The sequence below is a fragment of the Lepidochelys olivacea genome (assembly GCF_965140295.1).
Source record: "Lepidochelys olivacea isolate rLepOli2 genome assembly, chromosome: 11".
NCBI classification, from domain to species: domain Eukaryota; kingdom Metazoa; phylum Chordata; order Testudines; family Cheloniidae; genus Lepidochelys; species Lepidochelys olivacea.
In genome coordinates, this window is record NC_140421.1 from 44299436 (window position 1) to 44362447 (window position 63012).

The window sequence follows — 63012 nt, forward strand, 5'->3', positions numbered from 1 at the left end:
AGGCATTTTTAATGCACCAGTCACCATAGTATCTAGGCACTGATAGACAGTTGTGTATTTATATTTCACACATGTACACACACATACATCTACACATTATAATATCCCTTTCTCATCTTTTTTTTTTAAATTTCTGGACAATGATAAACAATGTAAGACAAATGTAAAAAAGCAACAATTGTATAGTCACTTGCTATATAAGACAGAAATACCAGGACATGAGATCCCTATACTTGGTGATTAACTAAAGAAATCAAAATTCATTATTTCCATTGGAAGTTTTTGAGCCAATACATTTAATTTTTCAAAATTAAATATAGGAAATATCTCTTTTAAAATGTTAAGATTATTTGTAAGGAAAACATTTTTGAAATATATCTGCAGCAGGACATTTTTAATACCAAATATTCCATTGTTGAGCAATTGTTGGGAAGACAGAATGTTTGAAAATAGAACTCATTTATTACATTACATTTGCATTTTTGTAACAAAAACATGTAATATATTATGTACAATTAGTACTAGGAACAACAATGTCCATGACAAAAGGTATTTGCTTAGCCTGATTTCTCTTTCTGCTTCTATGTTATTCACTCTGTCTTCAAGTAAACATTTAATTAAATTGAATTTCAAAGTCCTGAGCTTCTGGATCCTGAAATGAGATTCAACAAATCGACCCTGCCCCAGCATAGCACCCCACTGTCTTCATTGGGGCTCTTCTAGACCACACACCCCACCTAGCCCCCAGCACTCTGCACCTCCAGCCCATCCCAGTCTGCATCCCCTACCTGGTCCTCAGCAATCTCCAAGGCCCCCGCAGGTCTGCCCTCAGCACCTTTCCAGATGAGCTCCTGCTGTGGAAATCCAGAGTGGTGACCGAGGCAGAAGGCTGTGTGAGCAGCAGGCCTATGTGAACCAAAGCCCCAGCAGCACTGATAATCTCACTAGAAGTAGACATAAGCCACAGCCTTGCTCTCACCTGCACCAGAGGTAGAGAGCAGTTGGGGAGGGGGCGGGAGAACTTTTCCAGAAGACTGGCTGTTCCTTGGAGTCCCTGAGGAATAATGCTCCCGAGAGGCCCCCCTGGCAGCCACCTCCTTCCCAAGGCAGCCCCACCAGCCTCATCCCCCACCACCCATGCAGGGAGCCAGAGGAGGTCCCAAAATCTGCCACCTAAAACAGCTGTCTAGTCTGCCTAAGAATAGCTTCTACTGGTTGGGCCCCCATAACCTCATGGGCCCTTGAACCATTTTAGCTACACCACAGTCACAAACAGAGGTATCTAAATGCATGTATCTCTTTGCAGGATCAAGGCCTATATTACTAACAGTCCTGCTCTGTATTATCTCCGAGCAACAGCATGTACAACAGATCGTGTTGAACAAGAACAATTCGACTTTCTCTGAGGAAATAGTTAGACAAGTGTGACACAAGGACATTAAGAGCCTTACACTCCAAACTTTTCCTGACAGGAGCAGCCCCAGCTACATCAATGGGGCAACTCAGGTGAGTAAGCATTTACAGGATCAGACCTAAAATTTGGATGACTAGTCAGAGCTGTTCAGATAACACATGAACCAAAAAATCATTACTGTTTAGAAATGTTAGTTAGAAAAATATATGTACTGTAATCAACTGGGATATTTTCTACTTTAAACAAAAGGATTATGAATATGGATGGAATATTATAATAGGAAGAAGTTGGATCACTCCTGTTCTTTTTATGGGATTAGTTTTTCCCTCCATGAACTCCATGATTCCTACTGATACTCATGCGAGCTATGCACACATGTAAACTCTGATCCAACAAAGCACTTAAACACATGCAGTAATCCTATTTGAAGTCAAAGGGACAACTCACATACTTAACTTTAAGAATACCCTTAAGAGTTTGATGCATCAAGGGAGAACAGCAATAATGTTGTACATATACTGTGTCTTTAATTATAGAATATGAAAATACTTTACAAACATTAATTAAGAATCATAATATCTCTATGAGTTTAACATTATTATTTCCATTGTAGAGATTCACAATCATTCGGTGTTTCAGTGACAAACACTAACTGGAAATGTTTAATAATTTTTAAAAAACATTATTTTCAACTTTTAAAAAAGATAATCATGACTATATTTCTGCAGCACATGGGGCATGAGCCCTGGCCTCCATCACTGAAGGCAAAGCCAGACTCCTAGGAGCTGCAGCCTGCTTTCATAGCCAGGGTCTCCTTCCAACTGAAACTATGAACTGCTCACTTGCCCAGTAGAAGATGCTTAATGGAGAGGACACTGCAGAATGGCTAGATGTTGTGTGCAGAGGGTAAGTCAGATGGTGAAGGGATGACAGAGATTATGGGTAGAAGGTGCTTTTGTTAAGAAAGATGTTGGAGTGGGTTTGAAGATAAATTAAATTAAATATATAATACGATACAAGCAAAGGGATCAGGAAGGGCTAGGGAAATTAGGATTAATTACAAAGACAGAAAAACACTGTATAGTAGTTTATGCAAAGTCCAAGTACTACTGGGCAGGAGCATGATATGGGCTACAGGGACAAAAATATTGTTTCCATGTGCCATCTATTTAGGTTATAAGCTCTTGGAAAAGGGGTCTATCTAATTATACGTCTGTATAGCATCTAGGATGGCTGGTGGGTTAAGGGCAGCATTCAGATTTAGATTAGATGTAGACTATCAAGATTTGAATTCCTCAATGCTGAAATCTTACTGACTGTTCTCAGAAGCTCTTGACCACATCTGAACCTCAGAATAGACCCCTTCCACTTTTGGATCCCTGCTATATCTAAAACCAGAGAGGAGGATTCACATACTGGGATTCATATCCAAAGAACTTTCTCCTGAAATTCAGGAAAGATTTGGATTCAGGTTTTAACCAATTTTATATTCAGATCAGCTTTTGTGAACATTTTTTATTGTCAATACAACTACAGTTTGATGCATGAACTCCTTGATTGTGTGTCTTTAACAAACATTGAAGCAGAATAGCCCACTAATCTGTTCCTAGTGCTAAACTCTTGTGCCAGCCTAATTCAGCTTCTCCAATTGGATTGGAATTAATGCACACAATTCTTACTCTGGTAAAGAATTCAGCCCCAGATGAGATGGACCTCAAACAAGACATAAAATGTTTCTAAAAATTAACTTGCTTTTGTGCATTTTTTAACAAATATTCACATATTTTAAGCTAATATTCAAGGAAAGCACATTTCAGGTTAATAATCATTTGCACCACAAATCTGATTCTAAGATCTACAGTCATCCAGTCAAGGACCAGAAGCATAGCTTGTGTATCCAGTCAAACAACTTTAATTACAAATTTAACTGATTTCCCACAACTGCTTCAAACAAGCAGAATTTGGTTAGTAATCTGTATAAATAATAAATTCAAGAAAATCATGATCTGTATACAAACAATTCATGAACAATGACAAAATTCATCAAATAAAACACGTATGTACACACAACTGATTTCAGTCGAACTACTTATATGTATGAAGTTAAGTTTGTGCATAAGAGTTTGCAGAATCAGGGTCTTAGTTATGAATTATTCAGCCAGTTCTTAATGTATTCTAGTAGCATAGTCACATTTATAGGTCACAGTGGCAAAAAAATCCTCATGACACAATAACACTTTGTTTATTCCCAAGTTCTGCAGTTTGTTTTCCTGAGGAAGGAGTACATGGTTTTGCTGTAACCATATTTAAAGCCACATCTACCATTGCCATCCCTCTACCGACTGAGTTTGTGACCCCATTGTTTTCAGCATCCTATGACTACCTTCTTTATTCCCGTAAAATTAAAAATGTGCAGGAAGTGGTGCCTTTCTTCCAGAGCCGGTACTGAAACAATGCTTCAGCATGGCATTAGGGGAGCACTGTGCTAGTCATCTCTTGGTTCAGTCATAAAACTGAAGTCCTGAATACTTTTATTCAGTAACAGCCTGGTCCAAAGCCTGTTGAAGTCAAGGGAAAAACTCCCACTGATATCCATGGGTGCTGAATCAGGCCCTAAATTACTTCTGACAATTTTCACAAGAGTAGGGATGCCAACTGGTCAGATTGCAACAGAGTATTTCATGAGCTTCTTTATAATTTATTTATATATATTTGGTTTTATCCCTCTTACAAAATCTTATGTAGTGTTTCCAATGTCAGATGGATTCTGGGCCTGGCTCTCATTTATACAAAGGCTCTGTTAGCCCCAAATTGGATGTAAATATAATTTGTACTCTCTTTGAGGCCTCTTTACACTGCCAGAGCTGTGCAAAGGGGCCTTAGTGTAAAAGAGAATGAGACCCTCTGTGTAGTCCGCACAGGTGTGTCTGTTTCAGGGATGTATTAATATAATGACATCAGTGGCAGTTCTGCACACAGTTCAAGGACAGTAAACAGAGCAATTTGATACCTAGCTCTTTGGGTTGAGAGGTGCAACAGAAATGTAAGGTATTATCTTCATTAGCATATGGTAATATTACATCTTCATCTGATATCACGCAAATAATTTATGTTAGAGAAAAAAAGAATAGCATCATCTACAAATGTAACATTTGTAGAACTCTTCTGTAAACTCTTTTGAAAAAAGGGAATAAACCAATACAACACCAGTGTTAGAAACACACCATTAGGGTTAATGAATGTATTTCATAAGTATATACTATTAGCTTTTCTTTAAAAAAAAAATCAATACAGCAATCCAGGTGAATATTTTCCAACATAACCACCTTTTGACCTTGTATTTTTCATCTGCTAAAGGTTAAGCCAGTGTGTAAAACGCCATATTTATAACATATAGTGTTGCTTTTCTTCCCCTTTGCTTCCTGAAAGGAATAAGTGTGTGCAGCATTTATAATAAAGATATCATTTAAAGTCACGACACAAAAGGGTTTTTACTATACTTTAACAATAGCACTGTAAATGAACGGACACCAGGAAAAAGTGAACCTTGCCACTTGATGACGTCAATTGTCTAATAATTATATGTTTAATCACTTAAGTTTGCTTTAACATCATCAGAATCAGATCACACAGTCAAAGGGGAAATAATTAGCATCTTAACTGATAACGGTGCAATGCTAGGACAGTATGAACACTAGAATAGTAAGCTATGAAATGGTACAGGATTTAAGCAGCAAATTGTTTTGCTGTGGAAGTCAAATAAGTGTAGTAATCTTGAGAGACTAGTCTTCAATTGAAAATGATTTTCCTGTTTATAAATATGCACCACTTGACTTTTTTTTCACACACTTTTTCCCCCCAAAAGTTATTATGTTTTGAAAATGATATTGGCTCCCAGGAGTCATTGGAGTTATCTAATATAACAGCTTTCTCTTTAAATTCTAATCAAAACCCATTTGCAATCGTGTAGTTTTTACCCCTTTATTTGACACCGACAATTAAAAATTAAAACACAGGTATTTCATTGAGATGATTCCGAATTTTAATCCATGGGTAACAAAGCTTTAATTTACCAGAAAAAAATCTTACTGTTGGATAATTGAGTGTTAACTTCCAGGACACAACCAATTTTCTATCACAGTTGTTGACAATTTACATTTAAAAAATAAAACAACAAAAGAAAAAATGCTACTTATTCATAAAGATCTTCTGTAGCTTTTAATTAAAAACATTGATATTGGTGAAATGATTTTTTTGAAATAACGATTCCTGGATACCGCTGGCTAGATTCTGCTCTCAGTTATATTGATGGACAGTACATGAATGCATATAAGAACATTAATATTTCTCTACTTCAAGAACCTGGTACAAAGAAGTATGTATTCTATTCCAGAATCCTATTTGACTTTAAAGGCTCAGTGATAACCTCAGATATATGCAGTGATAAGCTACCCGTATTTTAGCAAGCGGTTCCCTGAAAAAGTTCCCTCTTAACCTACAATAAACCCATTTGACCAGAGGCACATGAGCTTGCAGACAGAAAGGAAGGACTGGATAATCTAATTTGTTGTGTCACTTAAACAACTGATTTCTGTTAACCATAATCAAGGAAGGAGGCTTCACCTTTTGGCAAATATACATTAAGGCCATATCTATACTACAGATTTATATCATGTCATTTATATCATTTATAACTATGTCACTCAGGGGTGTGAAAAATCCAGACCCCTGAGTAATGTATTTATAGCAAACTAACCTCCCAGGTAGACAGCACTATCCTGTTGACATAATTACCATTTCTCGGGGAGATGGATTAACTACACTGACGGGAGAAGCTCTCCCATCAGCATACTAGCATCTTCACTAAAGCACTACAGCTGCACCACTGCAGCACGGTATGTGAAGAAAAGCCCTAAGTGCATTTGCTGGAAACGTTATATTTTTATCTTTAAAAAATATACTATGTAAATAGTGTAAGATAGCAAAAAATATTCGGCTTCTATCATTTGAATTCAGGGGTGTGAATGAGAAACAGGACTGGGCCCAGCTACCTGTGAACTCAACAAACTCAGGAGTCATCCTTCCTTCAAAATCACAGCAATCCTGTGGAAGCAGAACTTAAAGCGGGTGTAGTTTTCAATATCCTTTGTGGAGTAGGTACAACCCAGTTTTCATGTTATCAAAGAACTCTAAGGGTATGTCTGCCCTGCAATGAGACAGCCATGGCCCATGTCAACTGACTCAGGCTCATGAGGCTTTAAAATTGCATGGTGGATGTCCAGGCTTGGGGCCCAAGCTCTGGGACTCTGCAGTGGGGAAGGGTCCCAGAGCTCAGACTCCAGCCCAAGCACAAATGTCTACACTGCAATTTTACAGCTTTGCAGCCTAAGCCCCAGGAGCCCATGTCAGCTGACTCAGGCCAGCCACAGGACTTTGTAGACATACCCTGTGAGCTCTTTAAGCCCTGATAAAAAAAGAATGCATATGATACATTCATTGCATAATACTAACATTTCATGGAACAGAGAAAAACTCATTGAAAACACTGTATAATTTTAAATGTTAATATGTATTCTATAATACAGTATTTTCTTCATACTCAAACATCTAATAAACAACATGGCCCAAATTCAATACTGACTTACACCTTGTGCAAACCCAACGAATTGAATGGCCCAAATCCAACCACAATGTAAATGGGAGAAGCCAACATAGTTGTACCCGCTTCCACCATGACTGGATTTGGCCATAAGTCTATAAAAGGCTCCTGCTAGATACATTTATGTAACTTCTTCTAGTCCCTATTAATAACCTGATAAAAATAACTCGATTTTACCCCAATGCCTTTTTTTCAAATTAAGTCGTGGGTAGAAACATTTTCTCCCATTCTGTCCATTCTTGCCTGAAATAAATAGATGTGTATAGTTCGTGTATGCAAACAGAAGACCAGTTAATGAGAAGCCAACTAGGAATAAAAACTACAGACTGTGCCAAAGTACCACCATCATTCATATCATTAGCACTGAACAAGTCTCATATGTAGATTCATAGGCAGCCAAGATGACACAATGTGGCACACAAGCCACACATCTGAGTGAATTTTATTTACTGCAGCTATTGACCTTCAACAGCAAAGTAAGGTTTTTCAAGTTCTCCAGAAGCAGAACTTGAGTTAAAGTCAGTGTACATTCCACATACAGCTTGACTGACTGACCAGACTCAAAATCCTTACGCCTGTATGTGCCTATGGGATACATATTACATACATTTGAATTATTATAGGCAGAGGTGGTAGCACCCCTTATTAAAGTTGCTCAACACTTCCAATTATAAGACCATGTTTTCAGTTGCTGATAACTTTACCAAACTTTAACTGTTCAGACTGAAATTTTCCATGCCAGTATCTGCCTACACAGTTCAGACATTTCCATGAACAAGGCTGGGCAGAAATATGATTTGTCCATGTTAGAAATCTTCTCTGAGAATCAATAAGGGCCTCATACTTTAGAGAAAGGGGAGTAGCCTTTGTATCAGCCTTCCCCATGAAAATCTGTCCACATTTGGCCAAGTTATAAGCACACCTAGTTATAAGTCTTTGGGGGAAAAAATAATAGCAGTTCACACATGCCCAGAGACTTGCTAGCCCTAGAGCTGGACACATCAGCAAATAAAGACAGATATAGTGATGGATTTTAAAATGCCTGGTGACATACCAGGCATTTTAAGTGGTTCCAGTATGGGGGTTACAGAGCTCCCTGTGACATATTATAACTAGAACCCTGCAAATCTGCGGATATCAACGGACCATTATTTGTGGATCACAGATTGGGCTCTAATTGTAACCCATAGGTTGGGGTAGGCTCTCCTCAACCTACCCTAAGATTCAGCTCACTCTTCTGACTCCTTTTGCCCCTGCCCTTGCAAGGAGGACAGAAATGGAAGGGACCTTGGTGCATGAAGGCCACAAAGTGTCCTCCTATCCTATTTGTAGAAGGCCCATCAGTAAAGTCCCAGAATGATCTTTTACATGTGGGAACCAGACCTTTTAGCCTTTTAACTGCACTAAAAACTGGCCTCAAGTTGCAATGAACTAACATACCTACTAAGTACTCCCACTAATCACTAACTCCTACTCCTATTTGACCTACCTGTGCCTCCACGATGCTGCAAGGCAGGCAAAAATCCCACCAGGGCTCTGGCAATTTGGCCCCAATGGGAAGAAAAAATTCCTTCCTGACCTCAATCAGGCAAGACCTGCAGCATCTGCGAAGCGCAGCTCTGAAACTACAGTTATAAGAGGGAGGGTAATAGAGTTTAAATTAATGAAATGGGAGAGTGAGGGACCAATAGCTCTCCTCATCCTCCAAAAGGCCAGTGGGTGGATAGAGCCTTTGGAGGATGAGGGGCCACCCCGGATTCCCCCAGGTTGTGCACTCCTTCCCCCTTCTAATGAGACTGTACCAATCATCAGTGGTCCCATCAAGTTTCCCCACACCTGGAGGTGGCTGGGTGGCATTCAAAGCTAAAACCTTTGAGGAGTCAATCCACACTGAGCAGACTCCAGCCTGGGGCTGAGCGCAACTTTCCCTGAAATTTCAACTCTGGGCTGCTGGCAGCCCAGGTGGCAGGTACTGGAAATGAGGGCAGGGAACATGTCTCTCCTGTGCTCTTAATGTTCCCCTACTCCATCCCTCTCCCTCCATCTCCTGCTGGACCCAGGCAATGAGGAGGAAGAAGCTGCCTGATTTGAATGCAGAGGGGACAGAAGTCAGACTTGGAGGGTTTATGTAGTGAAGGAGGCTGTTGTCTGTGAAGTTGGAAGCTGTGTACTCTTTGAAGTACTGGTGCCCGCAAGTCTAGGCTTGCCCATAACTAAGTGCCCTCCCCCACAATTAAGGGAGAGGAACAATTAAGTCCAAGCTCCAATTGATTACTGGGGGACAACAAAGGAAAACCAGGAACAGGAGTGAGGTCAAAGGTTGAAAATCAAGGAACCAGAAAGGGACACCAAGTAGAGAATCTGAGACCGCGCCCACCGCTCCTCACAGGCATTTAAGGAGTCAGTGGACACTGCCCAAAGGAACTCTCCCGAGAGATGTGAGCAGACAAGAGACAAGAAATAGGCCCCACAATTGCAGGGCACCCCGACCCCTTTCAGCTTCTATCTTGGACAGTGCCAGAAGGAAGTTGATGAGGAGATCCTGTGACTTTGTGGGGCCAAGGTTGCGGTGTGCATAGATCAGCAGATGTGGGGGAAAGTTTAGCCAGAAACTCAGTAGGAGGTTCTGGAAGAGCCAGAAGATGGGCTGCACTCTGACGCATCCTCTGTAGATGTACACCAGGGTCTCCCTCTTGCCACAGAAATGACAGATGTCAGGGGGTTTTGTGCAGAAGAATGTCACAAGGCAGTATCAAAAGAAGCATCAAAATCATTTTAGATGGATAAACAGCTAAAAGTGGTACAATACAAACAGGCAGCAAACATACCAAAATGGGGTTCCACACAGCTGTGGAAAACACAGAAAAACACCAGCACAAGTGGTAACTGCCCTTAAACAACTAAGGTCTTGTCTTCACTGCTATATGAGGATTTGTTTTTTTACCTCAGCATGACTAACATGTGAGCTATCTCAAGGGAAAAAAAAACATGAAAACAAAGCACTTTAGCTTTCTTGCCAGGTAAACTAGATGGGGTCAACCATAGGTGGCAGTAAAGTGCTGACCTTGACGGGTTTACCTCACAATAAAATGAAAGTGGGATTCACTTCTTCAAGGCAGGGATCCCACATCATCATTTGTGTTATATATGTGTATATTTATATATATGTATATATATATATTTGTGTATATACATATGTGGTATAATAGTAAGTTCTGTACAGTAGAAATACTACTGTGATGAGAGCAAGATCAGAATCTATATAGAATTGCTCCCTGATCCTATGATATGAGCATAAATATGAATATTAAATAATAATAATTCAAATGTATTTACATAGACAAATGTAAAAGAAATATTCCATTAAAATTTAGACTTTGTCCCACGAGACTAAGATTCTAAATTATATAAATGTCAAAGAAAAGTACTTCAAGAAGATTATTCTGATCAATTAAAAAGACTGGATTGTGCACAACTGCATAGTTAAGATACAAATAATTATGAAAGCAAAATAATAAGTTGTTGATTGTTAGTTGTAAATTAAATAAAAGTAATTTTCAAAATTTTGAAATAGACATTAAAGCAATTATTTTTCAGAATCTGAACAAAGCCTGTATTAATTTCAAATTTTGAAGATTGAGACTCTGAATTGTGAGACTCTCAAACTCAAAATTTCTCTGGGATTAAAGCAAATTTGAATAAATCTAAATCTGAATCTCAATATGGCAGCATATTTCTGTTCTGCCACTTCACTATCAGTACCTACTGATTTAAATCACATTCACTGTACATAATAATACTGAGAGATTGGCTGCCTCTGATCCTCAGTGCAAGTTCTACTCTCTGAATATTATGTTTTTGTCAGCAAAATGTAACTGTTCTAACAAAACACATTAATCAACACCAGGAGTCTTTTTAGACCTATCTAAATACTATCTAAATGAATTATAAAATATTTCTTTAGAAGAATTGGCTTTTCCTAAAACATCTTGAATTGGAAACAAAACTAAATTAATGCAGTAATGCCAAGACTTTTCATGATGAATAAACAAGACAAAAAGTGTATCCTTGAAATATGCAGAAGCAACATATTAAAGACAAGCAGATACGTTACATTTTCTCCTGATAATAATGTATATTTAAAGGTAGCCACTAAGGTGTCAATACTAATTTAGTGGATCAATTCCATTACATACTGTTAACTTTTCCCACTTAATCTCATTTATTAAAGCTGCTATATTTGTTGAAAATCTGCAACTATAATTTAATAAAATATTATAAATGCAACCAGGTCCAAGAAATATCTAATTTAGTTTATTTAAACATACATGCCTGTTTCTAATATAAACACTTGAGCTTTCCATCGAAAGGCCCCAGAAGCATTATTCCTTTATATTCAGGAATGAACCATTGCTAATTACAATACTGCTTACAGTAACTCATCCAGTTCTGTGTGCTGAAGAACAGGAGAATCCTGTTCAGAAAGATAGCCTTTAACATTTTTGTAAAATGTCAGGAGTTTAATAAGTGAGTAAAATATTATTTAAAACATTTGGTACCTATGTACACACTGAAAACTCTGATGGATGATGATAATTCTTTGCACCCACAGCAATTTAATTAAACCACCCTACAGCCCTGCAAGGCAAGTGAGTATCTGTATTCCGATTTATCCTGTACGGATGGCTTGAGAGTTTTCTGTACATCAGTGGGCCATGTAAAACATAATGACTCCAAATTCACTCTTTCAATGGAATCTCTGGGCCAGAATCACGGTTGATGCAAATCAGCATAATGATTTATACTACCAAAGGATCTGGCTTTCCATGTCTAAATAAACTCTTTCCGTATACTTGTTTAAAAGATATGAGTTCTTTAACTCTGCTAGCTATTAAACAGATTTGGCAGACTGTTCTCTTTGGGAAATCCTAAGTGTCCACATTTGCAGTTTTAATAACAACAATCTGCTTGAACGTAAAATGGATTTGACACATAGAGTTTGTAAATTGATAAAGGTTGAGCAAGAGAGTGATACATACAGATACACTATTAAATATACTGCATAGTACAGTATCTCATTTGTTTTGAGCTAGTCTTCTGATTCTATTTTTACTCACTGTGATTTACCACCAGTATCCTCTGGGTGATAGTTAAGGAAACAGATGCTGGGAATCTCTGTCCCTCTGGTTCCTGAGAGGAGGGCTCTGACTCACACTCATGCCCAGTCTCTCCTTTGTACTCACACATGCAAAGGGTGGTGGAGTGAAACTTAAATTACTGCTTGATTTCCAGTTTCTCATTGCCAGTTTCCTCAAAGTTTCCACTTACGTATTTTACTGCCTTACCAGTTTCATTTAAAACAGACTTTATTACATGTTTCCCCTTTCAAAACCTGAACTGCATGTTCCCAGGATAAAGTTAAATTCTTTTCTTTCAAAATATTCTTTATTTAGGATTTTCCAAATGTAACTAGATAGAAAAATGTACAGATCTGGGACTAAGTTAATTTTTAACAGATGTTTTATTCTGAATTTTTCCTCTGACACTGGGGAAAAAAATACATGTATAGAATTTAGCATAGAGTTTAGTACTTAAGAATGAAAGACATATTAGATCACCAGTTTCATCCCATAAAAGGGAAGAACAGAGCTCTCCAGCACAGGACATATATTATGAAGATATTATTATACCGAGTGTGTGCTTATTTATAAAGGCTATCATAAAACTATTGTGTGTTTGAATATATAGGCAAATCTTAACAGGATTGTTGGCTTAAAGTGACAAATGGGTTGAAAAAATGGGTTGAAAAAGCCGTAGGCCAAGGTAGTTTGTAGTGGTCCTCTCCAGTGCAGTAGGACATACCAGGTGTGACCTTGCACGCTATTGATCTCAATGGATGTTCTTTAAAAACTGGTGCCAAAACATGCAGGCCTATAGCAGTGAAGGAGTTAAACTGCTTGCCTTCTACTGTTTAGAGGAGATGTCTGCTTGACTAGAATAAGTCACAGCACAATTCTGAGATGTGGTCCAGTGCCATTCAACAATGTGTTCTGGCCTGGCACAGTTTATAGAAGAAACAGTATAATTAATTTGGTGGAACAGCTGGATACACAGAATGCAATTAATTTTGCTCTGAATATTAACAGTTCCACAGTAGTGGGAAAGGGATGATATCAGTCAATAGATTTTTAGATTAACTAGTTTGTGAGCAATAAAGCAAATTAATTCTGGCATTCTAACAGAATTTAGATCAACTGGAATATGAGAATAAATTTAACAATTTAATAAATATGCACACAAATTTATATCAGAGTACATAACACCTAACTTTCAACCTCTAGCCAAAAAGTGAAGAGAAGATTCAAAGAATCAGACTACTCTGTTCATTAAATAGGGCAAACATGAATCTTCCTCAGTTTACTAGTTCATCTTTTAGTATGTAAATAGATATATCAGAACAGTGCATAACTAACATTCATATGTTGAAAAACTGTATCTCAGATAATCAGAGATATAGGAAATGTCTCTTTAATAGCTTCTTTCAGGAATATTTCTCTAGTAAATGCTGGACCTCCAGACAGATGGTCACTGAACAAGAAACAGTTGAACAGTGGCACCCAGAGGTGAAAAGTGTATTGCTCCTAGAGATTTATATTATTTACAGTAAATGTATTTCTCAGCTACCCCTTCTGTCACTGCCATCTTACTCCCTTCTCCCTCCCCCATCCAAGTAATCAATGCCAGAAATAGTCCTTTTTGCTGCGGTTTAGAAGAGCATATTCCAGTTTCCAAGAAAACCTGCTTTTTGTAGCAACTGCCTCGTGTAGTTGTGTAGAGAAACTTTCTTTTCCTGTTTATTTTCTCTCACAAAAATATGATAAAAATAATCATGACAAGGAGCAGTATCACCTCAGATGTAGTGCTGAAGACACAAAGCCCTGTACCCTCCCTAAACCAACAAAATGTAATGGGTAGGGACAGGGTATTAGAGCAAACTTTAAGGCCCTACTCTCAAAGGTTGGTGGATGTCTGGGGAGGGGAGCTGGGGAAGGTGGTAGGTGCAGGCAGTGCCCCTGCCACAAGTGGTCCCTATTCTGCAACATGAGAACGCGTTCAATAGCTTTCTACAAGCTGCATTATAGAGAGCACAGAAATTCCAGCACCGAGAGCGTCACAACTCATCTGTACTAATCTCTCAGCACTCTACTGAACACACACCTAAGTGCCAGTTATTTATTAAAGAAAATGCGTGGTTCTCTTGCATCAATCTAAGCGAGGCCCAATAAAATCAGACCCACTGATTTTTAATTAAAAAGGCTGTCCACCTTTGCAATTAACAGTGGGTGCCTGCACTGCGCAGTTAAGAGTGGGGTTTGGTACCTGCGCTGAACTGCGGCAAACCACATCCACGCGCTCCCAGGCGCCTCCAATAAAGCTGCTGCTAGTGCGGCCAAAAGAGGGCAAGGATTTCTGCAAACATCTGTTTAAAAAAAACACACACACAACAAAACTGGCCTTTGTTTTTAGCTCGGATCTGAAAGACAACGTTTATTTAACTGGGGTAGGCAGAGGGGACTAGGGAGGTGGTTGGAAATAATCTGATCCCATGGATTTTCATTTGTTATTTAACCTTTATTGACAGCGCGATCCTTTTGTCTGCTATCTTCCCCACACGTTGATGTCAGGGCGGGGGGTATTATTATTATCACGCGTAAGAGGCAAGGTTGATGTGACAGGCGCCGGCATAAAACTCGTCTTTCTCGAGCTGTGCCTCCAGTTCAAGGGTCCATAAACTCCAGGCAGACAGGAAGAAAAATATTCCCAAACTTATCCTCTGCTCCAGCCCGCACAGGGTTTCATTTAAACTGACTACCATCCCTGCGTCCTACAGGAGCCATCAGCTGAGGTTAATTTTCCATGATTTATGGGGCAAAATATTTCCCTTCACCTGCCTTTCAAGCAGGATTTAAAACAAATATGTAAACGCACATGAGGAAAAGAATTATGGCTCCATGCAAATCATATCATCTCCCCTCACTCCCAAACAAGAATCTGACTATTTGCATGCACTTTTTTGCACTAGAGTTCCAGTGCAATAATACGCTGCAAAGATTCAGGATGTTGCAGTTGAATGCAAATCGTTGGGCTGGGGGAAGCTGCATTGCAGGCAGAGAGCAATCCCCTTTTCAGTGCAATGATCCCATAATGATCCCTGCCCAGTGATCATATTACCATAATTGTATCGCATAACGTCAAACTTATTGCATATTTTAACAGATCTTAGGGTTTATTGCACATCAATCATATTGATCCATTGAACTGCCTCGCCGCATGCATGGAAAATCAGCAGCTTCTCGAAGTGCAGAGGAAGGGTGGGGGGCGGGGCGAGGATTCGGAATACGGAGCAGTGGGTAATGGCGCCACCCTGTGGCTTGGAAATATAAATCGTCTAGCCTACATTCAAAAAAATAAAAAACCTTGCTCTGTGGAGTTATTCCATTGCACACTTAATTAAGTTTGTTTCCATGTCCTTAAAATACATTGTCAGGACGTCTTGGTATAAAGTCGGACACTCACCAGAATAGGGCAATGATAATCATCAAGTGTTCTTTCCACATATAGCTCTACAATTCATTGACATTGAAGACATTATTCATTATTTGTACTAACTGAAGTTTTCATTTATAATTTTTTTCCTCTCAAGGAAAGCCCAATAAAGATTGATTCAGACATGTAATGAACATTATCAGTGCAAAATCCCAGATTATGTAATATGCAGCCTTTCAACTGCATCAATCATAGGGGGGATTTACTTTTGATGTCCAGAAAATATTATAATGAGAGCATTTATGACTGTTTGGCTTTATTGTATTCAATGTGTGTTCTTTTAGCAGTTAGGGACGGGTTTTGGCTACATTGTTTTTACATTTTAAGTTTTGGTTCCCAGAAAATGTCGTCTGTAAAGTGATCTATTCCTTCTGCAGCAAAAGTGACTTAAATGCATGACTGAAAATATAAAACTTAGCAACAATGTTTTGACTGCAATTCCTTTTTCAGGACTGAGCCATAAAGAAAAAAGGTATAGAAATAAATTATATTTATTGCCAAGCTATAAATAAAGACAACACCTTTAATTTCATATAAATATATAGGATGGGGAGGAAAACTCTGTGAAGGGAAAGAATGGAAAAAATGGTAAATATTTCCTTTGAAGGAAAAAGAAAGAAAGAAAGAAAACCACTGTTCCTTCTAAACAAGCACAGTTGCCTTATATGGATGTACAAAGAAAAATTAACAGTCTTTACTGGTAATAGACCAAGTAAGAGAAAAGTTGAAACAACATTAATCTTCTTAAAAAGAAAAGGAGTACTTGTGGCACCTTAGAGACTGACAAATTTATTTGAGCATAAGCTTTCGTGAGCTACAGCTCACTTCATCGGATGCATTCAGTGGAAAAAATAATCTTCTTGTTTCAACATCAATATTAAGATAAGTGGAATACCAGGGGCAGGGTAGTTTAGCCTCCCTCCACCCCACCATTCTTTAATTGCTTTTCTTTATGTATGTCCTTTTAAAATAGCTGGCTTTTGGGAAAAACCCTTTCCAACCCTGAAAATGAAAAGATGTTGCCTTAACCCTTGTTGTTTTACTTGCATCCCTATATGTCTTTTTTTCCTAGACGCTATTAACTAAGGAGATCTTTCCATATTTAATTGTCAATGTTATGCTTAAATACCCAAACATATTTCCCTGCACCCTCATCCCCCACCCATCTTGCAAACACTGCTGCTTACCCTGCATGGGTGTGCTTTAACACAAGAAAATTGATGTTTGCAATACTCTTGCATTTGGGTAAATAGTGTGAGAATTACAACTGTGCACTCTCTTTTTCCACTATTAACATTACTGTTGCCTGTGTTCATGCCTAGAAGCTGAAGTGTCCTGTAAAGTGTCCAGCCACATGTGGGATCCCCTTATCGGCCCCAGGTGTGAAGGGTGGCTGCACACTGATCCTGTCCCATTTTAAATCTGTTTAGAAGGGCCCGGCTTGGCAAATCAAAGCTGGGGACACACACAGTCCGATCAATTATAAGAGACTGTTTTCTGACATCAGCTGCAGACTATTCTTAACACCATATCAATACCCCAGAGAAATCTGGGCAAGGTAAGTGGCCCCATAGTTAGATTATTTTATATATACCCACCTCAAATACAAATTATGGGCCTGATCCTAAAATTCCTGCTTATGTCTATGATAGCTGAGGAGTGCTAATAGTCTGCATCAATTATCATATTAGTAAGTGATGCAGGTGCTGAGCACTTCTCAGAAACAAAGTAATTGCCAAACTGGATCAGGTCAATGGTCTAGTTAATCAAACATCCTGTCTCCCATAGTAGTATAGACAAGGTGCTTCACAGGAAGGTGCAAGGCAACCCATGAAGTACAATTCTGGAATAAGCCATCCATAGTTAAGTTTTTTCCCAACCTCATGCAGTTAGTGGTTGGCATACATGCTAAAGCATGAAGGATTATATCTAATGTAACAGTGAATGTTACTATTCATATTACTGGCTACTATCTTGGATCAAAACAAAAAGATTTAATTTTGGATTGAAAATTGGAAGTTGAAAATATAGCTGAAAAATTGGAAGCCTTCAAGAGAAGAGTAGACTGGACAAAATATTACACAATGTAGTGTAGGGGTTACACCTGAATTGACATGGAGATGGGCTAGATTATCAAAGAGGTCATTTCCATTTCTAACTTCAATGACTATGATTAAAAGGTTATAAAACACTTGAATTAAGTTATTTAATATAATTAAAATATATCAGTGCTATATAAGCAAACTCAATGATATATCTTTATTTCTGGACATATAATTTATATGTTAAATAAATAAGGCAATGTTATTTATTTTATAATTTCTGACACCATTTAGAAAAATTAATTGCTTTATACACAGATGTATAAAGCCTTTATCCTGCCATTGGATCCATATAGACAGATCCTTGACCTGTGCGAATCTGACTGTAGGTTCAGGGCCTAACATTGGACAATACGCTACATTCTACCAAACAAATACATATACTAAAATGACAGCATTGTTTGATAGCACTCTGAGTGTAAAAATAAGTTACATTTTACATATATTTATTTTAAATCTTTAAACAGAGGCCACATTTTCTCCCCACAGGTGCTCTGTATAATGTGTTCAGTGATTTGTTAAGGGCCAGATCTTGCAAGGTATAGATATAAACATACACACACACACACACTTTCATTTATATATATATGAAACATTTTTGTTCATGTTTTTATGTTGACTTCTGTTGCCAAACTACAATGCTTAAACTATGTTCTGTAGGACAAATAAGGGCTGGATCGTGAAGCATTTACTCAGTCAAAACTTCCAATGATATCAATAGAAATTTGCCAAAGTAGGGCATTAAGTGGGCAAAAAGTTTGACAGAACTACATATTTTTGTAAGGTGATGATAACACCCTAGGTATCATAATCATAGGACCAACATGAAATATAGGGGAAAAATTACATAATAATGGTCAGTTATTAGACCAAACCAATGTGTTCTACCACTCGGGAGTCCTTAGTTGTCTTACTTTCTCAAGAATTCCCCTCTCCTGCAATGGAATATGTAAATCAATTGCAAAATGTAAATCAACAGTAATTATTTTACTACTCAAAAGAAAATCAGTTAATCCACTTTTCTCTTGTTTGCCTCTCATTCCAGAATCTTTTATGCTTTCTGATACTTTAAAAGCTAATTTTGATGGCCAGATGAGATAAGAGCAGTCATGAGTCTTCTTATTGGATGTGGAGCTTGCCAAGCCAATTTACCAATTAGTGCAGAGCTCTCAGACCACCATTAAATCTGGTCAGAGGGCAGTCATCAATGATGGGTGACATTGTCTGCCTTTGGCCACAGCCACATATGGGATCCCCTTATCGGCCCCAGGCGTGAAGGGTGGCTGCACAGTGATCCTGTCCCATTTGAAATTTGTTTAGAAGGGCCTGGCTTGGCAAATCAAAGCTGGGTACACACACAGTCCGGTCAATTATAAGAGACTGTTTTCTGACATCAGCTGCAGACTATTCTTAACACCATATCAATGCCACAGAGAAATCTGGGCAGCGTAAATGGCCCCATAATGGGCACTTTGGCAACAGGTGCACTCTTGGGTGGTCAAAGAGGTCTATTGTGGTAGGCTCTGCTTTGCCTGATATTCTCAACCATGATGGATGTGTGGAGGAGTGATGTTGTTTAACACAGGAAGCCATGGTACTGGTGTGGGTCTAATCATCCAAGTTACTATTTGCATAGTTGAATATAGTTGTGTGTCAACCAGATTAACATGAGATGATTTAAACCAGACCAGAGCACAGCATCATGCTGCAGAGTAATAGAGGGCTAAACTGGTTGATCAGAGATTTTTGAACATTTTCTCCCCATGAAATGCTAGCCAATTTGCTTAGAAGGTTGATATGTGAGTAAGGTATCTTAACCAGTCAGTTTTTCTCAAGTGGTTAAGATATGTGAGAGATCTCTCTAGGGTTACTCTGAAGTAGACTGGATGGGATTCGTGTTTCAAGCGATATCCATTGAGAAACATATTCAGTTCTTAGGCTGCTCTAGTGTTGTAAATATGGAACACACTTGAAACTGTCTCAGTCACACTTGGTTGTAAAAGCCACCAACTACAGTATTTGGCCATCTTAATCAAGTTAGTGTTTAGAGCATCTTCAGTTCTGGGAATGACTGTGCTCAGATGCCAAAGCAAATATCTTCTGCATATGTGAACTTGCAGGACTAGAAAAGCAGAAGTCATGAATACCGATCCACTTTTAAAAGATCACATAATCCAAAGAATATATAAGCACCTTTAGAACCAATGAAGTGAATTAAAATAATCATTTGTGACTTTAATATTTACCAGTTCTTAGAGGACCATGTAAAAGGAGGAGTTAACATTGTAATAGATAAAATCTAATTTCACCAGTACAAAGGTACTAGAGCAATGTTAAAATCAGGAAAAAATGTGTTACTCTTTCAATTGTGTCTTTGCTAACAATTTGGAGGCATCCATTGTATTACTACTGCAGTGTTATTGAGCTAGTTTTATTAAGGCAAATTTATAGCAATGTTAGAAATTAATACCACTCTTATTTCCTCCTCTGCCTGGCTTTATTGAATGCCATGGGGCATATTAATCAGTAAAACCAACTAGTGCATGAAATAAAAGTATAAATTAACCAGTAACATGAATGTAAAAAGGGGCTTAATAAAATAGAAATAAATAACACTTTAGTGATAATCAACCCAGCCTGGCTTAACCAACCACATAGTGTCATACTGCTAAATACAAAAAAAACCCACATTTAAATAAAGTTTAACAGACAAACATAATAGCCAGACTTCAGGATAATACTTAATTCACTGCATTGTTTAAACACACACAAAATCTTTCAAGGTCCAACCCTGATGTAGGCAAAACTCCAGTTGACTTCAGGATCAGGCACAAAATGTGAAATAAGAATGATATCGGAGTAATTCTGCTCTATGAATCTCTATGGTTAAATATGCAACCATATAGGATATTTTGCATGGTATATTTAACATATATACACATCTCCAAGTATCCAATATTTACCTGATAGACCAGAACCGTCTTTTTAAAGCCATTTCACCCGACAGGTGGTATATGTGTAATGTGTATAGTGATTGACCTTGCAAAGTGTGAAGCCATTCTAACCTGTCATTAAAATGCATATTTTTTAAAAAACATGGTATACTGAAACACCTTTTTTATCTCTAGGGTCCAATGCAAGTCAATGAGACTACTCACAGTCCATAAAGTTAAGTCCATTGTAAGACTTTGCAGGATCAAAGCTCATTTTTCAAGCATAAAATTATTCATGAATCAATTTCTACCATTACTTCATTTGTCCATACAAATGCAATACCACCTGTTTGTGCCTGCAAATTCATTAATTGTATACTCAAAATGTTTGTATTCAAAATTAGAGGCTGAAAATTTGGCCCTAAACCTGTGAGAAGCATAAAATAGCAAACTGTGAGCTCCTCCTACAGGCTCCGCTGCAGAAGTAAAGTAACAAACTTGCCATAATTGTTCTGATATGGATGATGCTGACATACAAACATGGAGCAACTTCATGACAAACATGAAGCTGGATGGAGGTGAGGGGGGAAACACTGCATCAGTGTTTGCCAAAGGAAGAAGCACAAAAATGGTGAAGAAAAAAATGTTTACTTGCAAGCTAAGATAGTACAAAATAGAAAAAATTAAAACAGCAAAAAAATTAAGTTCATTATATCATCATTTGAGAGATGCAATAATAGCAGATGCAATAAAGATTTAAAAGATACTACAAGCTACTACAATGTTTGAGGCACAATCCTTAGATAGAGGCTTGTACAATGATAACCGGTGCTGTTTAACTTAGTCACATTTGCCAATTGTATAAAACAGGATTGCAGTCTGGCTGCATTTAAAAGTGTATCCTGGGTCCAATAGAATTGGTTAAGAATCTTATTTTAGAGAAAATGTAATGGCACTGAACAGGAGGCAAGCTTAACATTTAGTCCAAGTGAGGTCCCAGTACTCTTCGATGATGTTCACTAGGAGTTCTGTCAGCTAATGAGTTGAACCATCTGTAGCAGTTTCCTAACAGATGTGGAAAATTCCCATACTGAGTCACAACATCTTCTAAGGGAGAGATCTGTGGAGGGTTCCATCGACAACATTCTGAATAAAGGATAGGATATTTAGCCATCAGAAACTCAAATGTAGCAATTCTTCTTGGTAAATAATAAATCAGCTTTTTTTGCCAGAAGGCCTTCTATACACAAAATTCCCATTGACTTCATAATGAGTGCTATGCATGGAATGACTGAAGAATCAGAGAATCTTTTCTTTTCAGTCCAAGCAGAATGAAATACAAAAAGTGAACAAACAGCACACATAGTGAAAAGCACACTGGTTGTCTGAAATGCCTTCACAATTAATATAAACTAATTTGCTTTTAGTAACAAAGATTTTTCTTCCATATAACTTTTAGCTCAACTATCCTTTTAAATAATATGCCTGTGAGTTTGCACCAGTTGATGTAAACCCTCAACAAAAATCATTGTTTTTTTTAATTCAATGGCATTAGATATAACAATGTATTTTCACACTAGTGCAGTCACACACATTAGACTGCCAGTAAGATTGTGACAGTTCTGCTTTCTGCTTGCAGATGTCACGAACATTAGATCTATCTTCACAAAACATTATTGCAAGTGTGTTCATCTGGGGTATCCTTATTCACAATAGGTGACCTTCATGGGTACATGTGACATTTAAAAAGAAAAGTTCTCCTTTATAACCTTCAGTGTGCTTTTAGTTATAAATTACTTGTAGAGTATTAGTAATAATAATTGATTTTAGCAGTAAGTAATAGAGTTATAAATAGGTCCCACTATTTAATGAAAGAAATGCCTCAGCCTTGGATTTTATTTATTAGTATCCAAGAACCTTCCACACCCCCACTAAGATCAGTTATTGCTTAATTAAACTAGAAAAATGGCCAATGATTATTTTCAATTTCCCTGCAAATTTTACTTCTTTCTATTCACTTACATGATGATTTGAATACAAATGTTTGATGTACATAAGAAATTAGCTGAATTTTATCTTAAATGCTTATAAAAACTGGACTTTTATTTTCACGTGATGAATAAAAAAAATAGTCATTGAAGAGTTTTACACTTTATTAGCCACATTATAGCTCTCCTTCTTAGTGTTCATAAGTGAATCAATAACAGAGATAGCTTAGGTACACTCAGGAAAGAAATATTCTCAACTGAATTTTTTTGAAAAAACCACAATATTAAAATATACCACATTTTTAAGAAATGTAGTATTTCTGATCAAATGCTACAGTAGTTACATGTCCCGACTAGATAGCTAGTGATGTCCACAAACAAGAAACCAGAGACTAAAGATTGGCAAACGGTCTAATGCAATCTCTCCATCAATAATGGCAAGAAGGTTTCAAATAAACAATCCCCAACTGGAAAATGATGGCAGCTGTCTGATTTTATTTTTTTTCAGTCACAATGCAGTGATAACTGACAAATAAAATGTAATGTCACATTATCATGATGCACATAAAAATATACTGTACACTTACATAAATGACAAGTCTGAGACACCAGCTGTATATCATCTTTCACCACTAGCTGGCACCATAGCTTTAAAAATGTGGTGATGTAGCCCATTGTATATTTTACTAATTAACCACCCAGCCACATAATTTTCAACAGAAAACAATTATTCAGAGCAAATGAGAAATATTTGGGGTCATAAACTAAAATGAGTCTGAAGGTAGTATTCTCCATGATGACTAAGTCATTTGCTGAAAAAATAAATGTATAAAGTTAATGGACTCTGAGCTCATTTTTATTAAACAGAAGTAAATGGTTCTGTGCATAGACGTAAGGGTCTGATTTGCCCACCGCCCCCAGATGAGAAAGTGTACAGATCACCATGTTGGGTTATGAGGGGTATAAATCCAAATCAGTTGCCACTTTACCAGACTTTCCAGTCCCAAATAACCGCACAGGGCACATCAGGTTCACTCCTAAGGAAGCTTCTTTACTGGACCTGCTAATAAAACTCACACAGTAGGTCTCTTTTGCTGGTTTCCCTCTCCTAATTACTGCCTGTACATGATGCCCCAAGAGCCTAGGTTTCTGCTCTGGGATTGGAGTAGCCCTGACACTGCTAAAATCTGCATTGCTGTGCTCTGTTCTGACTCTTTCAGGATGCCTTTAGAAGAGATGGCAAGCAAATACATGGCAGCCATCACAAATTGTCCATTAGCTTTATACTTGTTTACGTGAAAAAGAAAACTAAATAAAAATGTATATGTAATACAGATATCAGTACCCTGGGCAGAAGCAAAGCAAATCTGGAGCCTGAACATGCGTGCCCTCCTGTGTGAAAAGCCCCAAGGAGGTTTAACACTGTGAGGAAATCGTTACTAAGAATAATCCAGTTTCCCACATCCACACAACAGAAAAGCCACTCTGAAACGTGGGGCATGCACAGAGGACTTGTGCAGTTACAATGGCTCTTCTGTCCCTCAGTGATTTACCTTTGAGGCCTAGCAGCACAGCTTCATTGGAGCCAGGCCCCTCTGGCCATGATGGCTCCATGGGGGGATTATCAGGAAAGTTTGTGCAACATCTGGCTGTGCTGCTGTACTCACTTTTTCAGCTATCTTCCACAGAGCCAGAGAGAGACTGTTTTGCACCTTGACTAGCAATGTCATCCACATTACAGATTCTGTGTAATATCTAGCCAATACCCCTATTTCCCCACAACGGTTGAACAGGTCTCCTCTCTCTCCCCACAGAAAAGCTCACACCACTGAGACAACAGGAAATCCCAAATTCACAATGTATTTGTGGGAGGGGTGATATTCAATGAGATAGAAGATAGCAGTTTTAATCCCCAATCTGAAAAAGTACACCTCTTACATGATTTTTTTGTCCTAAACCATTTTCTGGATGTGAGGAATATAACTCTTGAAATAGTCTGTACACAGCACTACAAGGTACTCTCTGTTCCCAATACCCTTGAAATCAATGGGGCCATTACAGAGTACGGCACTACTCCATGTTGGTAAGGGTATCAGAATCTAGCCGTAAGACAGCACCACAGCACCTTGCTTCACTACCAGAGCAAAAAGAGGAGCAAAACCAGCAGTTGCATTAAGCACTTCTGTCACTGAAGAGGTTACACACAGGCACAGAATTTATCTGTGCTACTGGAGTGAGACTTCATAAAGTCTGTAGTCTTGACTGAGACCACCATTTCTCCTAGGTTATGGATTTGGAAGGATATATATGGCAGAATTGGGGGTTATTGAATAAAATGTCAGCAACTATTAAAATTGGTGCCACATTTTTTCCTTCCTCTAATTAAAAACTGTTACTTTTCAGAAAAAATCCTGAAGAGTAATAAGAGGAACACTGCCAAAACATATTTTCTTTCGATGTTTTAAATCTCTCTAAGGTTGCTCCACTTGCATTCTTGGCCAATGTGGCAGTTTTTTCTAAGCAGGTTTCAATCCTGCATTGGCCAGGGTTGTGAATGTGAACACTTTGTTGTCTAATTTCTTTTAAAAACAGAAGAGCACAAAGAAACAGCAATGGCCACCTCTCCATTAGGAAAAAAAAGATTGTGTGGGGGTGAGGGCACATATCTTTTCTTTCACAAGATGTTTAATATCAACATTTCTTAAATACATCTGGAGTTTACAAATGCCCAAATGTTGTTTGTTACAGGTTATCCTGGCACTGTGTTGTTTCTGCAACTAAAGTTAATACAACAGATTTTGAGACTGAGCTTTGTCTAACAAAACCCTGTCAATAAACAATAAGTTACAGCCCCTTTCTAGGGTGCTACAGTTGCCATTCATTGCTATATGTTCTGTCATGGCATCAACACATCATAATGTCACAACAGAGCATGCTGGTGTTGCACTGTCCCAAAGTTATTTTGGATTACTTTGATGGTCCTGCACATGCTCAATAGAACAGTCCCATGTAACCGAGGCAATTCCACAAAATTCAGGACAGATGGCAATGTGAGACAAAGGGTCATAAATTGGAGAAACACTAGTTATAGTGATTGCAGTAGAGAAGCTTGTAATGGTTGCAGTACGATAAAGAAGTGCTAGAATTAATCCACTGCTATCTGTCTTTATTTTGCTAACCCATTTGAGTGGACGCCACAGCACTGAGACTACATTAATCAAAATTTGGAATGACCTGCTTTTCATTGCAAACTGCAGTTATCTTTCTTTACTGATTGGCCTTGACCTGTCAGCTGCATTTGGTACTGCTGACCCCAGGGATCTTTTGAAGAGCCTTGAGTACTATGTTGGGTTGTCTGACTCCATTCTTGCTTGGTTTAATTCATATTCTTCTCAACGTACCCATTTTATTTCCAATAGAAATTGCTCATTTAATTGCACTGTAAGTTTTATGGGGTATGCCCCAGGCTGCATTCTTTATGCCAAGCTTCTCAGTATTTATATGGAGAGTGGTTGGGAGGGGGGAGGGGAAGGCATTTACAAAGCAAAATCAGGTTTCACAAAACCGACAATTTTCACCTCTTTATTTTGTGCAAAAAGCAATTCTCTGCAGTAAAACACAGTTTCTATGTCACAAGCATAGACTTACTTGTCAAATGTATACTTTTTTATTTAATGAACTTCAATGTATATTTTTTTCCTCATAGATTCAGGAGCCCTTTTCTTAGTGCTGATGCATATTAAGACTAGAGATGGACCCAAACCACATCTTTGCATCTAACCACTCCTGAAGTTTGTGGGGATGGGGCTGATAATATGAACCCAAATCTTAATTTTGTAGTTCAGTTCCAAGACATTGATATTAGTGCTGCTGTATAAACTCCTCTCTTTAGCTCTGCCAAAACAACTCTGATTTGACCTCCTGATGTTTCCAATCCCAGGCATCAATAAACATGCTAACTACTTGGTGTATTTGATGTTTGCTAAAATATACAAGTGATTAAAACTGAGACTACAAAACTATTTCACCTAATCAGTTCATCTGGATCTGATTTCCAGTTTCCAGATAGAAAAGGAGTACTTGTGGCACCTTAGAGACTAACCAATTTATTTGAGTATGAGCTTTCGTGAGCTACAGCTCACTTCATCGGATGCAAGGTGCCACAAGTACTCCTTTTCTTTTTGCGAATACAGACTAACACAGCTGTTACTCTGAAACCTGTCAGTTTCCAGAAAGGCATTCAAAAATTACGTGTCGTAAACAGACTCTTATCAGAGCAGTCCATAACCCTGCATAGGAGTGCCACTTCTTTTAATAGGGTTAGGTAGAAGGCAGATGGACCATAGCATTGCAGCCAGTATTTAGGACCATCAGATTCTTTGATCACTAGTTGACTAGGGAAACAAAAGGCAACCAAAGTATAAGGTATGGGTACTAAAAAAAGGATGCTATATACATTCTGGTTTTCATTGCATACTTTGTATTTATAGTATATTTCAAAATGCAGACCTGGGCCTCTGGCTCATATATTTTACTTTATAATAGAACTAATTAATTCTACTAACAATCTCACAATCTCTCTTGCAAAATTTAAAGTAGCATTACCTTTCAGGAGTTCTGGGAGAGGGGATACATTTATTTTAATGATAGAGAAGAACAGGACTAACTTGGGCCCTGCTTCTCCAATTTGTTCTCCCATACAGATGCAATTGCAGGATTAGGGCCTCAGAAAGCACAATACTGACACTGTATTACTTAGAAATAAAACAGATTTTTCTTGTGAGTATTGTTTATTTTTAACATGTAAGTAAGTTTGTTTTGTGCAGTGCAAGTCATCACATTTAAAAAAAGATGGAGAGGGCTCAGAGGTGAAAAATTAAAATTAAAAAGGTATGAAAATAAAATGTATGAAGAAAAGTTTTGAGAACTGGGTAAAAGAAGAGACAAAGAATGATAGGAGACATGACAACCATTTACAAACAAAGGAATATTATAAAAAGGACATTATATAAAAGGACTATACTAGTTTCACTTATCAAACAAACAAAGCAATGGACAGCAATTAGTGAAGGACCAGAATGCAAACCTTGAATTCAAATAACTCCAAACTTCACGAAAATTCAGATCTGAATCTGAATTTTGTGACTTGGGCCAACATCTAGTAAAACAAGGTTAAATGCAGCAGGAAAATTTTAGACTATTATGTAAACACAACTTGACAAAATGCAGGAATGACTGAGATTCTATTCATGTAGCCCAGTTTTACACTCAATTGACTTTGGTGGAGTTATTCCCAGTTTCTTCCATATGTAAGTAATATCCAATCTAAACCTCCCCCACTCAAGTTGCAGTGGGGGAGGTTTAGATTGGATATTAGGAAAAACTTTTTCACTAAGAGGGTGGTGAAACACTGGAATGCGTTACCTAGGGAGGTGGTAGAATCTCCTTCCTTAGAGGTTTTTAAGGTCAGGCTTGACAAAGCCCTGGCTGGGATGATTTAACTGGGAATTGGTCCTGCTTCGAGCAGGGGGTTGGATTAGATGACCTTCTGGGGTCCCTTCCAACCCTGATATTCTATGATTCTATGATTCTATGATTCTAAGTATGATCAAAGACAGCCCAAGGGAGTCTGCGGCTATGTCCACACTAGAGAGCTTACAACGGCACAGCTGTACTGCACCGCTTTAAGATCTCTCATGTAGTCACTCTATGCCCATGGGAGAGAGCTCTTCTGTCAACATTATTAAATCGCCCCCAACAAGTGGCGGTAGCTATGTCGGTGGGAGAAGCTCTCCCGCCGACATAGCACTGTGCACACTATCACTTCTGCCACCATAATTTATGTCGCTCAGGGGTGTGCTTTTTTCACATCCCTGAGCAAGATAAGTTTTGCAGACAAAAATGATAGACATGGCCTCCACAGTCAGTATCCACCCACAAAAGATTTTTTTTCTTTCTATATCTTCCACCGCACAATTCTCCAACAACTTTTTTACTATATCAACAAAAACAAAAATATTTTCTCCTACTAATCTGCAGTGCTTGGCTCAATAGCAAAAGTAGGAGAACTTGAGAATCAGAAATAAGGGCATTCTTACTCATTAATAGCTGATTTTTCTTCTTGAGATCACTCACATTGACCTTCTTTTCAGACCAAAGTCTCCCTGTTGAACAATAACTGCCAGGGCAATACTCTGATTGAGACCACGTGTCGTAACAAGCTGCACTTTGGCTTTAACTTTCAGCTCTACTTCTCAGTAGCACGCACATTACAGAAGGGGAAAAAAGCACCTTAAAAAATAAACCAGGGAATACTGTTTTTCATTTATGGTAAACTTAGTCATCTGCCTGTAGCTGTATGTGACACTCTTAGGCAAAAAAAAAAATGATTCTTTCCCCTCACTCAGTACTATAAAAAGCACACAGATATATTCTCTCAAATTCATTATATGTGTGTAGATTTTTCTCAAAAGTGATAGGAAACATATCAAATCTGTGTTCTCAAAACATTTAGCTGTGACACTTGGAGTATCTTCCCAGACTTAAGAACAGCTCTTTGTGGCTTGAAAGCTTGTCCCTTTCACCAACCGAAGTTGGTCCAATAAAAGATAATACCTAACCCACCTTGTTTCTCACACCATGTTTATTCTGGAGAATACCCATTTACAAAACAGTTCCCCCACCTGACCTCCATCCCCAGTTAAAAACACATCCCTGTTTTGCAGCATAGATGGGAACAAACTATAATATATCCACGTTCCCAAACCATGCTACAGTCTGTGACTTTGAAGGGTTGTAGCACAATTTAGAAATTGTAACAAGGTAGCAGGATCTACAATCCTACACAAGTATTCAGGGCTCCTAAACAAACCCAGGGTGCAAGCACTACGTTCTGATCAGAGTGATGTAAGAACAGGAACAGGAACAGGGAAGTCCCGCAGGAACAGTTAGATTTGGGGAGAAAATTTAGGCTTGAGGTTTATGTTCAATTATTTAAATACCAACAAAGCAGAACCCCAAGAAGGGAGTGAATTTGGCTTTTCTAGACAGTGTAGACATTATTTGGCTTAAAACATGGCCCAGTCCCCTCAGTACCATACAACAAAACTGTGTTTTAACCATGTTTTAGTGTAGATGGGAGTTTAGTTACTAAGTAATGATATCTATATACTGTGTCTTCAGTCCTGAATCCCACCCTAGTGTCTTTGCACTACTCCAGCATAGCCATGTCTTATGTCACCCTCCAGACAGCCCCCAGCATGGGCGGCATGCTAGAGGCCTTCCTCTGAGAAGGAGGTATGGCTCGAGTGCTCACACTACCCTCCAGCAACCCTCAGCTAATGAATAGCCTCCTGGGGGCAGAGACAGCCAAACACAGCTGCACCCATGTAGCACGGTAGTGAAGACAAGCCCTTAGGCTCTGTTCACACTAGCACACCAAACAGCAGCAGCTAGAGGTGGTCAAAAATGATAAAGAGTGTTTTTGCAAAAAATTAAAAATCCAGGGGTTCATAAATTTATTCAAAATGTTTTGATTGGAATATTATCAGTTCGGAGTTTTTTCTCTTCTGTCTTTCCCTTTTTACTACTTTCCCCTTTTGACACTGAAAAAAAAGAGTGGAAGGGAATGGGAAAAAAAGGAAAAATTGAAATGCAAAAAATGAGAACCAACTTCTTTTGGTTTTGGAGTTCATAAAAAAATTAAAATTTCAAAAAATTAAAACGTTACACAAATTTCTGTTTTAAAAAAGACTTTTTTACAACACTTTTTAAATCAAAACATTTCTACCATCTCTTGCCACAGCAGTATTTGAAAATTCACATCAAGCACTGTTCCAATTATTGATAACTGACTGTTCGTAACTAGCAAACATTAATGCCCCAGTGCAGAAAGGGATTAAAAAAAAAACAATACACAAATGTAAGCACATATATATTTGTTAAAACCATAATGCAATCCATAGGTTAAAGTAGAAATTGTTGACAAAGGGTCACTGAACCAAACAAAAGGGTAAAAATAGAGCTGGCAGCAGGTGAGTAGCTAGTGATATTGCCAAGTGTAAGAATCATCCACAATTGGCTAACAGTAATAGCTCTCTCCCAAGTCCCGCTATTAGCCACTATACACACTACAGTCATGCTCAGGACTGGCTGAACTTGTGCTTCCCACTGGTCAGTTTGGAATATTACATCAGGGCAATAGTTAAAGAGTTCCTTTCTTCTGTCCAAGTGGCCTGAGAATGGCTTCATTCACCAGGGAAGCAGAGGATAATCTTTAGCCAGGAAGAACCCTCCCAGCATAATGGGAGCAACCTCCGTACCATTAATGGCCACAGTAACCTGGAGGCAGCTTCCTTTATTCATAAAGGCAAACAGAGCTGAGTTCCAAAAGATCCTAGCATCATGGGACCTTTGCACACTACCATTTATGTTTATGCACTTTCGACGGTGCTCAATCAGGCATTGGAGCACCAGGAAGAAATACCCCTTTCTGTTTATAAACTCTTGAGCCCTGGTGAGAGGGGCAAACAATAGGCACCTGGGTCCCATCAATTGCTCCCAATACAGTTTGGGAACTCTATGTGTGCAAAACCATCGATAATCTCCTGAGCATTACAAGCTTTATAACTTGGTGCACTACCTTAATGCACAGCATCACACACCTGTATGACAATGCCCCTAACAGTTGATCTCCCTATGCCAAATTGGTCTACAGATTCAGACATCTGAGGCTCACTCTACAGCATTAAAAACAGCAGTATAAACATTGCGGTTCGGGCTGGAACTCAGACTCTGAAGTACTTTACACACCAACTAGTGTGTGTCAACTTAGTATGAACTAACCCCCCCGTGTAGACAAGGCCTGAGTTGGTATAAGTTGACACAGCTCTATCAAGGTCTCAGGAGCTTACATCAGCTGAGGATTTGATCCTATGACTTTTAAAGACTTTATCCAGGCTTTTTTTATGTTTTGAGGACATTGTTAAAAAAGAGTTAGATTCCACCAACACTACAAAATCATCAAAGTGTTTCAATCACATTGGGGAAAAGAGTATTGTAACCAGTTCCCTTGACATATAGTAAGTGTAGGTTAGAGGGACACCATGTTGAGTGTGATTGGGTGACACATGGCCAGAAAGGGTTAAACATCCTGCAAATTAAACAACCCTTAAAAACATGTGGGTAGATAATGTTTGTGTTTTTGTGTAAATACATATATATGGATAGGGGGTGGACAATGTAATCAACAGTCCTTGTCTATACTGTAGTCTGATAATTCAATCAAAAGAACATACTAGTATTTAAATGAATTGTAAATACAGGATCTCTCTGTATTCATCTCTCTTTTAAATGTATAGCAAGTCATCTGTGAATGGTGGAGGAACAAGCAAATTGCCTTATGTTAATTCATATAGCTAAGTACTGGTGATGGACCTCCTTCAAAGTCATGCTAATTACCTTTTGTTCCTGGAAGAACTCCAACTTGTCAAAAAGGACATGAAATTGTATAAAAGATCCTTGGGTCCTGATCCTGTTCATCTCAGATCCGCCTAAGGCTTCATACAGGGGAAGCTTAGGCCATAAGGACTGAGATCCCAGTCCTAAACTGGAACACCCTACAATGACATTGGACTATAACCTATGAACTATTTCTGAAATAACTCTTTGCAACTACAAAGATCACCATCTCTGCTATGAATCTGAATCTTAAGAACTGAACTCATGTCTGTATGTATATTGATCTTTTAACCATACTCTCTCTCTTTTGTTTTGTAATAAACTTTAGTTTAGTTAATAAGAATTGGCTGTATGCGTGTATTTGGGTAAGATCCGGAATAGTCAATAACCTGGGAGGTAATGTGTCCGATCCTTTGGGATTGGTAGAACCTTTTCTTTTATATGATGAAATAAGATTTTCAGAAATCTTCATCATATTTGACATGGGTACCTGGATGGAGGCCTGAGGCTGGATCACTTTAAGGAAACTGTGTTGTTTGAACTTCTGAGTAACCAGTAAGGTATAAAAGAAGCTGTTTTATGCTGGCTTGGTAAATCTAAGTATTGGAATATCCACCAGCTTTTTGTGGATTGTCTGTCTCATTCTTTGCAGTTCACCCTACTTGAGTGATCACAGCTGGCTCCCACTGGGACCCTGGTCACAGGTTGCAAACCACATTTCATCTGTGTTTGAGCATCAGTGTTTTTGCAAGCATTGATACAAGCTCTGGTGTGGGCAAAGCCTTACATTATGAAAACTTCTAGATAGTTCAACTTCTCAACAGGACCCAGAGGAGATCAAATGGATATTTCACAAAAGTCCACATTTGTCTGCTTCTTCTATCTAATCCTGCTAAGTGCTGTTTACTTGAAATAGTTTTCTCATAAAAAAAAAGACAACATTTCCAATGTGAATGCTGTTTCAGTTATGTGAAATCACTTGCTAAAAAATTAATTACTGTCTCAAAATATTATTCCATTTTTATGTATTATACAGTTGACCTTATCTTAGATTTTTGTTTGTGTAAACTGCTTACATTACTATCTTTCATATTAATATATGGAAAATGATTAATTATATGGTCAAGGAAACCAGGAGAACTCAAATCAACTGTGCCCTGAAGGTACGAAATGTCATCAGGTTATATATTGCCATAAATATTTCTAGTATATTCAGCAGTTTCCAACTGTGCCTGTTGCAATGTGACCTACAGTATTTGGTAAGCAGGTGTACACTGTCATTACTGTGGTGAAATCTGAACATATTAGTGCCACACAAATGGTTTTATCTTTTAATATGATTTGCTGTCTCAGAAAATATGTCCCTGTTTTTCAGGCGTTTAAAAGTAAATTTGGCCCTAGAAATTAGCTGCTGCTGTTGTTCACTAACACCTACGCAGACATCTTGTTTTAGATTAAATCCTCCCAGTTGATTTTACACATACATCTCAAATAAGCAATTAAAATAGCTACAATGTGTTAATGGGGCTCTGCCGTTCTCTATGGTTTTATGCTAGATGCACAGCTTTCATTTTGGAGCTGCAGGTGTAGTCCAGAAAAAAAATTAAGGAGAGGGGTACTTAGAAGAAAACATGTGGAAGTCACCTATGGTCCTGACACAATCTTAAATTAAGACCATTTCATATAAAAGGGGGAAATGTGTTTGTATTTAGAACTATTTATTCCTAAATAAAAATGTTCTTCCGGTTTGTAGGGAGAAATGAATGATATACAGCTGCTTACTCAAAAGTGGGATCACTAGACAGATGTCGTATTTTTCTAAGATATGTCTTAAGGTGAAAGTCTCATTGCAAACATTAGTATAAAATGTGGATGTGAGACACTCCCCTGGAGGAATCAACAAATTCATTTTGGCACCTTGTGATAGACACATCTCTATTTACATATGTTTTGTGCTATATATAAAAAGAAACTGTACCCATGTTCCTCAGATAAGTACTCTGAAAGTCTCAAAAGACAAGAAGTTTCCCTCAGCAAGAATAGACGAGGAAATATTGTATGTAAAATCAATTTGAGATCACCTTTTAAAAATTTCAGACATTTTTTAAAATGAAGCACAATTTGTGAACAGAACATGGAAAACAAAAAGATAAGGCATCCTACAATCAGAAAGCAGGATCCTAGCCACTGGGAACAGTAAACATAAGTGGGAGAATAAGTGCAGAGTAGGAATTGCTTATTTGAATGTAATATGATATTTTTTAAAAACTCTGGGATAATCCTTCATAAAACAATTTTTAGGGAGCTATTGTTTATGCTGGAAGAGTAGTCACAATTGTGCTTTATATAATGTACTCAGAGTCAGGAGAGTGTGTAAATTCAGATTAGAAAATAAAAGTGAGAGTTTTCCATGTTTAGCAGTGAGGGAATAAAAGCATTTTGAATCAATCCCACACATTTTAATCCAGTCCCAGATGGAAGGCTAACTATTGGTTGAATGCTGACCATGTGTTGAGCTGTACAGATCTGAAAACCCCTCCCAAGCCAGATCTGCATTGCAGTCAGTGAAGGAACAAGATTTATTTCCTCTACCCTCTTCACATGCACAGATATGTAGACAATCAGGAAATTCAGTTGCAGATCGCCCCGAGTAATACACTATAGCCTGTAATGTTTAGTATTTACCTAATAATACAATTATTTCTTATTAATGTCTTCCAAGCTGTTAATCATTTATGGGGAATTAATAATCATCTAAAATATTAAGGTTTATTCATAAAATAAAATATTACTCTGAACACTTTGATTTAAGGAGCAGAAAATGTCTTACCTGAATTGCCGTAAAGCTCATATCCTGGGTTTGTTTTCGCGTTTGGTAATATTACTTCTGTGAATTTCTCTTTCCCATTCATGGATCATTTGCTTGATATCTTAGGATCTTTTCTTTCCTGTGGAGAGGACACCCACATTAGTTAGATCTGTGTCAAAAAATCTTATATTTATTCTTTGCCTCTTTCCATATTGTGATGATTTTTTTTATATATATATTTGAGCAGGGCTGGATCTAAGTGCATTTATTAGTATTACCTTCAACACGTTAGCCTGCATCTTAACAGGGTTTTCAATAGTGGTAAGCTAACTCAATTGAGCTAACAAGATTGAAAAAACTCACCTTTTTCTCCTGACAAAACACACCCAATCTCTTTGTCCTTGTTCAGGCTACCGGCCTGGTCTATACCACAGAGTTACGTTGCCATAAGGCAGCTTATGTTGACTTAACTCTGTAAGTGTCTACACTAAAATGTAGTTCCCACCGATGTAAATTGACCACTTCACTGACTTTAATAACTCCACCTCCGCAAGAGGCATAGCACTTAGGTCAATGCAGTTAGGTTGACACAGTGTCAGTGTAGACACTACATTGCTTACATTGACTGTTGCTGCATTCCAGAAGCCATCCCACAATTCCCCACACTGACAATTAAATTGGTGCAAGCACTCCTGGTTAGCTCACATGCCAGCAACACCAGAAGCGTAGTGTGGACATGCAAAAGCAATGTAATTACTGTGGTGGCTGTACATCGACATAAGTTAGGTTGATTTAATTTTGTACTGTAGCCTTGTCCTAAGATTTAAAGGTGATGTGTTAGCTGACATTAACACATTTGAAAAGCATACACAAAGCACACTGCCTCAAGCTTTGCCCATTAACGTTAAGCTGGTCAAGTTTGTTGACCACCAACCATCAACCTCAGCCTGGACCAGTCCACACAAGAGATCCACTTCCTGGACACTACTGTGCTAATAAGCAATGGTCACATAAACACCACCCTATACCGGAAACCTACTGACCACTATGCCTACCTACATGCCTCCAGCTTTCATCCAGACCACGCCACACAATCCATCGTCTACAGCCAAGCTCTTCGATACAACCGCATTTGCTCCAACCCCTCAGACTGAGACAAACACCTACAAGATCTCTATCAAGCATTCTTACAACAATACCCACCTGCTGAAGTGAAGGAACAGATTGACAGAGCGAGACGAGTACCCAGAAGTCACCTACTACAAGACAGGCCAAATAAAGAAAATAACAGAACGCCACTAGCCATCACCTTCAGCCCCCAACTAAAACCTCTCCAACGCATCATCAAGGATCTACAATCTATCCTGAAGGACGACCCATCACTCTCACAGATCTTGGGAGACAGGCCAGTCCTTGCTTACAGACAACCCCCCAACCTGAAGCAAATACTCACCAGCAACCACACACCACACAACAGAACTACTAACCCAGGAACCTATCCTTGCAACAAAGACCGTTGCCAACTGTGCCCACATATCTATTCAGGGGACACCATCATAGGGCCTAATCACATCAGCCACACTATCAGAAGCTCGTTACCTGCACATCTACCAATGTGATATATGCCATCATGTGCCAGCAATGCCCCTCTGCCATGTACATTGATCAAACTGGACAGTCTCTACGTAAAAGAATAAATGGACACAAATCAGATGTCAAGAATTATAACGTTCAAAAACCAGTCGGAGAACACTTCAATCTCTTTGGTCACTCGATTACAGACCTAAAAGTGGCAATTCTGCAACAAAAAACCTTCAAAAACAGACTCCAACAAGAGACTGCTGAATTGGAATTAATTTGCAAACTGGATACAATTAACTTAGGCTTGAATAAAGACTGGGAGTGGATGGGTCATTACACAAAGTAAAATTATTTCCCCATGTTTATTCCCCTCCCCCCACACTGTTCCTCAGATGTTCCTGTCAACTGCTGGAAATGGCCCACCTTGATTATCATTAAAAAAGGTTCCCCCCCCCCCCCAGCTCTCCCGATGGTAATAGCTCACCTTACCTGATCACTCTTGTTACAGTATGTATGGTAACACCCATTGTTTCATGTTCTCTATGTATATAAATCTCCCCACTATATTTTCCACTGAATGCATCTGATGAAGTGAGCTGTAGCTCACGAAAGCTTATGCTCAAATAAATTTGTTAGTCTCTAAGGTGCCACAAGTACTCCTTTTCTTTTTGTGATACAGACTAACATGGCTGCTACTTTTAAAGTCTAGGGTAATTCAACCAGTTTAGCATTTTTAAACACATACACTGCTTTGCCTACATTAGATTTTTCAAATGTGTTTGCTAACACATTCTAACATTATCTCTTTAAATCCTAGCCTGGGAAATGGGTTAACTGGTAATATTAGGTCCTTTATTCTCTGAGCCAGCCTATCCTGTGATCCAGCCACTGGAATGCAACTTTGTTCACATTCACACATTACGCTGACACCTCAGGAAGCTGCCTTTGCCTGATTTTTGGAGGTCTTATTCATTATTTGGTAAGTCTGAATAGGCCTTGGAAAAACATGCCTGGTAAGCAATTTCCCCCTCATTTTTTGTCAGAGGGGCTCTCTTTTATTCAAGAAAACCATTTGTTCAATAATACAATTTAAAAAGAGAAAAATGCCATCCAAACAGTCTGAAAGGAAAAAAGGGAATAAGATTGAGCTAAAACCACAGAACCTAAACCATAAATATGTTCAGATTTGATTAGTATTTAGCATGTTAAAGGGATTTGAATTGTCTACAAAATTGTATCCAACTCACAGTAATCCAAGATGTAGATTATTTTTCCATATGGTAAAGGCTAATTGCAGAGTGTGTGTGCACGCAAAATCTTTACAAAATATAAACACTTTTATACAGTATGCTGCTTATAGAAAAAATCTCTCTCCTGACCCTGAATGAAAACCAAATATACAGCATCTCCAAGGGAAAAAAAGCTGTTTAAAAGTGCTTTTAGTTGAGCTACCTGCTGACTATTTAATATTCTTTTTTCACTGTTATAGCCCATGAGAGTCACAGCAACCAGATGTGCCTCTTTGGGGGACAGAAGTCATACAATGTAAGTCTAAGACAACAGACAGACTAGAGCAGTCATAATTTCAGGGGGAAAAGGTGTTTGGAGTTATTTGTTGGGTTCCTTTTGTTATTGTGTGCATGTATATACATTATATACACAGAGAGAGAGACTTTTTAATAGAATAGATAAAAACCAAACAATGTTTAAAACAATAAATTTATAGCTTGTTCAGATTTTTCATCCTGACACCTATTGTCATTTTGGCTTTAAACATTTTAACATTAATTGAGTGAAGTGAATGTTTGCAGTCTACACTGGATAAAAATGAATATAACTATGACTAACAGAATTTAAATACATTTACATACTGTGTATGTTCCTGTGTTTGCTCAGTAAAAGTTGGGTAATAAAATCAAATATAGAGGTCAGAATGATGGGTCCTAAATAAAGAAATTTCAGATTATATATAATAGTTCAAGCTTCTGCAGTAGCATCCATATTTAAATATACAATATTCTTATAAATCCAGGGAAAGTACTATACACTGAGCAGCCTACTGCCTTGCAAACTCATCTTGACTTTCGTGAACCATACAGCACTTTTTAAACCACATGCTTTTTAAAAGTACAAACTACTGTCTATCAGCTTTGTCATTGTGAAGGGGAGCCTGAATATCTGCAAAAGCAGCTGGAAAAAAAGGAGACATCTTAGTTGCCTCCACTGGTAGCTGCTGCTACCTAATATGACACATTATAGGGAAAGAGGAAAGTAGAGCCACCAGCAGAATGGATAAAAATAACTACATTACATTTCCATGTAAACAACGTTGTGTGATCACAAATGGAAAGGGATATGTCCAGGAGATATGATTAATCAGTTTGAGAATCCCTGGGGCATGCTATCTAGCTAACAAAAATGCTATAAACTCCTGTAACTCACTGGCAAAATTAGTAAATTATATTCTGTAGTTCCTTAGTTATTCAGAATGGTCCCATTATCATTTTTTGTTTATACCATTATATCCCAGTTTTACAAGAGGAAGATTGTCCTGAATCTCTGTTATTTCATCTATGCTGATACTTAGTCCTACATCCAGTTCTGGTAAACTAATGTGAACCTGTGTAATGTGAAATCGTCAGCCACATTGCCCTGCACTTTATGTAGTCCTTGACCAATGCAAAGTGAGTGTAAATGTGTTGTAAAATGCTACCATTCTAAGTTAGTAGCATTTTACTACAACTTTACATTTGTGCAAAGGACTTCATGAAGTTCGTGGTGACTGTGAATTAGGACTATTGAACTCAAACTTGATCTGCCTGTGGATTGGTAACAAGATCAAATCAGAGGAAAACAGAGTTCCAATACTACTGAACATTATTTGAAACAATTTACGCTCCTAAAATTATTGTGATAACTGCAGGTGATACATGCAAATTAAACCTACTTTCTTGGGACTGAGATTTTTACAATAATGTCTGAAAACATCATTACACAAAAAGATGATTATAGAAAAAAAATCTTTAAAGGAACTAATAGGAAGATTACCCTGTCTACTATGTTTTGTGTTAATGAACAGAATATTTCTATATAACTGTTTACTCGTGTTTAATGTTTTGTTAAACCAAATGTATTGATATTATATGAACCACATTAGTCCCTGAGAAACCATCACCTTTCTCCCACATTGTCATAGATGGATCAGAGTTTATTATTTTACCTTTACGTTCTCTCCTTATGAGTATTATTACTCCTTTCCAATAAAGTATTCACTGTATATTACACTGTTATCAATTGTATTTTATTCACTGCATGACTGCAAAGTTAAATTCCACAGATATAGCCTAGGTCAGAGTACTACTGTTTCCAGTCTTAAGTTTAAATATAAATAAAAAGAGTACATCTTGAGACCTCAATAACTTCTTGGCTTTTGCAGTTGAAGGAATACTAAAGAGTCGAACCATGTCACTCTTTGACTGCTGTAAGGCAATCCTAGCAAAAACCAATAGCAGACTTTTTGCTATTTTTTTTAGTTTAAAAAAAGTTTTGGTCAACACTTGCTACAATGATCATTAATTAGCTTTGTTGCCCATAGTACCTAATTCTGTAGGAAACAGAGCATGAGTAAAACAAAAGCCAAATTTAGGGGAACTATTTTATTTGAAAACAAAGCTAGTTAAATGCAGAGAAGTTTGTTTAAATATCAGATATTAAGGGCCAGCTTTGGATTTTTGGTAATGGCCATTAAGAAGCCATCTCCCCACTAACTGAGAATAGCCAGAGCACAATAGCAATCTGATCACATCCCCTCCCATCTCCAGTACACTCCATACACCAGGTCCAAGGATATACCATCTCTGCCCCAACTTGGTGGAATGCTTGGTTGATGAAATCTAGTAATTTTCTAACCCCTTTGCATTAACTGGAGTGAACTAGAGCATCTGGCCTGAATCTAAAAGAGTAGCAATCTTCTGAGTACTATAGATTTAAGATACTCGATCTATAGAAAGAAGAGTCATTAGATACTGTGCTGGAGACCATGGAGACCTTTTCCCCCAAACTTTGTTTGTATAACTATAACAATCACAATGTGTTTATCAAAAAGAAAGTTTAAATACAAAACAATAGTTAAATACAATCTTGGAATAATAGTAGCTAACACACTTGTAGCTATTTTCCTCTACATTTCTGCTTATTTACGCATAACTTTCTGTATACTGTTTCTGCTCAAATTGTATAGAGCCTTCCCCCACCTGCACCCCCTTCAGTAAAACCACACCTATTGACTTACTCCACCCAATAAACTGGTCTTGTGACCATACATAGGAGGAAGAAAGGCAAGCCTACAAAGGGCTAAATACTGATTTGTTCTACCTATTATTTTGGCTAAAAGGTGTATTTGAGTTAGTGTATCCTCCTGAAATGGCTATTACTACAATCAAAGAGGACAAAGATATTCAAGACTATGTAAGAAGAAAGGAAGAAGACTTTTACAGGTTGAATAGTTTTGGGGGCTTTTATGTTTATTCTAGTGTCCCTCTCCAGAGAGAGAGAAAGAATTGCCTACCTATAGTTATAATTATTCAGTTTGTGTCATTCTTCTATGCTATATGTAACAAACAACTTTGAGTACTTCCCAGTCCCATTTACTCGGTTACTTGACAGTTTGTTAGTCCACTTCTTCTAGTTCCCTACATATGTGTGTGATAACAAAATCAGGAGAAACCAGGCCTAATTAGTGATAAGCTTGCTTGTTACAATACTGCAGCTAAAACTTTCAGAGGTGACTGCAGATTGAAACTATTACCTTTATTTTTAGTGCTCAACTTGGGACACCTTAACATGACCTGACTTTGAAAGTGTAGGTGCTCAATAATTCCTGCAAGTGAAAGCTGTTTACAGTATATCCAGTTGAATATACAAAAACTAAGGCATGCAAAATCACTCCTGAAAAATCTTGACCACATTTGTGCACAATTTAGTGCTAATCGAAGATTACTTTTGCAGACTTCTGAAAAAATACTATTTTGAGACAGGAGGCAAGGCTTTTCCAATATTGATATGTCTCATGATTTTATCATGACTGTAGTGATTTTGTGGTATTTTTAATGTCTCATGAAAACATGCTGAATAGTGCCAATGCATCAATTTCCCCTTATTCAAATAGGCCACCAACTACTATCAATGGAGCTGAAGCTACCAAGCTGGCCACTGTTTTCCTACAGTTCCTCTGCATATGGTAGTGAGGCTGCCCATTAGAAAGTTGGCAGCCATCTCCCACTGTTTTCAGTGAGATTGAAGCCATCCCTGTAGGCAAAATGGTTGCTGTTCTGTGGTTTAGGGAGCTAGACAGGACATAGGGACCATGAGGAGCAGCAGAAACACTGTGAATGGGGGAGAATAAGGTAGAGCAGCAGGTGGATCTACAGGTTGCATGGGGCTGAGGGGGTGCAGAGTAAAGTGCTGGAGGAAAGAATGGCAGCAGCACTCCTACCCTAGGTAGTGGTTGGGAAGGGGAGGCCCCTCTGAGCAACTTGGAGAAGATAGTTATGCCAACTCTTGCAAACTGATCATGAGTTAGGGCATTTTTTTGGGTAGTTGGAGGAGGAGCACTGCTGTCATGTGAGAAGTTTCTCTGAGCTGTGACTTTTTTTCTGGGCTGGGCAATGGCATACTGGCAAAGTCTTGTGTGAGTGTCTTGGGACTGAGAATACTACAGACCTGCCCTGCCTACGTGCACGGTCCTAAAGTAGGGAGAGGGAACTGGGGTGAGGGGAAGCAGCGATGTGATGCTACTCAGCCTGGGCAGAGGAGAAGCCCTAGAGAAGTAGGGGGTGGTGTGTCACAGATGGAAAAGTCCCAGGGCAGCAAGAGACAAGGAGGTGTTTCTGTTGGGTGAAGACCCTTATCTCAAGGGGTGTGGAGAGTAAGTGGAGTCTCCATCTGAGCATCCAGTGAGAGGATTGCATGTTGTGTGCATTACTGGTTGACTTGTCATCCTGACATTATCACACATTGGCAGAGGAATAAAGGGGGAGTTAAGAAATCAAAGACCTTTAAAATACTGATTTTTCTGAGCCAGTCTTTCCTCTTTAGAGGTTTGTCTTGTGACTTTTGATCTCTTGAGGGTGGCAATCCTGTTCTTGTTTTTGTTTAAACTCTAGAACACTGTTTTATCTCGCTAAGTTACTAACTTTCATAATATTCAGCGTTTGAAGAGTGGGTAGTTCTCTTTAGCTAAGGCTGTTTACTGGCTACAATGTTGTGTATCTTTCTTTGCCTTTCCTCAAAACTGCTGCTATTTTCCATTTTGCTTGATGGAAGTGAGCCCACATTACCCTCAGCTGAATTGTGTAGGATTTTGAGGGTGAAAGTATGGCTGCCCTTAGAGAAGATGGCTCACCCCCATTCGTTCCAGCGGGAATGAAGGCAGTTGGCTGTCAGGGAAGATGGCTGCTTCTTTGAATGGTCCGATATAGCCGGAAGAAAGGCTGTGGTGAGCACTATTGGAAGGGCTGAGAAGGGAGGGCCTTGGAATCTGGAAGGGCAGGGAAGAGAGACTGGGAAACTTGGAGGGGGCGGGGAGGGGCAGGCTCGCTGGACGTAGAGCAGCAGTGGGACAGAGCTCCCAGACCGAGGTGGGTAGGGTCCTTCAATCAGGTCGGGGGAGGCCCTCATTTTTGTGTATATGTACTTAAGGGTGATTGTTGATAGTACATTGCATGTACAACTCAAGCTCCCCAGGCTGCTTTCCAGGCTCTTACAGGGATATTCTCTGAGGCAAAGGGTTTGGATTTTTGTGCCGCCACCCTAGGTGGATACCAGAGTCAGGGCATGGCGTTCAGGAGGCACGGCGTGCCTGGCCCAGGGAACATTCGTTTCCCCGCCCCTCCCCACGCTGTATCTTGGATGTGTATCCTCCCCCTCTCCCAGCTGTGGCTGTTTCATACAGCACTCTTGTTCGCAGCTTTCTTCCCCCGTCACGGGTCGGGCTGGCCCTGAGGCGCCCGCCGCCGCCTCCGGTTTTCTGGCGGGAAGGGGAGGACGGGAGGCGGCGACCCTGCCACTGCGCGCGAAAGCTCTGCCCAAGTCTCTGTTACTGAGCGCACGCGCTGGCTCGAGCCAGCCTCCCCTCTTCTCACGTGACCCCTCTTCTCCTCTCCCTCTCGGCTCCATATTGAATTTGAAACTGAAGGAAACGAGTCTGGTCACAAAATGGAGGTAATCGCCGCCACCGCGTTAGCGCTGCGTGGAGGGATCGGGGCTGCTGTCTGGTCAGACACGAGGGAGGGGTAGTGAAGCCGCTTCCTGCCGCGCTGCTTTCGTGCCCGGCGGGGCTCCATGCGGGTGGATTTGGGACGGGAGCGCAGGCAGCTGGGTGTGTTGGGCGGGCTGGTGGCATAACGCCCCCCTCCCCCTGTTCTTCCCCCGGCCCAGCCGCCTCGGCGCTGCGAAATGGCGCACTGACCGGGGGCGGGGGGAGGGCTGTGTTTCATGCTCCAGCCCCTCAAGCAATGGGGCTGCAGCCGCCATTTTGCGCCCTCTGAGCTTTCTACTCTCCGGGGGTGGGGGAGGGAGGGAGATTGACACTATGGGCCCGGCCAGGAAACAGCAATGCTCGTAATATCCTTACCGCCGGGAGGGTGGGGGTGGAGAGTGAGCCTGGGCCTCCAGTAAAATCCCCAACGCGCGCACCCAAGGGAGGGGCGTAATTTCCAGCATTGCCCCCTCTCCCGGCGGCGACAGTCTCCAGTCGGCACCCGAGAAAGCGGCTGTTCCAGTGTAAGACGGGGGGTGGGGAGCGATAAACACCCCGCAACCCACGGCTGCAAAATGCGATCCTACTTCTATTTCCCCCCCCCCCCGGTAGAGAACCGCAAAATGCTATCCTTCTCACTGCACCTCCTGGGGGAGAGGCTGGTATACGTGACACTTCCACGCCCCCAGAAGAGTCTTGCATTGCACCCACAGCAGCACAATCCTCACTGTCCCCACGGAGGGACTAACGTCTAAAGCCAAAGTCTGTCCCACCCACCAAAACAACCAACATGCAGCTGCCACGACTCTGGGAAGAGTCTCCCTCACGGAATTTGATCCAAAGCCCACTGAAGTCAGTCAGACTCCTATTGACTTCAATAGATTTTTGGATCTGGCCCACACTGAGAATAAGATACAAAGCAAATCCTACCACCACCCATGGAAGATCTTGTAATGCCCCAACTGTGGGAGAGAACTATTGCACAACTGTTCCTTTCTCTGCAATCCATTGGGGAGGGATGTGGGTATTCCTTCCCAGTAGAAACTCACAGCAAGATTCCACCACTCCGTTTCTCAGGTATCCAGGCCTGAAGCGTGTAAAAGCAACTAGAAGAAAGGGAGAACCTGGCTGCCTCCTATAGAAACTGCTACTGCGTAAGAGGCAGAGAGGAAACTCCAGACGGTAGTATAACAGGTCAGAATAACTTTCCATGTAAGCAATTGTTTTAGTTGCCTCAGGGATGTTGCACAGTTTGCATATGGTAGGGGAACTGTCCTACTGACATTTAACAATGTGGATCATGATTAATAAAGCTTGAAAATCCATGGTGTTCCTAATCAGATATTTTCCTGCTCTTCACCAGAGATAATGCTGCTTATATTGGGAATGGGTTATCTGCAACAGTGTAAACCATTTACATTGTTTCTAGCCCAGTTTTAATTCTGTTTATGAAACTATGTTTTAAAGGAATCTTCAGATATATTTGCAATATATTATCCTTGTCAGAATTGGCTTAACTAGAGCTGTGTTTAAATGCAGTGCCCTAACTTTGTGTGAAACACATTGTAGACATAGCACTGTCAAATGTCATGCATGATTGCAAGCCCATCAGGCCTGTCTGCATCCCAGTTGATATCTCATGCATTCAGCTGGCCTCTAAGCAGACAGTAATATCTCCTTCTGATCTCCTGTGTTCATTGTGGCACCAGATTTCAGGCAATCTCTCTACCCCTCCTGCTAGTGCTGGCCTGCATTGAGCCTAGCTTGCGGTGACAACAGCTGCTGATAGGAAATCGAGGGGATTTAGAACTTTAAAAAGGCACAATAGAGGTCTAAAATGGGGAACAGATTGGGGAATCTCCTCCCACACCTCTAACAACTCCCCCAGGCCTGTGCTAGCATGCGTGAAAACCCACACATGCTCCCCTTTGGCAGCCCCTGACTGCCTCCAATTCCTGGTTCCACCACCTCCAGCTACCCATAATTCCTTGCTTCTGAAGTGTATAGGGAATAGACTCCTATTTTCTCCAACATCTGCTGTAAGGAATCTTGAGAGAGAAATTGGTGACTTTTACTTCTGAAATGACATGTATGAAGCTGCACAAAACTTAGCAATGAGGTAGATCACGTTCAAGGACAACAGAGATGCTCTGATGGTACTTCATAAATGCTCCTATAAAAGCTTTTGCTTCTAAACAGGGTGGATTGTTTTAAATCACAGCGTTTAAATTTTGATTAAAATCTGGTCAAATTAAAGTTTATGTAAATCTTGTCTTTTTTTTTTTTTTTTTAGTTTACAGGATAAATGTTCATTCTCATTTAATGTAGAATCAAAACTTTTATCTATTGCATGCATTAAATGTGTAGACTGCCTACCTAAAAAGCAAATAGTTCTGTTTGGTAACTTGCACATGTGATGGTCAAGCAGTTACTTGGTTTACTAATTACATTTTTCAAATACCATTGTTGGAATAATCCATAAAATTGCTCCTGATTTACTAGATTCTACATTGCTATATTTCGCTGAATAAGTTAACTGTATTGTTAGAATTAAATCTAAAACCAACATACAATATTAAAACTATTTTTCCCTTATTGGGGGTTCTTATTAGTAACAAAATATTTTGCATACTTTGATATATGGGATAATTTTAGATTATGATACTACTTGCCCTCTGAAGAACTGTACATCTGACTCTTACTAACTGGGGTCTCTGCCTTTTCCAGGATATTCTTTAGTGCCTGAAATAAAAAAAGTACACTGAAATCACTAATTTTTATATATCCTGTAAAAGACAGTATATAAAAGCTAAATTTAGTAAACTGACTGAATTATCACCAGGGCAGAGAAAAAATGTCCTTGTGTTTTTCAGCTTATACTTTACTCCCACGTTGGAATACATTTACCAGAATATTTCTTTGCTGAGTAGATTATATTGTAAATTTCGTATGGTGACTAAACCTGTGTGCAGTCGTTTCCAGCTATTAATTTAAAAGTGTAGAGGAAATTGGGGGACTAAATTTCAGTGTTAACTGAAATAACCAGGGAGCAGAGGGGACATGCTGTCCTTCACTTGTTAAAGGACAATAATCTAGTACAGGGGTTCTCAAAATTCATTGCACCGTGACCCCGTTCTGACAACAAAAATTACTACATGACTTCACAAGGAGGGACAGAAGCCTGAGCCTGCCCAAGCCCCGCTGCGGGGGAAATGGGGGAAGCAAAGCCGAAGCCCAAGAGTTTTAGCCCGGGGGGGGGGGGGGAGCCTGTAACCTGAGCCCCACTATCTGAGGCTGAAGCCTTTGGGTTTTGGCTTCAGCCCAGGGTAGTGGGCCTCGGGTTTTGACTTCAGCCCTGGGCCTCAGCAAGTCTAATGCCATCCCTGGCAACCCCATTAAAACAGGATCCTGACCCACTTTGGGGTCCCAACCTACAGTTTGAGAACTGCTGATTTAGCATGTGAGCTCAGACGCTTTTCAATTTTGAAGAGTGTCTTGTTGACTACCTCCCTTATTTGTGACTGCATGTGCCCTTGGTAACTGTAAGCAGTTGTTTACAAGACAGGTATTAGAAATGTTATAGGTTTTTAGCTTTAATGAAACTTACAATGGGAAACAAAGATGAGACAAAACCATGTGACCAGTTGTACTCTATATACAGATCACTAGTGGTCAACTGATCACTATTTTGGACTTTCTGAACTAGCAGAAACCCACAGTGGCATTAGAGGATTCTTGCATTAATGTCTAAAGTAAAGCATTAGAGCAATATTTGCTGTTATGGCAATGGTTTTTCCCATGTTATAGTGCTCCAGTCTTGTAGGCTACTTGTTCAGTGAGTAGAACACACGGGGAAACATACCCAGTAAAGTAGGGAAATCATCCTGTTAACAAACAATATTTTTTAAACATTGGAGGCTTTAAAGCAATGGTGGGCAACCTGCAGTTTACCCTAATGGGCTGCGGGTTGCCCACCACTCCTTTAAAGGATATCAGGAACAGAATCTAAGACGAGAAATAAAATTTTATGTAGTAAGGTGGATATCTGCTGTTGTATAGCTATCATAGTCAACATATGTCAGATTTCATGGTGTTTTATAAATCAGCTCTGAAACATGTTTTCAGACCTCACTTCCCTAACTAGCAATTAGAGTAACTATCTTAAAAATAACCTAAAGGTTAAACACAAACAAATCCTGTTGTAGCACTCTTCCTCTAAGCTTCCATCTACTGGCTCATAACTTGTTCTACTATTTTTTTCATAGAGCTTTACCCCACTGGCATACCCTGTCCCTCTTAGTAAAGCCACTCTTTTGTTCCAGCCCATGGAAAGGCCTGCTTCTTTACATATGGGGAAGAAAGACCCACAGAGGTAAATACTGACTCACTGCTTGTTACCTAGGTTAAAAGGAGCAATTGAGTTAGTGCATCCTTCCAAAATGTCTGGGATCAAAGAGGAGAGAGATATTGAAGACTACAAGAGGAAAGGAAGAAGATCTTCACAGGTAGTGTTTCCTTTATTTCTTAAATTCATTCTGGTTCTCCTGTGTGGGTAGATGAGTCTTGTCTGTCTGTATGAATGCTTTTATGCCAGGTATATAACAACACTACACCATTCATGCCTGGTGGGCTCTATTAACCACTTGTTCAGACACTCCTGTCCCTTGCATTACAAAAACCGAAACAAAACAAGGTCTGAACAACAAACTTGTTTACTAAAATGTTGTGTAGTTTATTACTTCTACAGGATAGACTCTGAGAACAAGATGAAATCTATACTTCTCTACAGTTACTATAACAAAATTTATCTTACAAATGTCCTCAAAGTTGCCAGTTTTCACTATTGATTGAGGTGTTTTCTGCTTTACTGCTTATGATCACAGGAGCATCAGCAGTAAATGAATGAATTCTTGACCTTGTTCAGAATTCCTTCCATTGCTCTCAATGGGAGGCAAGACAGGCTATCTGTAACTAAAATGAACATTCCTTACAACCTCTGAGAATGGAAGTGAGCTATACCTCGTGGAAGTGACAACTTCCCTATCAGGACCCTCAGTCTTTTCTCGGAACTAAAAATGCCTAGATTTTGTAACCTTTCCTTATAGGTCAGGCTTTCTAAACCTTTTATCACTTCTGTTCCTCTCCTTTGGACTCACTCCAATTTACCTGCATCTTTTCTAAAGTGTGGCACCCAGAACTGGACCCAGTACTCCAGCTGAAGCCTCACCAGTGCCAATTACAGTTGAAGAGTTACTTCCTGTGTCTTATATACAACACTCCTGTTAATACACCCAAGAATACGAGCCCTTTTAAACTTCTTCATACTGTCTCATTCAATTTGATCTATTATACCCTCCCAGATACTTTTCAGTGGTACTACCACCTTGCCATTTGTTCCCCATTTTGTAGTTGTGCGTAACGATATTTTGTACCAAAAGTGGTCATTAAACCTTTTAAAAACAATGCCATAACTATTACATTTTATCCAAAGATGCAAAAAAATAACATCAGTCACTCAGCATCTGAACCCACAAGCACAAAATGAGTTTAATGGTCATTTTAGGGCTGCAGATTTCATGGTGGTGAAAATGTTATGGATGTGGTTTCTCTGACTGCCATGCAGGAAGGCTCTAGGTGGGTTGGCCTGCCAGCCTGGTGAAGAGGGGAGGCCCTGAGGATGGGGGTATGTCAGAGCAAGCCTGCCCCACATTCGCCGCTCAGTGGTGGCTCCTATGGGGTTGGGCCTGGTTCTCCATTCAGGGCTTTGCAAGATGTGCACAGGGGTGCAGTGCCACCACGACTGAGGGGTGACCAGGCCAAACCTGAGTGCTGATGTGATTCCATGCAGTAGATTGCAATATCCAGAGCAGGGAACCAGGCTAAGTCCTACAGGATGTAGGAGCTGCCACTGGTATGAATGTAGGGCAGGCTTGCTCTTCAGCCTCCATCCCCTTCTTCATTGGGCCAAGATTAGAGTTGCTGTGTAGAGGATAATGATATTGTTGTGGATGTCAGTGCCCCCTCAGCAGGGTAAGGAGAACACAACAGAGGAAAGGCTGTAGATGCTGGCCTATGATTTTAACAAGGTATTATGTTAAAGTATTTTATAAAAAATCATAACCTATGGCTTTTACTAAATTTACCATGATTGTGCTGATTTTCTTGATTAAAAATGCCATGACAAATCTGCAGCCAGTTTTCCACAGGACAAGTGTGTCCACCAAACACTGTCACTAACTGTCAGTCTTACTTTTGGACTCTGAAAATACTTAGTGGTTGAATAGGCTTGAAGATTGTGCTGCCATATCTTATTCTTAGCTAGGGTTGGTCCCTGCAGATCAGTTTATATACACTGACAGTGCCAACACAAGCTTCTCCACAGTTCCTATCTGCATGCCTTTTTCCTGTTGATAAAGGATACTGATATCTGGGGCTGTGAAAAGAGCACCTGTAAATAATCTGGGAAAGCACTGTAATCTAGAAGGGTGATCCTCAGAAGCTGTTGTGCTATAAATATGAAACAAATGAACTGGTGTTGGAGCTGCTTCCCAAAAGTTAATTTGGTGTTGCATTTAAGTGCTTTTTAGTCTTCAGTGGCTAGCTTGCAGCGAATCCAGACAAAGTAGGATTCTTATGGAGTGCTGTGGGGGCTTGCAGAGGGGTTTTTGGCAGCGGTCTCCATATGTAGGTGGAAATGCTAGGATCTGGGGATGCCTGTGCAAGGGAAGTACAGAGACGTAAGGAAGACACAGCGTTCGCGCCCGGCTGTGTCTTGTATTTCGCCCCTTCCTCATGCGCGCCTGTTGTGGCTGCTTAGTACAACGATCCTGGGGGCACCAAACAGAAAACGTTGGTCTCGTATATGGGGCCAGAGACGCTGCTCTCACAGGAGATACCGTCAGGTCGTTGGAGACGGAGAAAGAGGAACAGGCCCTCGCCCTCGCTCTCCTCCCCTGGCCAGTAAGCGACAGCTGGGTGCGCGCGCTGGTTTCAAGCCCGCCTTTCCCCTATCACGTGATCCCTCTTTCCTCTCTGCTCCATATTGAGGCGAGGGTGAACGCGGCGACTTGTGTCCGGTCACAAAATGGAGGTAACCGCCGCCGCGCTAGCGCCGCGCGGAGGGAGCGTGGCAGCTGACCTAGGCTGCCGGGAGGGAGGAGGGAGGCTGGCGGCGGAGCGTGCTGCCTGTGCCGGGTCGCAGCACAGACTGGCCGCTTCTCGTTCCGGAATGCGCCCCTTGCATAGGCGTCTCGGCGCCGCGAAATGGCGCGCAGGCCCGCAGTGTGGGCTTGGGGCAGGTTTCCCTTCTCCTGTGTAAGGGGCTGCGTTTCCTTTTCATTGTAACCATCTGCTCGGGAAGAGAACAGGCTGAACGTAGCTGATAGGAGAAGTGTAATATTCAGCATAATCTTCAGTCTTGGAGACTAACACTACAGTCCATTCCACACACGCTTGAGGGACAATGCTGATCCCATCCCCAAGAAACTAACATCCAGAAAACCCCAGCCATCCATCCCCATAGCGAATGAAATCCTTAACAAGGTACCCCTGCTTCACAAGTGACAAACTCACAGGGGGGAAAAAAAATAATTTTCTGGAGAGCTTCTCTAAAATAGAAGCATCCCCTTTTCAGAACTCTCATGCCAAAATAAATCGCCATGAGGAGAGTGCAGTACCCAGCAAAATACCTTCTGCCTCAGGGAGAAATTAATACACCAAGATCTATTCCTTCTTGCCCAGTGAGAACACAGTGAAATCCCAAGGAAAGGCTGCAGTGTGTGCACCAACCAGGGGGAGAATGTGATAGCAGAATTCCCCTTCCACCAAGAATGACTCTTTTCAGTTCTCCAGTCATGTTCCTGGAGCATAAGCTAAGACCTGAATTTCTCTTATTTGTATATTTATATTAAAATGGCAGACCTGCTACATGTCAAAGAACAAAAGGGACCCAGGTCCAATTTTTCTCTTTGCAGATCCCTTTTAACAAAGGAGGAACCCAGCTCAGTTTCTCTGTTAGCATGCTGAACTGCCAAACAAAATTCATGTTGAGATAGCTTTTCTTCACACTTCCTTTTGCTCCATTAATGTGAGCAGGCAAGTTTGAAATATTCAAGACCTTTACTTCTATAAAGTCAGTGCCTGCTAAGACTAAAGCAGACAGGCACAGCAGGGAAAGGAGTCTGTCCATATACAATCAAAAACAAAGCTAGCTAATGTAAATGTAAAAAACATGTTGTAGGTTAAATACTGAGTCTTCATGTAAAATTATGAATGCTGCTGATTACACTATATTGCAGTTAGTATCAAGCAGTAATTACACTATGACTAAACTTGAACCTTTAAAAATTTTAAATACAGATGTAACTAAAGTATTTGAAGTAAAGGTACTCAAATATTTTCAGAGTCTGGACCATTTAAAGTATTTCAAGAACCATGTCTCCCACTTGCAGTCACAGGACCCCTGAAATCCTCCCCTCTCCACTTAACCATTACATACTATTTGTATAGTAACTAAGTCAGTTTAAAATATAAAACTAATGTGGGGGGGGGGATGCTTTTGCTACCTATACAGTTTCTCAACTGAAAATGAGAGCCAGCTCTTCATGAACCACCAGCCATAGGTCTTTGCACTATAGTTTGGAACCCACTTAATTGAATATTTCCCAGAAGTGGTACAAAATTCAGTATTAAGCATTTGTTTGCTAAGCACTCTTGAACAAGTAACTTACAAATATGTTGTCCTTCAAAGCAGCCAAATTGCATTCACTCAAAGGGAAAAACATTTTTTCTGAAAAAAGCCAAATGACCTTCCCTAACCTGAGAGGAGGACTGGAATGCTCTACTTGCAGATTGGAGTGGCAGATCACATCTGTCTGAGGCCAGGGTTACTTGATCCATATAGTTGTATCTACAATCAGCCGTCCTTCAGCTTGCCCTGTATCTGCCCCACATTAGCCTGTTGGGAGCAAATGCAATGGGTCCCTCATGCACATCCCCACTGTAGGGCTTTAATTGTGCACAGGGCCTTGTGCCAGCACTCCACTCTGGGGTGTTTCCTATTTCTTATTTTGTGACTATGCTTTCATGAAACATTACAATATTCTTCCTCTTTTTCCACATGAGCTGTTGTATGAGTTGCCCAGTAGACTTAGAGATGGTATCAACTTGAAAAACACTCTTAATTTTTAACCTACTGTGTAGTTTAGTAAAACCTGTGGTTACAATAATTGGGAAGTTTGCCAGAAAATGTTGTACATTGTCAGTACTTTGTCAGTTATCTCCTTCATTGCTTAAGTCGCTTGAAACTAATAGGAAGGAGAGAACCCTTACATCTTTAAACTTAAAAACAAAATTGAAAATATACTGTTAAAGAATGCCCTGAGAAGCTGCGCTCTGGAAAACTAAACTGCATTTCATTTTACTAGCTTACATTAAAATTTAGCTCAACTAAACTAGAAACAAGCTTTTCCTTACTTTTATTTTCCAGTAGATGTTCCTCCAGCTTTAACCTTGTTTGATGGGCACAGCTCAAGAAAGCATCTTGGGGCCAATTTTTCACACAGCACTGTTGTGAGAGTTAGTGTTTCAAGATACTTTACAATGTGGCTTTTTAAAAAAATGTTTGTTGAATGAAGACGTAAAGTAAGCTTACACTTAATTCAAATTTCCAAAAATGTCTTAAATTTGATCTACAAAAATAAGTCATAGAACATGTTCTAACATGACCTAAATGTTCTTTAAAAATACTTGTAGTTGCTTCACTAATATTGGGAAGCACTTTGGTGTTCTATAAGAGTCACATTTTAAGAGCTGTCTTCACATGTTCATGCAGCTTTTTGCAGCAGTTTAACTAAATCTGTTTTTAAAATAACAGCTTCAGGTAAATCAGTGCAACTCTGCCATTTAGACAAGACCTTGTTTCGCTCTTGGACAAGGTGTGGGCCACAGTGCTTTTTGTTACACTTTCAGCCTAACCTAGCTAATGGCTGGTGGTGGTTGGAATTCTTGCTGTCTAGTCAGAAAGGTTGGCAAAGGAGAAATTTGAATCTTGCTATAATAAAGCTTTTACAACTTTATTTGCCTCTGTACAGGGGCCAAGATGCTCTAAAAGTGACTGATTTTTATATCTTAGTTTTTGGTTGCTTATCTTGAAAGATCTCATCCTCTGAAAATTTGGGCCCCTTTATAGTATGTCAAGTTGGGCTCCCAAAATCACTGGTCACTTAAATCTAGCAAAACAGCATGTTCTCAGACCACTGAGACTCTGGTCTTCAGTTTCTTGACAGTGCCTTTGGTTTGGGGTGTCTTGCTTTATTTTTAACCCTGTAGAAGCTATTTGTCAGTATATAGTGGTGGTTCACTTATAATTAAATCCATGGGGTATAGTTCCTGAAACTTGCATATCAAATAGCATTAACATGCCATAGATACTTGGATACACTTTAAAAATAAACTGTTTGATACTCTTGTATCTAGCTCTAGGTAGGACCAAACTTAATATTAAAATTCAAAACCAGAATTCTAGCCTTCTAAACAAAACCACTCATCACTAAAGAAGTTAACAACTGAAATTACTTACAGTTGTTCTTCACCAAATGTTAAACATTTTTTATTGTTAACAAAAATAATTTTATGTAAATATTTATATTATGAAAAAAAACTCAGAAGAATTGTTAGTAATGCTACCAAACTTAACTTTACAGGACATAAGTGTTTGGTGTGGCTTTATGAGAGAATGTCTTGTTTTTGCAGGGCCATGACCCAAAGGAGCCAGAACAGTTGAGAAAACTGTTCATTGGAGGCCTGAGCTTTGAAACAACAGATGATAGCTTAAGAGAACATTTTGAAAAATGGGGCACGCTCACAGACTGTGTGGTAAGTTGTCATAATTCAAAAAATGTTTCTGAAACAATGTAAATATCTAAAGGTAGTAAGGTGATACTATGTCTCTTATGCTCTTGTAGGTGATGAGAGACCCACAAACAAAACGTTCCAGAGGCTTTGGCTTTGTGACATACTCCTGTGTGGAAGAGGTAGATGCTGCAATGAGTGCTCGACCACATAAAGTTGATGGGCGTGTGGTTGAGCCCAAGAGAGCAGTTTCTAGAGAAGTAAGTTAATCCATTTAATTTGTACTGAGTATATCCAGTCCTGAGAAATATAAAGTACTAAATATAATTTCTGGCCTTCTAGGATTCTGTAAAGCCTGGAGCACACTTAACAGTAAAGAAAATATTTGTTGGTGGAATTAAAGAAGATACAGAAGAGTATAATTTAAGAGACTACTTTGAAAAATATGGCAAGATTGAAACCATAGAAGTCATGGAAGATAGGCAGAGTGGAAAGAAAAGAGGATTTGCTTTTGTAACTTTTGATGATCATGATACAGTTGATAAAATTGTTGGTATGTGACTGTTATAGAATGTGAAATTACTTGAAATAGTATAACTCTGATTTTACATAGACCTGAACCATGCATGGAATGTGTTATTAGTAAGCAAGTAGTTGACTGAAAGCACACTACAAGAAATGTATTGCATGCAGTATAATCTTTGCTTTTAACCTGTGCTTATGCTTTTATTTAAGCTTTGTGTAGCTCATGTTCTAGTGGACAGTGAAAACGAGAAACTATTTCAAAATATGTTTATTTTTTAGTTCAGAAATATCATACTATAAATGGACATAATTGTGAAGTGAAAAAAGCACTTTCTAAGCAAGAGATGCAGACTGCTAGCTCACAGAGAGGTGAGTTTGGGGTGGTGCGTAATGGGATATTTTTACGTAGATTAGTTGGCATTTCATTTACTATATGTAAAATGTCTTGTAGGTCGCGGGAGTGGATCAGGCAACTTCATGGGTCGTGGAAGTTTTGGAGGAGGAGGAGGTGGTGGTGGTGGTGGTGGAAATTTCAGCCGAGGAGGAAACTTTGGTGGCAGAGGTAGATGATTGAGTCTCTTTCATATTTCATCAAAATGAGATGTTGGCTCAACCAGACTTGTATTTGTTCATGAAAACCTCTTTTTTTTTTTTTTGGTCCAGGAGGCTATGGTGGTGGCGGTGGTGGGAGAAGTGGAAGCTTTGGAAGTGGTGATGGATATAATGGATTTGGCGATGGTAAGCATATCCTAATACCACTCGATCAGAACTGGCTTTGGACTTGGAAAATGAGATTATTTTGGCAGTGATTGTTTACTTGGATATTGTGCAACATGAGTTGAATGACTTCCTTTGTTGTGTTTTTTCCGGCGCAGTTTCATTTTACCTAGAGATGAGCAAGTTGGTTAAAATGAAACTGATCCAAGTGGAAACTGAGCCTTAAACACATCTACATTTAAGTAAATGATAGTCAAATATGCATTGAGTGAAAACAGTTAAATGAAAGTTAACTTTTTTCCAGTCCCTATGCCTGCTGTTGCGTGAAACCTCAAGTGTCCGACATGACAAGATTACCTGGAAGTTGACTTAATATCTGAGGTTCATATGTAACAGATTTCATAAACTTGTAATCTCTGCTGACTTGGGTTTGGATAAGCCTCCAAACCCACGTCTGGACAGAACTTCTAGAAGTTACACATCTCGCTGATGGACAAATGGCACTTCTGCCTCTGAAAACAATAGAGGAAATAGTCCACTGTTCTATTTTAGACCTGATTTTGCAAACACATGTGAAGTAGTCACATTGAGATCACTGGTCTACTCTTGTGTGTAAAGTTACTCCCCAAAGAAATGTTTGCAGGATTGGTCCCTTATGCAGTATATTGATTTGAATCTTTTTCAGCGTGCATTTATTTATTACTTTTATTTTTATTTATTTATAAAAATAAATAAATCAAGAACATATGGCAGTGATGCAAATATAATTAAAGGTACTTTATTGCTTTTGGTACAGACATATGGACTAATGTGTTGTGACTTATCTAGCTATTAATTTATCAAAGAATATTCTTGTAGCTGAAGAAAACATAGCATTTCAGTTGCAGCATACTTACTCTTTCTACATAAATCAACACTTAAATTTTTGTGGTACACTGACTAGTCTTTCTTTTTTAGGTGGGAACTATGGAGGTGGCCCTGGTTACAGTAGTAGAGGGGGTTATGGTGGTGGTGGTGGAGGAGGACCAGGATACGGAAACCCAGGTGGTGGATATGGTGGCAGTGGTGGTGGTGGAGGAGGAGGTGGATACGATGGTTACAATGAAGGAGGAAATTTTGGTGGCGGTAAGTAGTAGTTGCAGATCTTTAAAATGTAGCTCATAAATCTAAACTCTATAGAACCTAAAATTATGGCATATAGTAACACTTCTAGAAATGACAGAGGTTAGGCTTTGGCCCCAAATATAATCAACATAAGGGTATTACAGAGGGGGTAAGAGAATTTTCCTTATGTTTATACTTAATTGTACGGTCTTCCATTGCTCAGGAATTCTTATAAAGAGCAATGACCATAATTTGTGAGGGGGGGAAGCAGATAGAGGAGAGACTTTGGTCTAATGTCTTGAGCGAGGAGGAGTAGAGCATTCCCAGGACTATGCCCAACTTAATATATCAAAATTCTGTATAACGTGGCATGAAGGTATTCAGTTTCATCTTTCATAACCTGCAGTGTACTGCTATTTTGGCCAGTAAGTTAAGATATGAAACTTCCCTTTCTCCATCCTCCACAAGGTTTGACCATCAAAGTCTGTATAAAACATTTAAATACTAACACTAAGTATTCCAGTTTATTGCATTTTCTTTCATTAAGAAATGAATGCAAAATTACTAATTAGACTGTAAAAGTCAGGAAATTAGTCACTACCACTGTCGTATCTTGATATGTAAGCTATTTTTGACAATTAAGCTTATTAGTCTCAAACCACCAATATAAGTTGTTAAAGGGATTACATACAGCTTAATTATTAGCAAAAGGTTGCTTTGCTAACAAGACCCTGTGTGTTATGAATGGCTAAGGAGGGAGGGGCATTTTTGAAAAGTTGAACTATCACCAGTGTCTATAGATGCAGCTTTCAATGAGGACACTCAGTGTTTTTGGTTGTATAATTGTGTATTGGAACAAAGACCAGGTCTGCAGTACACATTTTTGCTAGTATAGCTGTACTGGTCAGGAGAGTGATCCCTGATCAACATAACTGTGCTGGTAAAAATCCTTACTGTGGGATGCAGGTACACTGGAAAAACTTTTTTTTCCAAATGTAGCGTACATCCCTTGGTGTCTGGAATAAGATATGCCAGCAAAAGCAGTTGTGAAGGTACAAGCTGAACTTATACTAAGAGCACTCTGCCATTGTAATATACCCCTATAGCTATACCCACAAAGCCCACCTAGGGCTTGTCTTTGGGGGTGTGAGTTGCAGTATGCACTAAAACATTGTGCTGTAAATGCCCTGTGTAGACCTTGCTAGCATGAGCATAAAAGCTACCAAGTTCACATTCATATACTCCTGGCAATGCATGCCACAACTCACTCCTGTGGCCTGCCCTGGGGTCTGTGTAGACCTGGCCAAAGGATGAGTCTGTTTTGAAAGGTAACTAAGACCCTATCAACAACAAAAATGTCTTTCCACTAATTTCAATCAACTTGATTGGAAACTCTTCCAAACACATTACAATTGTCTATATAGGTATTTTATATCTTATGAGCTTATCTGGCTTGATTGGAAATTTTTTTGCTCATGTTGACAGGGTTTATGGGGCTTTTATACTCTCAGGCATTGCAGTGATTAATAGGATTAGCTCACTGATTAACAAATTGGCTTTTCAGTTGATTTAGTTAAGCCGGTGGAGCCCCTTTGGCAGAAACTTCCTTAAATCAGTGAAGGAATGGCTAACATAAATTTAGCTAAACTCGGTCATATTAGTTCAGCCACTCCTAAACTGACTTAAGAGCCCCCGACAAAGGCATTTCAGTAGTTAAACCAGATAGTGTTTTTGTTAAGTACGTGGCTAACCAAGCCATTAATGGTTAACTGGCCTTTTTGGATCTAGACTGAGGAGTGGGGCCTGAGGTGATAGGAGTTTTTTTTCTATAAAGAAAAAATCCAAGCTCTCTTCAGTCTTCCTGGATAACTTCTTTTTCCAGGTCTGGTTGGTAGCTAGTTAGCAGCTTTCAAGGACTTAAAAGGGGTTCATCTTGTTTAACTGTTATCTCTAACTGTAGAATCTTCATCTACCTATTCTTTTCGGCAACTAATATAGCAGTATTTGTGGGTTCCTACTACAAGTTCTGCCTTAGAGATACTGAATTACAGGTGAAAGGTAATTAATTTTGGTAATTATGGTTAGGGTGCCTCAGTAGAAAAACTTATTTTCTGTCTTAATGGAGGTTGAAATAGGAGTGACACAATGATGTGGACGCTTGGTCAAAGGCGAGGTAGTACATGTTCTCTTCCCCAAGATGGTGTTGAAAGTTGGACTGGCATGGGTTAGTGTGAGGCTGTGGAAAGCCATATGACCAGAATTGTGTAAAACTCTATTATAAACGCTAACTTGTCCACATTGCTCTCCCTCATAAGAAAGTTAAGACCACATCTGATTTAGGGGGAAGTAAGAAATGGATGGTTCACGTTTTTTCTTTTGTTGGTGGGGAGGGGAGAGAACTTCTTTGTTAAGGGCTACATCAACAATACCAGTTTTGAGTTTGCCTTTCACTTTTGTAGCTTAAGTATACAACCAGAGGCCAATTGGAGGGGTTCTTCAGGTTTTTGTGTTTGAAGCTGCCTTAGATGGTAAATTAGGGATGATTAAAAATAAATAAAATTTGTTTCAGGTAACTATGGTGGCAGTGGAAACTATAACGATTTTGGCAATTATAGTGGACAACAGCAGTCAAACTATGGACCCATGAAAGGAGGTGGCAGTTTTGGTGGCAGAAGCTCAGGCAGTCCCTATGGTGGTAAATATAACTCCTTTGAGCAAAAAATTTTAAACGCTTGCAAAGAAATTTTACGTAAAAATATATGTGTGTGTTACTCGTAGGTGGTTATGGATCTGGAGGTGGCAGTGGTGGCTATGGTGGCCGAAGATTCTAAACTGAACCAGAAAAAGGGTGGGTATGTTATATATATATATATATATATAGATGACAATGATGAAGAATTTATACAGCTGTTCACTGAGTAATAATTTTCTTATCCTGTATTCAACAGGCTACAGTTCTTAGCAGGAGAGAGAGAGCGAGGAGTTGTCAGGAAAGCTGCAGGTTACTTTGAGACAGTCGTCCCAAATGCATTAGAGGAACTGTAAAATCTGCCACAGAAGGAACGATGATCCATAGTCAGAAAAGTTACTGCAGCTTAAACAGAAAAACCCTTCTTGTTCAGGACTGCCATAGCCACAGTTTGCAAAAAAGTGCAGCTATTGATTAATGCAATGTAGTGTCAATTAGATGTACATTCCTGAGGTCTTCTATCTGTTGTAGCTTTGTCTTTCTTTTTTTTTTTTTTTCTTTTTTTCTTTCATTACATCAGGTATATTGCCCTGTAAATCGTGGTAGTGGTACCAGGAATAAAAAACAATTAAGGAATTTTTAACTTTTCAATATTTGTGTAGTTCAGTTTTTCCACATTTTAGTTCAGACTTTAACAAAAATAAAGAAATGTAGTTCAGGGTGTTTCTTGTTAATAGAGAAGATTGATGCATTTCTCAATTACCATTTTGTGTTAACTTTAACTGTAGAAACACCTGCTGATTTGCAGTCTTAAGGGGTCTAGTCTCAATGTATATATAACTCACATTGACATGAGTTATATATATATATATATATATGCAAATAGAGAACATATGTTGCATAATAGTTTGTTTAGATGTATTAGGATTGAGTTATTTAAACTAGTGTTTGTGAATGATAGAATTAAGCTTACTTTCAAATGAAAATTTCAAATTACTTTTTGGTTTGTGCATATTTTTTAATTTGTAGTTCTGTATTACTTAGTGCTGGCTCTGCAAGAAAATAAGGCATGATAAATATTTTAACAAGACTCTCTTTAGCTACATTCAAACTGCCTCCAGTCTCATTTGGAGATATGTAGGGGATATCTGCAGTCTCTTGTTCAAGTTCTGGGTGAAGAGGAGATGGACTTGCTTTTACCTTTTTCAAATTCTTGTAAAGCTCAAAAGGGTGAAACTCAAGTGCCTATTACCATAGGGTATGAAGTTAGATATTTTTGTGGATGAAATTGTGCTTTGAAGAGAGCAGCCATGATGTCTTTCTCTTGAATTAACTATTTCATTTGAACCTGCTGTTGTAGTGAGAGAATAGGTATATGTTGTAAAACAATTTAATGGCTATATGCTTCCTTGTACACACCCTAGGCATTTTTTCTGGACACATCCTTCTGACTTGGAGCAAAGAGTAGCACAGGTATAATCCCTGACAGTCTCAGGTAATTCATTAAAAAGCCTCATGATGATGGGCAAACTGTCATAGTTCAAGTCATTTACTTCTGACGATATGGGTTCAAGTAAGGGATTTAGGGTTATTTGAAAATAAACTTGGTCATATTTTAGTGGCAGGAAATCTTTAGTTCCATTGTTTGGGCTAGATTTGATACCAGTGTCAGTTTGCTTAAGAGATGCCCATAATCAATTCAGATATGGGTGGTGGTGGTGTATTAAAGTGGAATACAAGCAGAATAACTGGATAGGTGACAGTAATGCTGAAAAAGATCTGGGGGTTATAGTGGATCACAAATGAGTCAACAATAATGCATTTGCAAAAAGGGCTAATATTCTGGGGAGTATTAACAGGAGTGTCTCCATGTAGGGTATGGGAGGGGAGAGAAGGATGGTGTTTATTACTCCTCTTTGCTTGGCACTGGTAAGGCCTCAGCTAGAGGATTTTGTGTCTAGTTCTGGATGCCACACTTCAAGAAAGATGTGGATAAATTGGAGAGTTAAGAGGAGAGCAACAAATAAAAGGCTTAGAAAACCTGACATATGAGGAAAGGCTAAAAACACTGGGCATGCTTAGTCTTGGGAGAAGAACATGGAAGGGGGACCTGATAAGTCTTCAGCAATATTAAGGGTTTTTACAAAAAGGATGGTAATAAATTGTTCTCAATATGTACTGAAGTTAGGACAAGCAGTAATGGGCTTAATCTGCAGCAAGGGAGATTTAGGTTGGCTGTTAGGAAATTCTGTTTAACAATAACAATAGTTGAGTTCTGGAATAGGTTTCCAAAAGAGGCTCTGGAAAATCCGCATCATTTAGAAGCCTTTTAAGAACATGTTGGACAAAAACCTATCAAGGATTGTCTAGGTTTACTTGGTCCTACCTCAGCACAGGGAAATGAAGTTGATGACCTCTGAAGGTCCCTTTCAGTCTGCCATTTTTGAGATTGTGGTATATAGCCCTAGCAAGTATGCTTAATGCCTTACTCTGAACCCCAAATTGAGGCACTGGTCATCCTTTCCTCTACTTGATTTGACTTTTCTCTCAACTCTGCCAGAGCAGTGCTTTCTGTCATACAGGCCCAGAAGAGTAGGGATACAGTCAGTAGAAGAAAAACCCCAGACATTTGACAGTATGTGATGCTCGAATTGCTCTCACCTGTTTTCACCTCTGAGTCAATGTGCAGTATAAGGTAAATGCAATTCCAGCACAGGAATCCATCTTCAAAGATATTATGAAATGGCTTAAGTTACGACCAGTCAAACTACAATAAGTTACTATTTAAGAGGTTGTAGAAGAAATCAAAATTATTAAACAATATTGCCAAACATTGTTATGGGAGTGTGTTCAAATTTCAGAATACTAAAGAAAAAAGGAACACTGTCAAGGTTAGTAGGCACCAAACTGGATTTTTCTCCTCTGCTCAGGTTTTTTTCCTGTGGGAACGTTCTAAAATTTTTATCTGTAGTTTTATAAAAACCCCAATAGTCCAGTATCTGCATGAATCCAGACTATAGTAAAATGGCATGCATTGAGATGGGAGTTGAAAAGGTAGCACTTAGATTTAAATCACCTCCAAGGAGCTTGTAGAGAATGGCCAAACTTAAAAGATACATCAAATATGGCATCTGATCTGGATACTTTCAAAATTGTGGGTGAGTTCTGCAGTCACACAACATTTTAGATTACTCCTTGACTTGCATGTGCAAATTCTTGCTAACAAGGAGTTTGGGTAGTCTTGGATCTGCATCTGATTGTAGGAAAAGAATTAGGATGGGTTGAGGTAAAGTCTTGACAGTGTTCTTTTTAACAA

General features: G+C 39.3%; 1 protein-coding gene and 1 long non-coding RNA gene across 9 annotated transcripts; one reads left to right on the plus strand and one right to left on the minus strand.

Annotated features, from left to right (window-relative positions):
• Positions 1-21450: 21450 nt before the first annotated feature.
• On the minus strand, positions 21451-44931 carry LOC311528236. Of its 3 annotated transcripts, none has more exons than XR_014713546.1 (3): positions 44860-44931; positions 34993-35110; positions 21451-21861 (listed from the first exon to the last, which is right to left on the minus strand). It is a non-coding gene; the product is annotated as an uncharacterized lncRNA (long non-coding RNA). The 3 variants fall into 3 exon arrangements; XR_014713547.1 differs by lacking the exon at positions 44860-44931 and adding an exon at positions 44186-44331; XR_014713548.1 differs by lacking the exon at positions 44860-44931 and adding an exon at positions 42956-43044.
• On the plus strand, positions 44888-60347 carry HNRNPA3 (heterogeneous nuclear ribonucleoprotein A3). Of its 6 annotated transcripts, none has more exons than XM_084643001.1 (12): positions 44888-45004; positions 48213-48315; positions 54563-54685; positions 54775-54921; positions 55004-55214; positions 55466-55555; positions 55638-55748; positions 55850-55924; positions 56861-57028; positions 59577-59702; positions 59786-59855; positions 59956-60347. In XM_084643001.1, exons 2-11 carry the CDS (start codon positions 48250-48252, stop codon positions 59836-59838), a joined length of 1170 nt encoding a protein of 389 aa, XP_084499127.1. In that variant the 5' UTR covers positions 44888-45004; positions 48213-48249; the 3' UTR covers positions 59839-59855; positions 59956-60347. The 6 variants fall into 6 exon arrangements, with proteins under 6 accessions (XP_084499127.1, XP_084499124.1, XP_084499123.1 ...); XM_084642998.1 differs by having other exon boundaries at positions 44918-45022; positions 59786-59859; XM_084642997.1 differs by having other exon boundaries at positions 44918-45022.
• The last annotated feature ends 2665 nt before the right edge of the window (positions 60348-63012 follow it).

Bases quoted from the DNA above. Each gene is read 5' to 3' on its own strand.
- HNRNPA3 (XM_084642998.1), top strand. The intron at 54,686-54,774 runs GTAAGTTGTCAT...ATGCTCTTGTAG, and splicing joins GCACGCTCACAGACTGTGTG to GTGATGAGAGACCCACAAAC. The intron at 54,922-55,003 runs GTAAGTTAATCC...CTGGCCTTCTAG, and splicing joins AGAGAGCAGTTTCTAGAGAA to GATTCTGTAAAGCCTGGAGC.